The sequence below is a fragment of the Acomys russatus genome, chromosome 3 (assembly GCF_903995435.1).
Source record: "Acomys russatus chromosome 3, mAcoRus1.1, whole genome shotgun sequence".
In the NCBI taxonomy this organism is placed as follows: Eukaryota; Metazoa; Chordata; class Mammalia; order Rodentia; family Muridae; genus Acomys; species Acomys russatus.
Genome location: NC_067139.1, coordinates 31,658,339 through 31,730,427, shown reverse-complemented (window position 1 = coordinate 31,730,427; position 72,089 = coordinate 31,658,339). Strand labels below are relative to the sequence as shown.

The following is a 72,089-nucleotide window of genomic DNA, read 5'->3' as shown; positions in this document are numbered from 1 at the left end:
AATTCCTCAAACTTCACTGTAGACCAATCTGTAGCTTTTTCTCCTAACAGGTTCCCTCTTCCCGATACCTTGTATCAAGTTGACAGAAAACTAAAACAACTGGGAATTTAGGGTATACATACAACAGGATCTGATGGATTAATGAGGTGAAGGATTTGAGAAGTGTGCCCTCCCCCTTCACCACACTTCTGTTAACTGCTGGTGTTGGTAATGAGGTGTTCTGGGATATTGGGTATAGGTTGGTCAGTAACCAAGACTTGAGATATCAAACAAACAGCATTTGCTACTCTCTTAAGTCTTTTTTGAGATGGTCTTTGTGTCCTTGGCTGTCTTGGAAATCGTTGAGGCCATCCTGGAAAGAGAAACACCTGGCTGACTCTGCCAAGTGCTGGAATTAAAGATATGGGCCACCTCTGTGTGTGTGTGAGAAATTTACTACATCAAAATAAGAGTTATGTTTTCTTGCAGAGGAAATTCGGTGTCTTATGCATTTTAGGGGAGTCCTGGAAGTTTTCTCTACTTTGAGGGAATAGTGAAAGAGTGGTTTACCTAGAGGTAGAGAATGGGTCCCTGGCAGTTTGAGTATATGAGCATACACTGGAGAGAGGCTCATATCCCAAATCCCTGGCGGTCAGACTAGCTCAGTGTGAGGATCAGATGCTGCTGCCTTTGGGAGTTTGGGTCACTGTAAGTTGATTCTTAATGTGCACTAAAGCAAGATAATCAGGTGTCCAGGCAAATTTGAGAGCCAATCAGGGCATTCAGAAAAAGATAGATGGGAAGGAACAGAACAAGGTGAGAGCTAAGATAAGATACAGTTCAGGAACTGCTCCCCATAGGAACGTAATAGTCACATGAACAAAACGCCTTAGACTAGGTCTGACTACTTTATCTGCTAAGTCCTCAGCAGGCCTACCCAGATTTTGCAGTCTATAGAGAATTGCTTGAGGGAATGAATTAGGTCTAGACCTCAAATTGAAACCTACTATTGGATCAATCACCAATCACTTCCACACTTAGGTGGATAAAGGACTCCCCTCATCTCAGGAAAGAGATCGTGGATTTACCTTGTAATATGGTGCCTATGTTGTGTGAATGCTTCATCACAGTATTCCGGAGTCCCTGTACCCAGGCCAGTCCTTTACAGCTTTCTATGCCAACAGCTAGACGGTCCACACACTAGTGACGGACCTGCATTAGCTGTAGCTTGAACCTGATGTTTACTGTGACCAGGTGATTCATACTTAAGTGTGATGCTGTCTTTGGGAGTCAAGAGACTTTACATGCATAACCCGTTCCCTACTTGAGTCCGAAGAGGATTTTGAGGTTTGTGTTTGGGGAAAAGTGAGACGGGGAAGTGAGCGCAAGACAGTCCAAGTGGAAGCCAGCACTAGGTAGGTGCATCCCAGTTTCTTGCATCAGATAGTAATATGGTGACCCAAAGCCTGGCGACTTGGATGTGTATTACTGCTAGCTTTATTGTGTCCAGTTCTGGCATTCTTGGGTTATGAATATGTCACAGGACCAGACATTGAGTATTTTTGCATTTGTGTTGGCCTTCATGCAGTGTTGGTGACAGCTTTGGGCTCAGACTGAGCATTGTAGAGTTAGTGGTCTTGTTATCCCTCCTAAACTCAATCCCTGACAGCACCAGATGGATTAATTTGGAGGAAAAATAGGCAATTGAGTCAGGCTAAATGCCTCTAAGGCCCAGCCAGAGAAGGGATAGCAATGGTACCTAATCACAGGTGAGTGAGTATACCAGTCACTGGCCTCCCCTAGAGTCACTCAGGCTTGGTGTGGAGTTTTTGTTTTTTTTCTTTTTTAAATTAATAAATTTCCAGTCATTCAGTTCTTAATGATTCTATAACTGCTCATTGGAATAAAGGATCTTCAGGTGGTCTTTAGCAGGAAATTAACAGATCAAACCAAGACTAATGCAAACCCTAAAACAAGTGACTATACATTTAAAGTAGCCTCCTTTTGTCTTAATAACAGCTTGAGGGAATGAATTAGGTCTAGGCCCCAAATTGAAACCCACTATTGGGTCAAGCACCTTTTACTTCCCTGTTACAGAGAGATGACAGAAAACTTGGCAAACCTGGAAGCTGTACTCAGATGAGATGGTCCAAGAACAGTACTTACAGAGTTCAGCTCAACCTATCTCCAAGCATGTTACAAACTATTAAAGGATGAGGAAAAAATACTAAACTATCAAGAGGAAGGAAATAACATCTAGAAGGGGTTACATACAGGCCAGGAAAGAGATTTTACTCTGGTAAAGGAAAAATACATGAATACTAACTAATCCTAGCAAAACTTATGAATGAGAGAAATAACCACAGGTGAAGAGGACCTAAATGTAGACATTCAAAAGATCTAGTACCATGGTATGTAAACCATAGTTTTAGTATGAAGACAGAAATGCATTAATACATGAGTAATAGGTAGTGGATAAAATGAAAAGAAAAATTCAAAATGTTGGGAAGCGTGGAGTGCAAGAGGTTAAAAAAAAAAATCTTTTATGTGAGTGCATGCACATATCTTAGAGTCATGACAGCTTGCGGTTCTCTTTTCAAATGTGGGTCCTGGGAATTGAACTAAGGTCTTCAGGCTTGGCAGCAAGCACCTTTATCCACTGCAACATCATGATAGCTAGGTTTATTTTTTAAGATATCTGTTTCTTTTCTTTATAACCGATGTTATGCTACCATTTCAATAGGTTATAATTTTTAAAGTTTTGTAAGCTTCATATTATCCATAAAGTAAAAATCTGGTACACAAAACAAGCAAGGGGTCTAAAACACCCTGCTTAGTTAAATCACGTCACCACAAGAAAGACTATAAAAGATGAGAGGGTAAAAGATACAAACTACCATTAAACTAGAAAACAGGTAACAGAATGGCTACAGTAGGTTCTAACTTTGGCAATTCAAGTGTAAGTTGATAAAAGTTCTCCAATTAAAATAGAGCAACTAAATGGATAAAAGTACAAGATTCAGTTATGTACTGCTTAAGAAACTTCACCTTCAGACCGGGCAGTGGTGGCGCAGGCCTTTTAATCCCAGCACTCGGGAGACAGAGGCAAGTGGATCGCTGTGAATTCGAGGCCAGCCTGGTCTATAAAGCAAGTCCAGGACAGCCAAGGCTACACAGAGAAACCCTGTCTAAAACAAACAAACAAACAAACAAACCTTCAATGACAGAAACAGCAATGGGAGGGGTGAAAAATTATCCTGTAGAATCCTAAAGCAAGACAAGGCCTACTGAGAAAACGTCTTCAGGGTGTGAAACACTCTCCAAAGCAGGTTCCACAGTAGTCCACAAAATACTGCCGACAAATTTTCAACAAAGTTGAAAGTGTGTTTTTTGTCCCCCGTAATGAAATAAAACTAGAAATAAGAAAAATGTTATGAACTATGCAAGTACATGGCAATTAGGGATTTATACTATAACCAATAGATGAGGACACTAAAATTTAAAATTTCATGAAACAAATGGGAAACACATACTAAAACAAGTAGTACTAAAAGGGAATTTATAGTGACCATGAGAGCAGAAAGATCTCAACTTATTGTTACACTTAAAGGAACTAGAAGAGAACAAACCAATCTCTAGATCAGTAAAAGGTGGGGGTGGGGTGGGGGGCAGAGATTAGAGCAGAAATAAATGAAAACCTAGTTTTAACCAAAAAGCAAAATTAGCAAGCTGGGGGTAGGGAAGGAACACAACAGTACTCAGAAGAAATAAAAGAGATGTTACACTGACACTGTGGAAATGTAGAGACAGTTGTGAACAGCTATCTATAGACATGAACAGAATTTCTGAGACTGAATGGTGTAGAAAGCCTAAATAGACCAAAGAATGAAATTCAGTCAATAATGTTCCCACTGTAGGAAAGCCTTCATTGCTGAAATCCACCAAGCATTTAAAGGAGAACAAATGCCAACTCACTTTTCTCAAAAGTATATGAAGAGGAAAATGAAGGCATTCTCTCAAACTCATGCTCCCATGCCAGCGTCATCAATATAGTAAAGCTATACAAAGACACAAGTCAGTAACCAGTATGCTTATAAACCTAGATGCAGAACTCATACAACTAGAAAACCAAATCTCAAAGCACATTAAAATGGTTTTACACAATCACCAAGTGGAATTCATTCCAGGGATTCAAGGATAATCTAATATAATGTAAATCAGTATGATACAGCACATTAATGAAAGACAAAAACTATATGATTATTTTAGCACATTCATAAATACACACATTTACACACACACACAACACACACACACACCAAGCTTATAGCTAATGCACCAAATGGGACAAGCTGCTAATTTTCTCTTTGAAGATCATGAGCAGGACAAGAGTCCGTTTGTACCACCTTTATTGAAAATGCTGTACAGCCTAGCCAGAACAATGAAGCAAGAGAAAGAAATAGAGAACATCTGGATTGCAAGGAGGGAAGTAAAATTCTTAATACTGGAAGATAACATGAATGTTATAGATAGAAGCCCCAAAGGATAGAAAATGTAGAAAAACTGATAATGTAGAAAATGTAGAAAAACTGATAATATTGCTGGATACTAATAGTGAATTATGTGGAAAAAAACTAAGAAAGGTTTGTAGATACAATATCTACAAAAATATCTAGAAATAAATTTAATTGAAGTATGGACACATTATAGTAGAACAAAACTTTCAATGATAAAATTAAAAAGAACACACAGAAGTCTGTCATATTTACTTTTCTACTGTTGTGACAAAGCACCATGACCAAGCAAGGCAACTTACAGAAGAAAGGGTGAGTGCATGACCTTCATAGTAGCATGGCAGCAGGCAGGCATGGTGCTGGTGCAGTAGCTGAGAACGGACATCTTGAGACAACAACCATGAGACAGAGTTAACTTGGGAACGGCATAAGCTTTTGAACCCTGAAAACCTCCCAGTGACACACCTCCAAAAAGACCACACATGGGGCTATACCACTCCTTTTTGTTCCCATCTTTGTGTTACGTTCAGAGCAGGCATATATATATATATATATGCCAGGACGGTGGCGCACACCTTTAATCCCAGCACTTGGGAGGCAGAGGCAGGAGGATCTCTGTGAATTCAAGGCCAGCCTGGCTTACAAGGTGAGTCCAGGATAGCCAAGGCTACACAGAGAACCCTGTCTCTAAAACCAAACCAAACCAAAATGAAAAATCAAAAGAAGGAATATATAATATAATATATATAGTAATAATATATTGTGTAGGGTTATATAAGCTCCTATGTCTGCCAGGGTTGACTCCACTGTCGCTTTGCACAATCTAACAAAATATCTAAGTATATGAATATGCATCTTTGATCCCAGTTCTTGGGAGGCTGAGGCAGGAGATTTTTTTTTTTTTTTTTTTTTTTTGGAGGCAGGGGAATTTTATGCTTGAGACTAGCTTGGTTTGGGTGACATACATAGTGAATCCTGTCTTATAGAAATAAAAATTACTACATACACAAGGTAGAAAATGTGCGTGTACATACACTCTTTAGGGTTAGATACGCCTAAAGTTGAAGTTTGCCAGGCAAAGGGGCAATGACGCTTAGCAATGCTCTCCGGGAGAAGAAGTCGTGAATGCTTTAGTGTGACCCATCTATCATGGACCATTGTTGCCTATTATATCTGTCTTTGGGACCTTGAGCTGGCTCAGCTGAGATAGACCACATCTGCTATCTTTATAGACTGTTTCAGGGCCTTGAGCTAGCCCACCCGTTGTTCTTTATGTCCTATCCCTCAGGGCACTAACCTCTAACCTAACAGTCATAGAACAGATGGCCGCTGGTTCAAGTTTCTCATGGCATTGGAGGCGTATTGGGAGATACTTCTTTTTTACCCCTATAAGGCCTCAATGTGGAGGGCAGTGTGATAGAGTAAGAAACAGGAGGTACAGACTTGTAGCTCTACCCCACTGGACTCATAGGTGGTTCCTTCTTTTCTCCATTTCTGTTTATTCATCACTCCCCCCTCCCCACCCCACTCTCCACCCCTGCCAAGACAGGGTCTCATTATGTGGCTCTGGTTGTCCTGGAACTCACTGTGTAGACCAGGCTGGCCTCAAACTCATAGAGATCTGCCTGCCTCTGAATTCCAAGTGCTGGAATTAAAGGTGTGTGCCACCATGCCGGGCTCTGTTTCCTCACGGTAGTCACACTGATCGAAGGAGCAGTGAGAGAAACAGGTGACGTACTCTAGTGGCTGGCACTGTCAGCTGTTGATAGTGGTTGCCTCTTGCATCCAGCAGAGGAGGAGCAGCCAGGATGGCCAGAGACTCCCTGGCTGCTTTCAGGGCCTCGTTGTGACCTGCTTCTTCGGGCGGGCTCTCCTGTGGTGGTGAAGTGGCTCTGTGACATCCGCGAGCCTGTCAATCTGGACAGAGACAGGAACATTGCCTTTTGGCTCCATGTTGATACTGCTGTGAGGGTTAAGGTCTTGTGAAATACTGTCCACTAGAAATATTATAATGTGAGCCACATGCGTAAATTTAGATTTTTTTGGTAATTACATTTTGCTTTTGTAAAAAGTACAAAGAAAGCAGAAGAAAATAATTTTAACTGTATATATAAAACATTAATTTCCACATATAACCAATACTAAGCACTAATTAGATGTATTAAGCTCTTTTTTCATTCTCAGTTTTCAAAATATCATGTGTGTTTCATGTGGAAAACAACCTTAATTAGAAATAGCTCCACTTCAAGTGCTCCATGGCCCCTTATGTGGCTAATGGCTTCCTTATTGGACAGATGTAGTTTTGGATTTGACTTCCTGAGAACAGAGCCACGCTGCCATCTGGTGGTTATTTCGTCAAATTGCATCCAGACGCCCCAGTGGATCTGGTCTTTGGCCCGCTGGGACACTTCCTTCCTATGCTTGTCCTTTTAACCTAAAATTAAGAAGAAAGGTGCAAATTCTCAGAAGCACTTGCCAGAGAGAAGGCTGTAGGAATGAGGAGGCATTTTATTCGTACAGAGCTAAGAGGACCAAAGGTCTGCTTGGAGCCATGCCCTCAGGGAACCCCATCCCCGGGGGTGGGGCAGCAACCATCTCTCACCTAGACCATGGCAATCATCTAAATAGTCTTCATTTTTACTGATGAATACCTTCATGTGACATGCTGTCTCTCTCCCTGTCCCATTGCCTAACTGCTTAGCTTCCTGTTAGGAATCTCAAGCAGAGCTATGATAAGTCAGTGAATATTGTCTTTCCATGTGCAGATCTATTTGTAGACTAGTGGTGTGTGTGTGTGTGTACATACGCATGTGTATATGTGCATGTACATCCACTCATGGACGCCACAGAAGTTCAGTGTCCTATCTATCACTGTCTGTCTTATTTCTTTAAAATGGGTTCTCAGTGAAATTGGAACTGTGCTACCAGCCAGCAAGCCTTCTGGGTGCTGCTAGTGCTATAGGCAAGTGTAGCTATAAGCAGATTTTTTTTTACCTGGATGTTGTGAATTTGAACTCAGGTCCTCATGTTTGTGCGGCAAGTGCTCTTATCCACTAATCTATCTCTCCAGATTCATAGATGCCTTCATAAGTAGATTTTAAAATGGATTTATAGATCCATTTATATATTTGTAAATGGATTTGTTGGGCCCAAGGGTATGTGCATCTATAATTTTTTGTTGTTGTTTTTTATTTTTTTGTTTTTTTCAAGACAGGGATTCTCTGTGTAGCCGTGGCTGTCTTAGACTTGCTTTGTAGACCAGGCTGGCCTCGAACTCACAGTGATCCACCTGCCTCTGCCTCCCAAGGGCTGGGATTAAAGGCGTGTGCTACCACTACTTGGCACATCTATAATTTTTTACAATTAAAAATCAGTTTTATTTAGATATAATCTACATTCAATAAATTTGCTATTTAAAGCGTACAATTTGATGAATTTGGCAAATGTATACAGTTGTATAATCACCACCACCACCACCACAATCACGATACATTTCCATCACTCTCAGAAATTCCCTATGGCCTCAGCAGTTAACTCCCTTATTTCCTTTCCTATCAGTGTAATCCACCATATTAACAAACTGAAAGGAAAAAAACCACATTGTCATCTCATTAGATGATAAAAGGCCTTTGGCAAAATTCAACATGACTCCATGACAAAAATCCTGGAGAGATTAGAGCTACAAGGGACGTACTTCAACATAATAAAGGCAATTTACAGCTAGCCTATATCCAAAATCAAGTTGAATGGAGAGAAACTCAAAGCAACTCCACTAAAATCTAGAACAAGACAAGGTTGTCCACTCTCTTCATATCTATTCAAAACAGCACTTGAAGTTTTAGCTAGAGCTATAAGGCAACTGAAGGAGATCAGGGTGGGGGGTACAAATTGGAAAGGAAAAAGTAAAAATATAATTATTTGTGGATGATATAAAACTACACATAAGTGACTCTAAAAATTCCACTAGAAAATTCCCACAGCTGATAAACACTTAAAGTGGCTAGATACACAATTAACTAAAAAAAAAAAAAAAATTAGTAGCCCTCCTATATACAAATAGCAAAAAGATTGAGAAAGAAATCAGGAAAACAACACCCTACACAACAGCTCCAAATAATGTAAACTACTTGGTATAACTGTAAGCAAGCAAGTGAAGCACTTGCATGATAAAAATTTTGAGTCTTTGAAGAAAGGAATTGAAGAAGATATCAGAAGATGGAAAGCTCTCCCATGCTCATGGATCAGTAGGGCTGACCTACTGGCCCTCACAGAGCAGTGCCTGATCCCGCCATCCTCAGAGAGGCTTCCTCGGGCAGCAGATGGGAACAGATGCTGAGACCCACAGCCAGGTACGACATGGAGACTCTAAGTAGGAGGTCTCCATCGAATCTCTCCCCTCAGAGCTTAGGGGATCATGAGGAAGAGGAGACAGAAAAGTTGTAAGAGTCACAGTGGGTGAGGGACACCAGAAGCACAAGGCCCTCTGAATCCAATAAGCAAGGCACATATAAACTCGCAGAGGCAGAAGCAGCAAGCGCAGGGCCTGCATGGGTCTGCACCAGGTCTTCTGAGTACATATCACAGTTATTAGCCAATGGTTTGTATGGGACACCTGACTGTTAGAACGAGTGGGCTCCTGACTCTTGTTCCTGCTCTTGGGTCTCTTTTCCTCCAGTTAGATTACCAGGTCCAACTTCAATATGACAGCTTTTGCTTCGTATTGATATATATATATATATATATATTTTTTTTTTGTCATGTTTGGTTCCTATTTCTTGGAATCTTGTTCTCTCTAATGATAGACAGAGAGGGAGTGGATCTGGAGGTGAGCTGGGAGGAGTGGACGGAGAGGGAACAATAATCAGGATAGACAGTATGAGAAAAGAATCCATTTTCAATAAAAGGGGAAAAATTCAAAAAAGATGTCTTGCTTGTAAATAATAGTAAAGACAGGGCTGTGTATGTGGCTCAGTGGCTGAGTGCATTGCTAGGTATTCGTGTGGATCTGGTCAAGACCTCAGTGTCACACAGACACACACACACACACACACACATACAAACACACATACACATATACACACACACTCACCAGAGAAAAAATACCCACAGAAATAAAACAAATATAAATAAAAAATTATTATAAAGTGTTCAGCTTGTCATCCTTACTAGAGCTGAGTGTAAAAGAATGCAGGCATCGTGACACACATCCAGTTCTCAGAGGCTAGGACAGGAAGTTCATGGCTATTATGGGCAACAAACAAGGACTTGTCTCAAAAACAAACCAATAAAAGCAGAACAAAAGGTAGAAACTGTCTTGTACTGATGTGGACTAAAGGAATATGAAAACTACTGTTACCCCATGATTATAAATGTAATCACATTTTAATAAAGGATCTTACTGGTGCGTTTTGTGAAACTTGAGTGAATAGAATATGAAAACTTGCTAGTAACTAAATTTTATTAGTTTTGATGACTATGATGGTTTCCTTTGCTTGTGGAAAACTTATAGTTAAATATTTCAGTGTGATGTAAAACCAGGTCTTTCCCCTCTAAACATTTACTAATTTTTGAGATGGATATACACTATGATACCCAGGCTAGTCTTGAACTCATAGGCTCAATGACCCTCAGCAGTTAAGAACACTGGCTGCTTTTCAGAGGGCTTGGGTTTGAGTCTCAGCACCCACACAGTGCCTTAAACCTTCTGTAACTCCAGTTCTAAGGGATCCAATGTCACTTCAGGCTTCCATGAGCACTGTACACACGTGGTGCACAGACATGCATGCAGGCAAAACATCCACACACATAAGATCAAATGGGAAAAAACTCAAAAAGTGAAGAAAAAGATACTTGAAAATCTCTCTTTTTTTGAGATAAGGTCTTATGCTCAACAGACTGACCTTGAATTTTAGATCCTCCTTCCTCTGCCTCCCTGGTGCTTTAATTTCTCCAGGATGGAATGTCTACATAGATTGTTTGGCATTCTCTTATTTAGGTGATTTGCATGTTTTCTCACATTCATTTATTCATTTATATATTTATTTTTTATTTTTGGTTTTTTTGAGACAGGGTTTCTCTGTGTAGACTTGGTGATCCTGGACTCCCTCCCTTTGTAGACAAGGCTGTCCTCGAACTCACAGAGATCTACTTGCCTCTGCCTCCCGAGTGCTGGGATTAAAGGCGAGTGCTACCACACCCAGCTCTCTTCATTTATTTATTTATCTAATAATTTACATTAATATGGACTCATTGGATATTTATACTTTGGTTTATGACCCAGCTTTTTTTTTTTTTTTTTTTTTTTTTTAATGGTTACAGACTTGATTGTTGTGAGATTTTTCAACTGGTTTCTGGATCTTTTTGAACAATCTCATCAGTTTGTTTTTGAGCACTTGCAACTTTTAGGTACTGTAAGAGAATTTAAGCACATGCTGTGTACTCCCTGTAGACTCCATGCAGGGAGCTCTGATTCCTACATTAAAGGATGGTTTAGGAACCAGACGTGGGAAGATGTGCTCACCGATGCTGGGCTATAACTGTTTCTGAATTCTTTCAGATGAAAGAGCTAGGAAACATAAATGTGAGCATTCTAAGCATGTGTACCAACTATCAATGTATCAATAGCCATCTGTGTCTTTTTTTTTTTAAGGTTTATTTATTTATTATGTATACAATGTCCTGTCTGCATATGTGCCTGCACCAGATCTCCTTATAGATGGCTGTGAGCCACCATGTGGTTGCTGGGAATTGAACTCAGGACCTTTGGAAGAGCAGACAGTGCTCTTAACCTCTGAGCCATCTCTCCCGCCCACGATCCGTGTCTTTATTAGAGCGAAGTGGAATGCAGAATGATGTGTCTCGGTCTACTCTATCTCCACATCCTGACTGCGTTGTTCCCCACTTGCTTACCAATGGCCTCCCTCTTCAACAGTGAACTAACTGGTTCCCACCAGTTGTCATACTGCCAGAACAGGTCCAAGGATGGAGTCACGTGAGAATTCTGAGTGCTTGTGAGGAAAAAGAAAAAGAAAAAGAAAAACAAAACAAAACAAACAAACAAAAAAAAAAATAAAGAAAAAACAAAAACAAACCCCACCAACCAACCAACAAACCGACCCCAAAAAGTCTTGTGACTCCAGCGTCTTCAAAACATGGTATTGTGCTTGGGGTGTGTTTTCATGTTCCCCCCAGGTGGAGCAGTGAGCAGTGTGCTTACTTCAGAGTACACATCTTCACTCATTATTGCTTGCTCGTGTTATTCAGTTAAACATTTATATGCGTCTACAGAAGAAGGTGCTTTTGCCGCACACATGGCTTGTTCTTGTGACTGCTTATATTCTGAGCTTTGCTCAGGTGACTTCTCTTAACCTTCAGTATAAATTGGCTGATGCTCTGGATAAAGCTGGCTACTGCATGAGACTTTCTTGAGTCTGCCTCATTTGTTGGCTCCATTCTCCTAGGTCCCACCACTTCTAGAGTAATGGACAACATACCTTTTCTTTTTCCCTGTCCCAGTATGCACACTCTTTTCAGAAACATTTTTTGAACTGTAGGGCATTATAACAATTTCAAGACAGAAACTTCTTATGTGTCTTAAGATACTGATTAGAGAATTCGACTACCTTGGATAACAGCTTCCGGAGGTGTTCTGGACTTATGGGATGCCTGGGTTCGCTGGCTCCCAACTGCTGGCTCCATTCTAGCTGCACTCCCTTTATCTTACTTTTTCTCTTTGCATGGGTGTATCAGGTGTCTTCTTCTGTTACCATAAATCATATAAATTGCATGGCGGCATACACCTTTACCCCCAGCATTTTGGAGGCAGGGGCAGATGGATCTCTATTAGTTTGAGGCCAGCCTGGATAGCCAAGGGCTACATGGAGAGACCCTATCTCAAATACAATACCAAACAACAAAATAATTGAAACAGGGTGTTGAGCCTCCAAACCTAACTCTTCATGCTTGAGTGCTATGCACATTACCCACTGAGCCCATCCCTCCCACGATGTTATTTATTTTTATGTAATGTACACCACTGTTTTGCCTGCATATAAGTGCATCATATGCATGCAGTGTCTGCAGAGACCAGAAGAGGGCATCTGAATCCTTGGAATCAAACTAGTACAGCCATGTTGGAAATCTATCTGGTGCTATCTCAGAAAACTGGGAATAAGGCTTCCTCAAGACCCAGCTATTCCACTCCTTGGAATATAACCAGAAGATGCTCCAGCACACAAGGACATATACTCAACCATGCTCATAGCAGCCTTATTCATAATAGCCAGAACATGGAAACAGCCTAAGTGTCCCTCAGTAGAAGAATAGATAAAGAAACTGTGGTACATTTACACTATGGAATACTGCTCAGCTATTAAAAACAAGGAATTCCTGAAATTTGTGGACAAATGGATTGAACTAGAAATGATCATAATGAGTGAGTTAATCCAGAAGCAGAAAGAGTCACTTATATCTGGACACTAGCCCAAGGGCACTAGCATGTTCCATGAAAGTCTTCATTTACCAGGAAAGCGGGACAGGGGGAGGACATCCTATTGGGACTCTAGATGAGAGAAGCATGGGAGAATGGGGAAATAGAAAGATCCAGAGGGTCCTAGAAACCTACAAGAAGAACATTATGAGGGCGGACCTGGGCCCAGGGATCCTGCTCAAACTATGGCACCAGCAAGGGCAATACGTGCAGTAAACTTTGAACCCCTACTCAGATCTAGCCAATGAACAGGACACTACTCTTCACAGTTGAGTGGAAAGTGGGGACTGACTTTCACACAAACTCTGGTGCCCCATATTTGACCACGTCCCCTGGATGGGGATGCCTGGTGGCACTCAGAGGAAGGATAGCAGATTACCAAGAAGAGACTTGATACCCTATGAGCATATACAGGGGGAGGAGGTCCCCCTCAGTCACAGTCATAGGGGAGGGGAGTAAGGGGAAAATGGGAGGGAGGGAGGAATGAGAGTATACAAGGGATGGGATAACAATTAAGATGTAATATGAATAAATTAATAAAATATAAAAAAACAACAAAAAAAAGAAATCAATTATCTTAAAAAAAAAAAAAGATTTATTTATGATGTATGCAGTATCCTGCGTGCATATGCGCCTTCTCACCAGGAGAGGGCACCAGATCTCCTTGTAGGTGGTTATGAGCCATCATGTGGTTGCTGGGAATTGAACTCAGGACCTTTGGAAGAACAGACAGCACTCTTAACCTCTGAGCCATCTCTCTAGCCCTTGTGTGACATCTTTTAACTGAAAATTTGACATTCCAAGTTTTGCCTTACTGAGTGTGGCATAGTTATGTATTCTAAGCAGTCTTGAACTTTTAAAAATAAAAGGAAGTTACTTGTAAATAATTTGGTCTTTTCTAGGCTTAGTTTTTGAGCTTTCTTAGCTGAAACCCGAAAGGCTCTGAGGCCCAAATTTTTCTGACTATTGAGGTGAAACCATTTCCTGATATTAGGTAAAACTATGAAGGCTTCATAGTTTTTCTTTTTCCTTTTTCACAGGAATATGTATTATTCCCCACCCCTTGTATTCCCTCTAACTTTTTCTCAGTGGTTTTCTCCTGGACGGTGCTGCTTTGCATCAGGTGCTGTTTGTTCAGTAGATGCCTGAGGAAGGGGAGCCACTGTACATTGCTGGGTTTCTCCGTCTCTTCGCACTGTTCCCCCAGTTTCTTCTCAAGGTGACCTCCAGGCCCTGCTTGGGTTTCCTGTTTGTTCTGTGATCAGAAAAGTTTCTCCGCTGGGGAAGTTCATTGCTCACTTCATTTATTATCCACACCCCTGATTTCTCTTCACTGTTTCGAAGCGCACTGCTCCCACATCTATTGCTTTGTACATTTTGTCCTTTTAAAGCTCTATTTATGTGGAAGGCTTTATCTGGTCCCTGTGACTTCTGCTATTTGTTAGTTCACTGCTGTGAGTTCAAGGCCAGCCTGGTCTACAAAGCAAGTCCAGGACAGCAAAGGCTATACAGAGAAACCCTGCCTCAAAACAAAAACAAAAACCTCATGAAAACAAACAAACAAACAAGAAGCAAACAGAGAATAATTTGAAAATCCCACTTATGTCAAATTCCTAGAAATAGAATTCAAAATTCAAATTCAATTAAATTCAGTTCCATTCAAATTCCTAGTCCTTTTTTTTTTTTTTTTTTTTTTTTTTTGCAAAGCTTTGTCTTTCTGGTACAACCAGTAAGTGATTTTTGTATGGGTAAAATAATTTAAAACATTACAGCTTTAAATGTCTTCAAACTTAGTTTGCCCTTGTCTTCTTGTAATCTTAAAAAAAAAAAATTCAGAATTATTTTCAAGAAACAACCTCCACAGCACTTTTGGAATTAAAAAAAAAAAGTGCATCCATACATGCTACAGTTTAAAACACACTATGCCATTTAAAACAAGTGAAACAAAACAAAAGAAAAGTGAGTTGGCAGGATGTGTTAAAAAGAAAACACATATTTTAAAAATAATTGATCAATGAGCCTCCTTAAAACTATCTGAAGATTATTTCCGGTTGGCTCTGTGTGCTAGGGAGGCCCTGTAGTCGCCGAAGCTTCAGGTTGCAGCCTCTGAGTCAGTATAGGGCGTCCTGCTGTACGCAGCATTCTGGGTATTGTAGTTCTCACATCTCTAGAGCTGCGTGGGTAGTAGAGTGCGCGCGCGTCACCCCGGCCGGTGTACTTCCGCATCCTGCAGTCGTCACCTGTGCCTGTAGACGGCCGTCCCGCGGTTCTGGTGAGCGAGTGTGCAGACGACCCCTGCTCCTGCAGATCCCTCTAGGCGGAAAAAGTCCGCCCACAAGGTTCAGACGTTGGTGGCTGCTCCATCCTTGATGCGCGGAGTCTTTGGGAGTGGAATCAGTTGCGCTGCCCTTCTCAGAGGAGGGTCTCGGTGTAGACCCTCAGGTGGGGAGGGGGCCATGTGGGAATGAAATTCGGGCTCCAGTACTTTGTCCCAGACAAGCTGCAGGTTAGTCTGGCACAAGACTTGCTTCCCAGGCTACGTTGTAGGTATGTGCCCTGTGTGTGCCGTCTGGGAGATTGGACCAGGGGCACCCAGATGTCATCCCCCTGAGACTGGGAGGTGAGGGATAGGAGCATCCTCCACAGGACGGGAGTCTTGGGTATTATTAGTCTTACGGAGCTGCAGCGCCCAGCAGATTTGGAACTACAGCTTGCTCACTAGGACCTGTGTTCGCGCAGGATTGCCTTGGGGGAAAAACATACAAAATTGCCTAATTGAAGGGAAGGACACAGACCAAGAGACTGGCCCCAGTCTCTTGGACTTTGAAGCTCGGAGCCCTGGTGCGTGCCAAGGCTTGTGTGTGTGCGTGGGGGAGTGTGTGCGGGAGAGGGGGAGGGCTTGGGGGTGTTGGCCTTTGTATAAGTTGTCAGCTTCTGACCTTGTGTGGCTCCCTTAAGCTTTGCGACCTTCCAAGAGCCTGGTGTGCTGCAAGGGGGAAGGAACATTTCCCTATGTTTCAGGGCTTGTTGGCTGACTTGCTGAACTGTTGCAGGTGTGGCCAGATCTTTCTTTCTCTTGTTCTTTTAGTGATTCATACAACTTATTTTGATGATATTCACCACCCAAAATGCTTCCCAGATCCATCTGCTTTCACTACCCAACCCATCTTTGTGTCATTTTCTAATTCTTTTTTGTTTGAAAACCCATTAAGACTAATTTGTGCTGCCCACATATTCTTGGATATTTCACTGGATTGTGATTGGCTTACCACGGGCTAGACCCTTAGAGGAAACTGTCTCCTCCTCTCCCAGTAGCTAATAATTGCCAGTAGCCCCACACTAGGGATTTGGTGCCGAACTCCCATCTCTGTGCTGAGATTTGTTCTGGCTTAGTCTTGCACAGTTCTTGAGCATGGTGTTGTAACTGCTGTGAGTTCATATGCACAGCTGCCTATTGTGGCCTGAACACGTTGCTTCTCTGCAGTCACCCACACCACCTCCGGCTCTTACACCATTTTTGTTACCTCTTTCTCAAAGATTCCTGAGCCTTGGCCGGGCCTTGGTAGTATATATGTTCCCATTAGGGCTGAGCTGGCTGCAGTTTTTTAGTCTTGGCACCCGGCCAGCTGTGTGGGTCTGCACGTTGATCATTATTTATGCAAATAGAAGTGTCTCAAATGGAGATAGAGAGAGAGATGCATTAATGGATGGGTAAACTAAATACTCATTAGGAACTGGTTTAATACTGTCTCTGCTTAGCAGAATAATAGCAGGAGGTTCTCCTGGAGGAGCTGTTGCATGTGTAGGTAGGGTCTTGTCCTGATAATGGTGTAGGTTTCATCTTGTGCAGCGACACTTTTATCCAATCAGAAAATGCTTGGTTTCTCCCACGATGCTTTGCCACTGTTGCGCCAGTGGGCCTATCTGCGTATTTTGCCAGGGCAGTCATTGTTGTAGTTTTCAGGGCTCATAGTGAGGGACGATTGGTAATTACTTTTCCGCTCCGGTAGCACGCACAGCGTCTTTTAGCAGTTGAAAGCTACCTGGAAGAGATGAAGCTTCCAGGTCAGTGCTAGCTTGATTTCTTCATGTTCTATGACATATATGTGTGTGTGTGTGTGTGTGTGTGTGTGTGTGTGTGTGTGTATATATGTGTTCATACATGGTGATATAGTGTTCAGCAATAGGGTCTCGCTGTCAAGTTTTGGAGGGTAACAAAGAGCAATTGTGGCAATAGCCTATGATGTTTGGGGAGGGGTCTTTGGGGGCCTCAGTGGCTAACAACTCCAAAAGAGGTAACCCATTGCTAGCAATGGACTTTTAATTTAGTCTCTGGTGTCTAGTGGGGCTATCAGTACACAATGGCTACATTTTAACTCTTTCTCTTTCTGTGTATTTTTCTTTTCTTTTCTTCTTTTTTCACATGCTTTTTTTTCAAAAAGGTCTCTAGTGTTATTTATCCCCCTCTCGGGACTTATTTTTTACTTTACAGTATGAAAACATTGTAGCCATTCTAAGAATTATAACAGCTCTAAAGTTCCCATAGATTCATAACTTTATCACTTGTCAAGGAGTGAGCGGGCCTGTACTCAGTCTTCATTTCCAAGTGTAGTTTGCCTTGGGATTGGCTCCTTTCTAGAGGCCTGTGCTAGAGCCTGTTTGTGAGTCCAGTTGCTCCGCATCCCCCAGGGCAAGGAATGCTTCTGGTGTGTCTATTTATCGAGTCACTTTGAACAAGGTTATTGTAGAACGTTATCCCCTGAGCGTAAGAGTCACCATCTTTATCAGAAGAGCTCAGACTACTCAGAACAGAGTTCACTTGACCCAGCTTATATGGATACATTTCTCAGTTTGCTCCCGCTGCCCCCAATCCCACATTGCCTTGATTAGTGCCGCTCTGTAGGTTGTGAACCCTGGCAGTATTTGGCTTTATTTAGCATTGTATTAACTCTTTTGTGTCCTTTGTCTTTTTGTACGAATTTTTGAACTTTTTTAATATCTGTAAAGTAATCCCCCAAGATTTTGATGGGGATGTGTTTGTATCTGTAGCCCAGGTTGGGGAGGCTCGACACCTTAACTAACAATGGTGAGTTTTCCTACTTATTATATGGTGTATGTCTTCATTTATTTAGATCTTTCGTTTCTTCCAGCAAAGTTTTGTAGTTTTCCTCATAGCCATCTCATAATGAAAAACTTATACTTAGTATTTCTTTGGATGTTATTGTAAGTATTGTACCGTTTTAATCACAAATTCCAGTGGCTCATTGCTAATGTACAGGAAAATAACATTTTATTATTAACTTTGTATCTACTAGTTAAAACAACTTGCTTTAGGAGTTTTTGCTGATTTTGTGGGATTTTTTTTTTTTCTCTCCACAAACAGTCATGCCATCTATAGACCAAACCAGAGTTCTTTCATTTACTGAGTACTTAAAATATGTCTCTGTACGGGTCACATGCTATATTTGATTGACATATCTCTTAAGTACTTTTTCACCCCATGAAAGCTTCCCTCCATGTATATTTTAAAACTTTTATTTGTTGAGGGCATCATATTTAACAGTAATTATAAATATCAATTCATCATTCAGAACCTTTGCTCCCCTTTTTAATAATGACTGTCATTTCCCTCTATGAACCCAAGTATCATAATTGCACCTACCACTATTTATAATTTTCTAGCATTGTCTCATGGCCCATTTAGATTTAACTCTCCCTTATAGTCTCCTGTTCTCATTTATGTATGTAAGCCAGAATCCAGTTCAGGTCCCACACTTCATGTGAGGAGTGATTTTTTTCTTATCCTTAGTTAAGAGAAGAGCTCCCTCTATCCCTTCCTTAAACGATGTTTATGAAGTTGGCATTTTATGGAATCGAGCATGTGTTGCTGATGACCTGGACTCCAAGTGTCATTTCAAATACTGGGATCCTCATCTTGAATTTGTGAGTGGATGTAGCCAGGGTCACATGAAGTCACTAATCAAAAACAAAAACAAAACGAAACAAAAAAGAATTGGCTGCAGGGTGTAGGGGTGCTCTCTGTCACCCTGTCCGTCTCACCTCGGTCATGTCCATACTTTGTACTGAGTCGGGAGGCTGGGGCATGACGGGCCTCCTTACTAAGCCCTCACGTTTTTCTTATTGTTCCTCAGATTGCACTCTGAAAGGAGAATCCTCTAGGGAGATTATTCTGGAGTGTGGGAAATGGCCCCTGGGGCTCCTGTCAACCAGAGACAAGGTAAGTCCTGACATTTCCCATGTCCTTTTGCCCATTTCCTGCCTGACATTTTCTTTCTGGGTGTTAGGCAGTGGCTAGCCAGCCCCTTCCACCAATCTGGGAGGTCTAACCTACCTTACCTGCAGCGGAGCTTTCTACACGGTTTCTTTGCTTCATTAAGGACAAAAAGTATTTGTCAGGTAGTTAACTGTGACCATCACATGGCTAACATAAAAACACAGGATATCCAGCCTTGAAACACAGTGATTCCCAAGGCCTAACAGATGTATATGGAAGCATACATTTGTGCGAGCATGCGTGTGCGTGCGTGCATGGTTCACACATGTGGGCCCGGAAGCCGGAAGTCTACCTTGAGTGTCATTCTTCTGGAGTCATGCATTTTGTACTTTTGAAACTGAGACTCTCACTGGAACCTGGGGCTCACTGATTAGGGCAGGCTAGTGAGCGCTGGGGACCCCAGGGATCTTCCTCCTGAGCTGGGATGTCAGCATCTGGCTTTTTGCATGGGCACTGGCTGGGGAATCAGGCTCAAGTGCTTAGGGTTTCAAGGCACGCCCTTTCCCAAGAGCTGCCTTCCCAGCATCCGGGATGGCTTTGGAAGGATTTTTGCAGACTGGAGAGTTGGCAAGACCTTCTTCAGGAAGCTTAGCCTCTCTCAGACCTAGTGACGGCAGGCTGTCCGTTACTGTGGTTGAAGTTTACACTAACTGGTAGCCTTTGACTCATCACTTTCTCTGTGTAGAGGTGAAGATGCTGTACCCGCTGAGTGTATGCAGATCGTGGATAACTTGGTTGTGTGGCCATCATGCTTTGTGCTTGACTTTTCTTATATACACGGTCCTTGGCTGATGGTGGGGTGATGTCCTGAAAAGCCCATTATAACTCAGATATGCTGTAGGTAGAAAGTCCATACACCCGAGGTACCAAACAGAAGAGCTTAGCCTTACAGGGCACCGAAAAGCACTAGTTACTTCCCTCATGATTACATGACTCACCAAGAGCTGCACATTTTGCTACTGACAAGCACTGTAAATGTAATACTGTGTGTCTTGTGCGCAGGAAGAAACCAACATGCAGAATCAGAATGAATGTATATGACTTTTATACTACTGTAAAATTAAGAGTATACATTGGACCATTTTAAATTGAGGGATCATCTATGCTTAAAGAATTGGAAGATGTCACATACTCTGGTGCCTCACATTTGACCATGTCCCCTGGAGGGGGAGACCTGGTGGCACTCAGAGGAAGGACAGCAAGTAGCCAAGAAGAGACTTGATACCCTATGAGAATATATAGGGGGACGTAATCCCCCTCAGGAACAGTCATAGGGGAGGGGAATAATGGGAAAATGGGGGGGGGAGGAATGGGAGGATACAAGGGATGGGATAAACATTGAGATGTAACAAGAATAAATTAATAAAAAAAATTAATTAAAAAAAAAAAAAAAAAGAATTGGAAGATGATGCTTAAAAGTCTGGATTGGGCTGAGGTAATAGGTCGGCTGATAAAATTCTTGTCTCGTAAGTGTGATGACCTGACTTTGATTCCCCAGAACCTGTATTAAAAAAAAAAAAAAAAAAAGCCAGGAAAGGCTGGAGAGATGGCTCAGAAGTTAAGAGCATTAGCTACAGCAGGATGTGATGGTGCTTGCCTTTAATCCCAGCACTGAGGAGGCAGAGACTGGTGGATCTCAGAGTTCAAGGTCAGCCTGGTCTAAACACTCAGTTCCAGGACATCTGGGCTACACAGAGAAACTCTGTCTGCCTTGAAACAAACAAACAACAAACAAGCTCTCTGGTGAGCTGGAGTTTGGTTTCTAACACTCACATGGGTTAGCTCACTACCACCTGTAACTCTATCTCTCAGGAGTCTGATTCCCTCCTCTGGCCTCCCTGGGGCAGCTGCATTCATGGTCACATAAATATGTAATAGACATACATAGACATACAAAAAGCCAGGGGATGACAAGATAGCCCAGTGGGTAAAGGTACCTGCTGCCAGTGGCCTTAGTTTGATCCTGCTACTCACAAGGTAGAAGGAGAGAGAACCAAGTCCTGCAAGTTGTCCTTTGACCTCTACACATATGCTGTGGTATACATGCACTCACACCCTCACACCACCCACCAAGTAAAGAAATGTTTAAAAAAAATCCAAGCATGGTGGTGCATGCTAGTGATCCCAGTGCTGGGGAGGCAGAGATGGGCAGATCTGTCTGGGCCTCTCTGCCCAGGCAGCCTAGCTTATTTAATGAACCTCAGGCCAGTGACAGACTTTGTCTCATAAAACAAGGTGGCCAACACTAGAGACATGAAAGCTGAGGTTTTCCTCTGGCTCCATATTGTGTGCATATGCGCCCTCATCACATGAAGGCTGTGCACACATATGTGAACCACCTGCCTCTTTGACACCTGCCAGCCCACACTGACAAGACAAGTTAAGAACATGATGTAGCCCAGTGCAGTTAATATTTATCAACCACCTGAACAGACAGTTGCTAAGGAGAGCACTTTTGTGTTATTATGCTAGTTACACAAATATTTCTTGCCACTTTTGCTGAGTTTTGCTTTGTGCTATAAATATACCAAGCGAATGTTTTTGAGAGAAGATCTAGATATTGTTTTTCTGGGGCCATAGGGTAGGTATTTACATATTCCTGGATAAGTTGAGAATTATTGGTTTTGATATAATCAGAAAGAAACTGAGAGCTGTGTGTCCCTCATTTGTCAAATCTTTTATATCTTTGTAGAACATTTTTACTATTTATTTATTTGTTTGTTTTGAGACGAGCTTTCACCATTGTAGCTCTGGCTGGCCTGGAACTCCCTATGTAGACCAGGGTGGCCTCAAAATCAGAGATATGCCTGCCTCTGCCTTCCAAGTGATGGGATCAAAGGAGTGTCCCACCGCACCTTGTTGTTTTTAAACAAAACCCCAAACATTCGATTTTACCAACACTCAGGAGCCAGATGCTGGGGTGAGCACCTACTAGCTCAGAGAGGCAGAGAAAACACCTAGCTGACCTTTCTACTTAGCCAGCATCCCAGAAGGAAAAAAACCTTTTTCTTCTCCATGCTGTCTAAAAGCCCTGCAAACTGAATGTCCCTCCTTTCTACTTCCTGTGTGTCTCTCTATCCATGTTCTGGACTTCCTCTCATTCTCTACGGTTTTTTCCTATGCTCACTCCCTGTCAACTGGTTGCTTACTCTGCCTATTGCCCTATGGTTGACTTTATTTAAATCTGTTTATAGAAAGCTCTTGGCTTAGAGTTGTGCGCTAGGGTTGAGCCACACCACAACTAGAAACAGGTTTTTTTTTCCAGTACACAATCTCTGGGTTCACAGTGTGATCAGGTATAATCTTTTTTTTTTTTTTAACACATTTTTATTGAAAAATAAAATAATTCATATTACATCTCATTTTCTATCCCATCCCATGCATCCTCCCATTCCTCCCTCCCTCCCACTTTCACCCCAAGCCCCCTTCCCTATGACTGTGACCGAGGGGGACCTCCTCCCCCTGAATATGGTGCTAGGGTATCAAGTCTCTTCTTGGTAGTCCGCTATCCTTCCTCCGAGTGCCATTGGGCCTCCCCAACAAAGGGACATGACCAAATATGGGGCACGAGAGATCCTGTGAAAGTCAGTCCCCAGTCTCCACTTAACTGTGGAGAATGTTCTGTCCCTTGGCTAGATCTGGGTAGGGGTTTGATGATGACTGCATGTATTGTCCTTGGTTGGTGCCTTTGATCAAGCAGAACCCCTGGGCTCAGATCCACCCATCATAATGTTCCTCTTGTAGGTTTCTAGGACCCTCTGGATCCACCTACTTCCCTATCCCCTATATTTTTCTCACCTAGAGTCTCAATAGGATGTTCTCACCTCTATCCCACTTTCCTGGTAAGTGAAGACTTTCATGGGACCTGCCCCTTGGGCTAGTGTCCAGTTATAAGTGAGTATATACCATTTGAGTCTCTCTGCTTCTGGGTTAGCTCACTCATTATGATCATTTCTAGTTCAATCCATTTGTCCACAAATTTCGGGAATTCCTTGTTTTTAATAGCTGAGTAGTATTCCATAGTGTAAATGTACCACAGTTTCTTTATCCATTCTTCTACTGAGGGACACTTAGGCTGTTTCCATGTTCTGGCGATTATGAATAAGGCTGCTATGAACATGGTTGAGCAAATTTTCTTGTTGTGTGCTGGAGCATCTTCTGGGTATATTCCAAGGAGTGAAATAGCTGGGTCTTGAGGAAGCCCTATTCCCATTTTTCTGAGATAGCACCAGATAGATTTCCAAAGTGGCTGTACTAGTTTGCATTCCCACCAGCAATGAAGAAGTGTTCCTCTCTCTCCACATCCTCGCCAGCATGTGTTGTCACTTGAATGTTTGATTTTAGCCATTCTGATGGGTGTAAGATGGAATCTCAGAGTTGTTTTGATTTGCATTTCTCTGATGACTAGAGATGTTGAGCATTTCTTTAAGTGTGTCTCAGCCATTTGATATTCCTCTGTTGAGAATTCTCTGTTTAATTCTGAGCCCCATTTCTCAATTGAGTTATTTGGTTTGGTGGCGTTTAATTTCTTGAGTTCTTTATAAAGTTTGGATATTAGACCTTTGCCAGATGCTGAGTTGGTGAAGATTATTTCCCAGTCTGTAGGCTGTCGCTTTGTTCTTTTGACAGTGTCTCCTGCCTTACAGAAGCTTCTCAGTCTCATGAGGTCCCATTTATTAATTGTTGACCTTAAGGCCTGGGCTGTTGGTGTTCTGTTCAGGAAGTTGTCTCCAGTGCCAATGTGTTCCAGGCTCTTCCCCACTTTTTCTTCTAACTGATTTAGTGTCTCTGGTTTTATATTGAGGTCTTTAATCCATTTGGACTTGAGTTTTGTGCATGGTGACAAATATGGGTCCAGTTGCATTTTTTTACATGTAGAAATCCAGTTAGACCAGCACCATTTGTTGAAGATGTTATCCTTTTTCCATTGAATAGATTTGGCTTCTTTGTCAAAAATCAAGTGACTATATGTGTGTGGATTCATATCTGGGTCTTCAATTCGATTCCATTGATCAACCAGCCTATTGCTGTGCCAGTACCATGCTGTTTTAATTACTATTGCTCTATAGTACAGCTTGAGATCAGGTATGGAGATTCCTCCTGAGGATCTTTTATTGTGTAAGATTGTTTTAGCTATTCTGGGTTTTTTGTTTTCCATGTTGAGAATTGACCTTTCAATGTCTTTAAAAAATTGTGTAGGTATTTTGATAGGGATTGCATTGAATCTGCAAATTGCTTTTGGTAAAATGGCCATTTTTACTATGTTGATTCTCCCGATCCACGAACAAGGGAGATCCCTCCATCTTATCAAGTCACCTTCAATCTCTTTCTTTAGGGACTTAAAGTTTTTTTCAAACAAGTCTTTCACTTGCTTGGTTAGCGTTACTCCTAGGTATTTTAAATTGCTTGTGGCTAATGTGAAGGGTGTAGATTTCCTAATTTCTTCTTCTGTTTGATTGTCATTTGTATATAGGAAGGCTACTGATTTTTTTGAGTTAATTTTGTAACCAGCCAGTTTGCTGAACGTGCTTATCAACTGAAGGAGTTCTTTGGTGGAATTTTGGGGGTCACTTATGTACACTATCATATCATCTGCAAATAGGGATAGTTTGACTTCTTCCTTTCCCATTTGGATTCCCTTGATCTCCTTGTGTTGTCTTATTGCTCTGGCTAGGACTTCAAGAATTATATTGAAGAGATATGGAGAAAGTGGGCAGCCTTGTCTGGTCCCTGAGTTTAGAGGAATTTCCTTGAGTATCTCTCCATTTAATTTGATGTTGGCTATTGGCTTGCTGTATATAGCCTTTATTATGTTTAGATAAGTGCCTTGTATCCCTGATCTCTCCAACACTTTAAACATGAATGGGTGTTGGATTTTGTCAAATGCTTTTTCTGCATCTAAGGAGATGATCATGTGGTTTTTTTTTCTTTAGTTTGTTTATATGGTGGATTATATTGATGGATTTCCGTATATTAAACCATCCCTGCATGCCTGGAATGAAGCCTATCTGGTCATGATGAATGGTATTTTTGATATGTTCTTGTATTCGTTTTGCAAGTATTTTATTGAGTATCTTTGCGTCTATGTTCATAAGAGAAATTGGTCTGAAGTTCTCCTTTTTTGTTGGGTCTTTGTGAGGTTTAGGTATCAACATGACTGTGGCCTCATAGAAAGAATTTGGTAATGTTCCATCCAATTCTATCTTTTGGAGTAGCTTGAAGAGTATCGGTATTAGCTCCTCTTTGAAGGTCTGATAGAATTCTGCACTGAAACCATCTGGTCCTGGGCTTTTTTTTTTTTGGTTGGGAGACTATCAATGATTGCTTCTATTTCTATAGGAGAAATAGGCCTATTTAATTTGTTTATCTGATCTTGATTCAATTTTGGCAAGTGGAATCGATCAAGAAAAATGTTCATTTCCCTTAGATTTTCAAATTTTGTGGCATATATGCCTTTAAAGTAGGATCTTATGATTCTTTGTATTTCTTCGGTGTCTGTTGTTATGACTCCCTTTTCATTTCTGATTTTGTTGATTTGGATACTGTCCCTCTGCCTTTTAGTTAGTTTGGCTAATGGTTTGTATATTTTGTTGATTTTCTCAAAAAACTAGTTCCTGGTTTTGTTGATTCTTTGAATTGTTCTTTTTGTTTATAATTTATTGATTTCAGCCCTGAGTTTGATTATTTCCAGACATCTACTCCTCTTGGGTGATTCTGCTTCTTTCTTTTCTAGGGCTTCCAGATGTGTTGTTAAGTTGGTTATGTAGGATGTTTTCAATTTCTTTTTAAAGGCACTTAGTGCTATGAATTTTCCTCTTAGCACTGCTTTCAATGTGTCCCACAAATTTGGGTATGTTGTTCCATCATTTTCATTGAATTTCAGGAATTCTTTTATTTTTTCCATGACCCACATGTCATTAAGTAGAAAGTTGTTTAGTTTCCATGTGTGAGTAGGCTTTTTGTTATTTCTGTTGTTGTTGAAGTCCAGCCTTAGACCATGGTGATCTGATAAGATACAAGGTATTATTTCAATATTCTTGTATCTGTTGAGGCTTGCTTTGTGACCTACTATGTGATCAATTTTGGAAAAGGTTCCATGGGGTGCTGAGAAGAAAGTATAGTCTTTTGTGTTTGGGTGGAAAGTTCTGTATACATCTTTCAGATCCATTTGATTCATGGCGTTGGTTAGTGATGTTATTTCTCGGCTTAGTTTCTGTTTCAAAGACCTATCCTTCAGTGAAAGTGGAGTGTTGAAGTCTCCCACTATTAATGTGTTGGAATCAACGAGTGTTTAAGCTTTGTTAATAGTTCTTTTACAAATGTGGGTGCCCTTGTATTTGGAGCATAGATGTTCAGAATTGTGATGTCATCTTGGTTGATTTTACCCTTGATGAGTATGAAGTGTCCTTCCTCATATCTTTTGATTAATTTTGGTTGAAAGTCTATTTTGTTGGATATTAGGATGGCTACACCTGCTTGCTTCCTGTGACCATTAGCTTGGAATATTTTTTCCCAGCCTTTTACCCTGAGGCAATGTCTGTCCTTGTGGGTGAGATGTGTTTCTTGGATGCAGAAGAATGTTGGGTCTGGTTTATGCAACCATTCTGTTAGTCTATGTCTTTTTATTGGAGAATTGAGACCATTGATGTTCAGAGATATTAATGACCAGTGACTGTTAAGTCCTTTCATTTTGATGTTTAAGTTGAGGGTTTGTGAGGTTGTGATTTTGTGATGGTGTAGTTATCTATTTCCTGTATAGTTTTGGTTGTAACTCATTCCTGTGTGGTAGAGTTTTCCTTCTAGTAGCTTCTGTAATGCTGGATTTGTGGATAGGTATTGGTTGAATTTGTTCCTGTCATGGAATATTTTGTTTTCTCCATCTACGGTTATTGATAGTTTTGCTGGGTACAGTAATCTAGCCTGGCATCTGTGGTCTCTTAGGGTTTGCAGGACCTCTGTCCATGCCCTTCTGGCTTTCATGGTCTCAGCTGAGAAGTCGGGTGTAATTCTGATAGGTTTGCCATTGTATGTTACTCTGTCTTTTTCCCTTGCAGCTTTTCAATTTTTTTCTTTAGTCTGTATATTTTGTGTTTTGATTATTATGTGGCGGGAAGATTTTCTTTTCTGATCTATTCTATTTGGTGTTCTATAGGCCTCTTGTATGTTCATATGCATCTCATTCTTCAGATTGGGAAAAATTTTCTTCTATAGTTTGGTTAAAGATATTTTCTGGGCCATGGAGTCGGGCGTCTTCTCTATCCTCAATGCCTATTATTCTCAGGTTTCTTCTTTTCATGGTGTCCTTGATTTCTTGGATGTTCTGTGTTAGGAACTTTTCTGATTTAGCATTTTCCTTGATGGTTGATTCGAGTGCTACAATTGTATCTTCAAGTCCCGAAATTCGTTCCTCCGTTTCCTGGATTCTGTTTGAGAAGGCCATCTCTTTGTTGGCTGCTTTCTTCTCTATGGTCTCTCGGTCACATTTTTCTTCTGTGTGTTCCTTTATCATAGATTCCGTTTTTGTCCTCAGATCTTGAAGTATTTTTTTTTTTTTATTTCCTTCATCTGTCTGTTTGTATTTTCCAGAAATTCTTCCAGTGCCTTTCTATATGACTCTTTTATGTCCTCCACCTGCTTGGTTACCTCCTCCCGCAGTTGTTTACAGTTTTCATTCCTTTCTTCCATTATCATCTTCCTTACTAAGGATTTGAGGTCATTTTCTTGTATTTCAATTGTTTTTGGGTTCTCTGGGTTGCTTTCATTGGGATTGTTGGGATCTGGAGATTCCAAACTGTTTTGGTTTTTTTTGCATTCTTTCGCTGTCCTCTTGTCATTTTGGTGTCTCTGATGTTGAGAGGTAGCTTCTGGTGACCTTCACTGGTTGAGAGTGGATAGTTGGTGAATGATTATTGGTTGCATGCTCTTGCCTGTAGGGATCAGGTAGTTTTCCTCCTGACACAGGCAGGTGACCTAGTTTCCACTCCTGGAGACTTTGCTCTACACCTTAGGCTCTGGGCTGGGTCAGCAGAAGTAGGCTTCTGACTGGTTCCTTTCACGTTAGTGTTGTGATTTAGGCCTGCTGTTATGGGGTCTCAGATTGAGGCTGGCAAGCTCTGTTTGGGCAAGATGTTCTCAGTTGCTTGCACTACCATCGGACCTGTAGCTCAGACCTCGCCCAGCTCAGACCCACTGAGCTAAATACGCCTTTTAAACTAGCATATACACACCTCTGGGGTGTCCAGCCTTTCCTGAGGGGGTGGAAGATCCTGCCGAGGCTGTGTGTAGTGTCCACACTAGGTTCTAACTGCTGGGATCTGCAGGCTCAGGCCCTGCGCTCTGTTCCAATATGGGCCCGGTATGGCCCCACTGGCTGCACGCTGCTATCTCTGAGCTAGATGGACCCAAGCAGCTCAGTAACCCGCACTCTGTTCCAAAGTGTGCCTGGTTTGGCGCCACGGGTTGTGCGCACTCTCTCTGATCTAGGCGGTCCCAAGCAGCTCAGTATCCTGCGCACTGTTCCAAAGTGGGCAGGGTATGGCACGGCAGGCTGGACGCTGCTTTCTCTGAGTTAAGTGGGCCCAAGCAGCTCAGTATCCTGCACTCTGTTCCAAAGTGTGCCTGCTTTGGTACCGCAGGTTGCGCACACTCTCTCTGAGCTAGGCGGACCCAAGCAGCTCAGTATCCTGCGCACTGTTCCAAAGTGGGCAGGGTATGGCGCCACGGGTTGCGCACACTCTCTGAGCTAGGCGGACCCAAGCAGCTCAATATCCCGTGCACTGTTCCAAAGTGGGCAGGGTATGGCGCCGCAGGCTGGGCGCCCCTCTCTCTGAGCTAGGTGGATCCAAGCAGCTCAATAAGCCGCACACTGTTCCGAAGTGGGCAGGGTATGGCGCCGCAGGCTGGGCACCGCTCTCTCTGAGCTAGGTGGATCCAAGCAGCTCAGTTTCCTGCGCACTGTTCCAAAGTGGGCAGGGTATGGCGCCGCAGACTGTGCGCTACTCTCTGTGAGTTAAGTGGACCCAAGCAGCTCAGTATCCTGCGCTCTGTTCCAATGTGGGCACGGTTTTGCGCCTCAGGCTGCGCGCTGCTCTCTCCAAGCTAGGTGGACCCAGTTGCCTGTGTTTCCACACGGTGTGGGGTCCTCGGCATATTTGCGTGGGGCAGGTGGATGGGACCAAGGGCAGCTTCCCCTGTTTCCCTGTAACTTCCACAGGCCAGGGGCTCCGGTACCGACCCGCACTCTGAATTCGGGCTTTATCTACGAGCTGCAGCCCGCAGGTGGGTTCCGTCCGAGCGTCCGGAGAGTGGGTTCAGGGCCTCCGTGGACTGATACTTGACTTGGGGCCAGGCCTGCCGGTGGTCTGCACTGTGCGGGACCCAACTCACCTAAAGTTCTCTGGATTTAACAGTCTGTGGCTCTATTCAAGTCCCTGGTCTCCGTGCAGTTGATCAGATACAGTGCTTGCTGGGCGCCGCCATCTTGAGGATGATCAGATATATTCTAATAACACCTGGCTCCACTCGGGAGGCAGAGGCAGGCGGATCGTTGTGAGTTCGAGGCCAGCCTGGACTACAGAGTGAGTCCAGTACAGCCAAGGCTAACATAGAGAGACCCTGTCTCGGAAAACAAACAAACAAACAAACAAACAAACAAAACCACCTGGCTCCTACAGAAACATTCTTGGTCTACAGTAGTTTTTAAAATTGTATTTTCAGTTACTATATTGTGTATCAGATCTGAATTGCATAGAGAAATATGACATATATATGCCTATGACATATATGTATATATTTATATGTATATATACATATGATACTTGAAGGATTTTACTTGGAAGTTGAATTATAACATTACAGAGCTGTTAGGTATAGGATCATAGTTCATTAGAAATCAATTAATAGCTCTTCATTGGCTCTTTTATTTTTTTTTAAGATTTATTTATTTATCATGAATACAGTGCTCTGCATGCATGTGTGCCTGCAGGCCAGAAGAGGGCACCAGATCACATTATAGATGGTTATGAACCACTATGTGGTTGCTGGGAATTGAACTCAGGACCTTTGGAAGAGCAGTCGGTGCTCTTAACCGCTGAGCCATCTCTCCAGCCCTCTTCAATGACTCATTTTTTTGAAAGTCTGCTGCAAACCATGTTTCACAAAAAATAATAACCACACTTCATGCTCCATTACTGCAAAGTTCCCTATTTGATTAGAAGATCCATCATTGGAATTTTAGATGTGAAAAATGGGGACCAGAGAGAATGCTCAGTGGTTGAGAACACTTGTTGCCCTTGCAGAGGACCTGGCATGATGATTCACAACCATTAGTACCTTCTGTTCCAGGAGGTCCAACCCCTTCTTCTAAACTCTGCACCGGGTTTGCATGTGATGCACAGATAATACATGCAGGCAAAACACTCATATACATGAAAATAAAATAAATATATCTTTTAAAATATATTTGCATATGACTTATATAATATAAACTTTACCCATAAGAAATATGCAATTCAGTGAATTTTAGCTTATTATAAACTAGTATGTATTAAGTTGTACAGCCTTCACCACCATAATGTTTTCATCACTTCCAAAGAAATATAAAATTCACAGGAGTTATTCTACCCTATGCTCTCTTCTAACTCCTGTTAAGCACTGCAGTGGTTTGAAAGTGCCTCCAGGGGATTGGGCTGTGGGACAGTCTACAGAACATTTTCTTGGTTGGTGACTGATGGAGAGGGCCCAGCCCATTGTAGGTGGTGCCACCCCTGGGCTGGTGGTCCTGGGCTCTATAAGAAAGCAGGCTCAGCAAGCCAGAGGGAGCAAGCAGTCAGCAGCCCGCCTCTGTGGCTTCTGCATCAGCTCCTGCCTCCAGGTTCCTGTCTTGCTTGAGTTCCTGTCCTGGCTTCCTTCAGCAATGGTCTATAATGTGGAAGTGTAAGCCCAATAAACTGTTTCCTACTCATTTTGGTTTTTGGTCATGGTGTTTCACTGCAGCAATAGAAGCCCTAACTAAGACACATGGTAAGCAGAAATTCTGGTAAAGTTATAATAGTTTTTGTTGTTGTTTGTAGTTATATGCGAGATTACTCTGAACTTCGTATAGGAAAGAATGGGGAATTTTAAAATAGTTAAGTAAGTTTGTAGGTGAAGTTTGTTGGCTGTGTGGTCCATATCTAATCCCAGTTACTCGGGAAACTGTGGGAGGAGAGTCGGGAGTTGAGCTAACATCGACAGCACAGCAAGAACCACTTCAAATAAAGTAAAGTAAAAAAGTGTAAAACAGAAGGATTCAATCTTTTTTATTTCAAGCCTTGCTGTATAGCTGCAACAGTTGAAACGGTGGGCTTTGAAGGTCTTGTATATGCCTATATCAGTAGAGCAAAGTAGGGAACCCAGCATTTCCGGGTTCTTTGTATGGAGCTGGCACCCAGATATGGAAGTCGTCCTCAACATACAAAGGTAAGGTTCAGAGTAAAAAGCAGGGCCTGTAAACTTCACGCCGTTGCACCTGGTCATCACGTTCTTACTGCCTTGGTTCTGGATAGTGACTTAAACTGGTTACTGGTTTTAGCTAGGCTGGTTCTTTCATGAGCATGAGTGTGGGTTTTTTTTTGTTTGTTTGTTTTTTTGTTGTTACAGGCATTAATGGCCTTCCGTGATGTGGCTGTGGCCTTCAGCCAGATGGAGTGGGAACTGTTGAGTCCAGCTCAGAAGACCCTGTACAGGGAGGTCATGCTGGAGAACTATGGCCACCTGGTCTCCCTGGGTAAGGCTGCCCTGTCTTAGGTCTCAGATTGACCTGTGGGCATCATAAACATCTGTGTAGTAGCCAACGTGCTCTGTTCTTCTTTAGAATGTCCATGGTTTGTAGTGAAGGGTGTGTATGTGTGTGTGTGTGTGTGTGTGTGTGTGTGTGTGTGTGTGTGTGTGTATGTACAAGCATACATGCAGTGACTGACTGTATTTCTAGGTTGCATCCTTGAAATATGGAGGAGCTTAACTTAGTCAAGCACAGGGAGCAATTACCCTGCCTTTGAGCCCTTGCTCATTCTTTCTTAGTATTCAGATTAAAAAATTTTTATTTATTTATTTATTATTATGTATACAGTGCTCTGCCTGCGTGTACACCTGCAGGCCAGAAGAGGGCATCAGATCACATTATAGATGGCTGTGAGCCACCACGGGGTTGCTGGGAGTTGAACTCAAGACCTCCGGGAGTACTCAGTGCTCTTAGCCATCTCTCCAGCCCCATTTGGATTTTCTTTTCCCATCTCTGTCCTCCTTTCTAGCCATATGGCATTTCCTACATTGGCCCGGAGTTCTGTTGTAGCCCCTTAAGCCACTAGCCTAAGGTCACCTTGGTTTTGTTTCTTGTGAACAGGAATAGCATTTTCCAAACCAAAACTCATTACACAGCTGGAACAAGGAGTGGAGCCCTGGAGGGACGGCTGCAGTTGCCTTTTGGACCTTTGTCCAGGTGAGTGGAGTGCTCTGGGCAGGGCAGATGAGAATATGAGGCATTAAGGAGCTCAGCAGGCAAGGCAAGGGGGCTCTGTAGTGGATGAGCTCACCTATATCCGCCCCCCCCTCCCGCTGCATGTAAGGCTGTGTAGCCCTGCCTCCCTCCTCCTGCCCTCTCATGCTTGCCAAGAGAGGGCTCCTCTGGATGTCTACCTCCCCAGGGCACCTGATTTCTCTGCTTGGCTCCAGCAGCACGGTTAGGATTTCTTCCCGCGCCCTTGCCAGCCTCGCTTTTGATCTTCAAAACAGTACCTGCCCTTTGAGACTGTCTAGGATGCTCCTGCTGAATGCTCTTCACTTTCTCTTCTTGACCCAGAAACTGCTGCACATCACACCCGCCTTATATAAATCCCCATAGCTTTGTTTTCTTTATGATGGCTTAATTAAAATTACAGCAGTCTGTCAGCCCTGTGATCTAAGAGCCCATTGTCCACCAGGGGGCAGGCTTGTTCCTTCTCGGACTGTCCAGCTTCCCCCACCTCTGTGCCTGTTCACTCTCCAAGCCTGCTGTAGCCCTTTCATCCTACCCGGTGGGCCCCTCAGTGTATCTCATTATTTTGCACATTTTAAAATTTCTTTTCCACTTTGCACTCATATTATGTACCCTCCAATTCATGGCAATTAGAAAAACGTCACTCTGCGTTGGTATAACACTGTGGAAGAATGCAAGAGCCAGAGCTGGGACTGACATAGCTGGCCTGTACACATGTGTAGCTTTGAATGGATTAGGTGTGGCCAAACTGTGCCGGGGGCAGGTAAGAGCATGCACTGCAGTGGCAGCGTGTACTCTGTTGACACCTCCTCACCAACATTTGGTACGGTCTGATACCATTTCCCCTTCTTTTTGGAATCTCGTGGGGGGGGGGTCCTAGGTGGCTAATATGAGTATCTTCTCATGTGATCTGTGTCCCCTTCTGGCATTGATTTGAGTGCCCACTTCTCAGTAAAATTTTCTGTTATTGATTACAACGGTAGAACTCTCCCAAAACATTTAGGTCTTTAATTCAATCCAAAACTAATTTTATATGAATATTAGAATGTACAGATAAATTTCTGACTGGCTTATCTTCTTTCATTAATTAATTTTTGTGTTTAGTGACATTTTAAGACATTTTTGCTTTTTGTTTTTGAGACAGGCTCTCCTTGTGTAGCCCTGGTTGGCCCAGACTCCCTCTATAGACCGGTTAACTTTACACTTGTAGAGCTCTGCCTGCCTCGGCCTCCTGAGTGCTGAGATTAAAGGTGTGCGCCACCACACTCTTTATTATATTTTTGTTTCTGTTTCTAAGTAAACCATCTGGGGGATGTTAAACTTTATATGAAACTTGGACTTTGTAAAAGATCATTTTATTACCTGAGGTATGTTAACATACGACATAAAATTCTATTGAGGTGTGAGGCATTAAGAGCTAAGGTGTGTTCTTAAGGTATAATAAACTGTACTAAAAATAAAAATCAGTGAATTGCTGCAGCTGGATTAGGGAACATTCCTGTCACCTCAGATTTCCCATCACCTCATCACAGTTTCTACTCTCCGACCCTCCTTGTCCTTCCTTTTTAAAGGGAAGATCATATTATTAATTTTTGAAAATTAATATACTTAATGCAATAAAAGTAAATTAATTGTATTAATTTTCTTTGAGAATTTTGTGCATATATATAATGCATTTTGATCATATTCACCCTTATTCCTAACCCCTCACTCCTCCCAGATTTCCCCTCCATGACACAGTTCCAACATCATGTCTACCTTTTCCTTTCTTTTTAAAGATTATCCAACAAGCCCCATTTGTGTTGCTCATATGTTCCTGGGTGTGAGGCCATACCTTAAAGGGAACTGACTCATTCTTCCCAAGAAGCCACCAAATGCTAATAATAGCTCCTCCTTTCTAATCCATTTCTCCTGATTATAGATTTGTCTGAATTTTCTAGAATTTATGTAAATTGATTCATGCACATATAACTGTTTTCTACACTTAGCATAATTACTTTGAGTTTTATCCATGTGGCATACATCAGTAATTCATTTTTACTGGTGAGCAGAATTACTTCACATTGATATATCACGACTTATTTAACTGCTAACTTGTATCTGAGAGTTGGGCATAAGTAGGGTGTATATTTCTTTAAAATGACATCCAAATAGGGCCCAGAATCTCTTAGCATGAAAACCAACTCAGGATAAAATAAAAAATATCACCCATCATACCAAGAGCCAGGAAATTACAACTTGAAGGTGACAGTGACATTCAGCTGATGAAATGACACGGGGTGGGTGGTGGGGATCAGAGATTAGAATTGTCTTTCAGGGCCTGGTGGATGCAGGACTGTGAACTTAGTACTTGGCTGAGGCTGGAGACTGGCAGAATGGCAGCCTGGGTTATAGAGTGAGTTATAGGCCAACCTGAACAACCGTGAGACCTTCAAAATAAAAGGGGCATAGTTCCCAGGTAAAGCACTGGCCTAGTATGCACAAAGCCTTAGGTTCAACCCCTAGCACTTAATGAATAAGCATTCCAAATAATTGCAACCGATTACACGTGCTCCCGAAACAAAAGAGTATAAAAATATCAGCAAATAAATATTTTACATAAAAAATAAATTTGCAGTTGGCATTACTGAATATGTAAACCCACTGGATGGGCTCAGCTAGAGAGTCGGAATGATAGTGAATTTGCTTTGTGTGCTAAGGTAGGGTCTCACTCTGTAGCCCCATCTGGCCTTGATTGCATAGGGATTCCTTTGTCTGACTCCTGAATGGTAGGATTAAATATGTGCACCACTGCATCCAAGTGGAATCAGTGAACTTGATTCCAGAACAATAAAATATCATAAGTCTGAACAAAGAAAGGAAATAGACTGAAAAAAGAATGGTTTCAGAGACTTCTGTGATAAAAGCAAGAAAATAGCACTTATGTCATCAGAATCCAAAAAGGATACTGAAAAATATTTGAGAAAATATTGAATACTTTTTGAGAGGTGTAAACATATAGATGCAAGAAGCCATAGAAACATTAAATGCCTATGCATAAACATTAATACACATGATAATTACAATTATGGAAACTAAAAAGAGGGGGTGGGGAATCTACAAGGCACCCAGTGGGTAAAAATGTCTTGCCCATAGAGGATTTTTCATGTGAACTAATTAGGCCAATAAGGACATGGCAAGAATTTTCTTCAAGTGCTGAAAGGATTGTAAATTCTATACCTATCAAAACTATCTTTGAGAAATGAAAGGAAATTGATTCATCGATACTATTAGAAATAAAGAATTTATGACACATATTAAATGATAGGTAAGGAAATTCTTCAAAGAGAAGGAAATGGTAAAAGAAGTAATCCTGCTGTCATCCTCCAAACCAAAACCGAACCAACCAACCAACCGACCGACCGACCAACCAACCAACCAACCAACCAACCACAAAACCACCACCACCAGAACAACAACAAAAAAAACCCATTAAAAAAAAAAAAGAGAGATGGCTCAGAGGTTAAGAGCACTGTCTGCTCTTCCAGAGGTCCTGAGTTCAATTCCCAGCAACCACATGGTGGCTCATCACCATCTATAATGAAATCTGGTGCCCTCTTCTGGCATGCAGGTGTACATGCAGGTGTACATGCAGGCAGAGAACTGTATATATAATAAATACATATTAAAAAAATAAAATTAAAAAAAAAGTTCTGAAGCAGGAGCCTTAGAAAGAAGAAAATATATTAATAATTAAATCATAAATTTTTACCTTATTACAATTTTTTTTTTTTTGGTTTTGGTTTTTTGAGACAGGATTTCTCTGTGTAGCCCTGGCTGTTCACTTTGTAGCAGGCTGGCCTTGAACTCACAGCGACCTGCCTGCCTCTGCCTCCCGAGTGCTGGGATTAAAGGCGTGCGCCACCATGCCTGGCTACAATGGCCTTTTAAAAAGCATGATAAGTAAGAGTATAGATGATAATGAAACCTAAACAAAGGCAACATTTTCTATACTTCAAGTGGTAAACTGTTGATAGGTATACTGGGCGCCTTCCCCCTGGGGCATTTCTTTGTGCCCGGTGTGTTAGGTTTAGTGTATTTCTATTGCACCATTAACAGAATGAAGAGGGGGTGATAGGCACCAAGTCAATCTTGAACTAGGAAGGCAAATACCATTAATGCTTATGGCTCACAAACAATCCTCTTGGACTTGCTCCACCCTCAGAGGTTCCAGTCCTAGAATTCTGCCACCCCATGCCATCCGCCCGGAGTGAATGCCTTCTCAGAACCATGTGATGCCTTCCCCTTTGAAGCCAGAGTGGAGGTCTGCTTGCCTTCCTAGTTTGTGGACGCCACTCTGTGGTGGCGATGACACTGATGTGATTTGAGGATCCTCTTTTTGAAGCACAGTCCAAGTTTATATCACAATAGCTCTGCTAAAAATGAAATATTAAACAACCAGATCAGTAAATCGAGTAGACAGCTGTCAAAAGAAGACATACAAGGGAGCAGTAAATGTGTAAAGAAGTGTCCAACATCCCTAGCCATAGGGGAGGTTGCAATTAAAGCTGCGTGGAGATTCCATCTCACCTCCATCAGAATGGTTATCATCAAGAAAACAAAACAAAATGCAAACGCCAGTGAGAGTGTGGGGAAAAGGAACCCCTGCGTATTCCCAGTGAGAATATAAACAAACGCAGCCTCTGTGGAAATCAGTATGACAGATCCTCAAGAAACTAAAAATAGAACTATTGTAGGACTCAGCCATATCGCTCCTAGGTAGATACGGAAGGGATTTGCAGTCCAGTGGATGCAACTGGGAATCATGCTAAACAAAATAAGCCAGAGTGGTGTGTTTTCTCTCTGTCTCTTTGTCTATCTCCCTGTGTGTGTGTGTGTGTGTGTGTGTGTGTGTGTGTGTGTATGCACATGCATAGGCCACAAAGCTTAATGGGATCCATTGTAAAGGTGGGAAGGACACATAAGGGAAGTGTGAGACAGAGACGATAACGGAGCATATGTAATAGGAAGGCAGACGTTGGGAGGAGGAACCAGCTCGAGGGGTGTAGGGAAGATAACGGGGTGTGTAATGACATGCACGTATGAAGGTGCTGTGATGAAAAACCCTAACTTACAAAATCTGTAATATCGAAAAAGCAATTTCTTCTGTCCTGAGCTTTAGAATCTAAGAAGTATGGCAGCCTTCCTCCACTTTATCCCATTTTCCTGTTCTTGTCTAGTCCCACCTGGCAGAGTTTCTGGTGCCGTAATCCCATGTCTGTGGCAGGCTTCTGCAATTGTGGGCGATTATACGGTGCCTACTGACACTCTCAGTGCTCTCTTCAGAACAAGCTGTCTCATCTCTCCAATATGCGTAAGCCGAGATGTCTCCCTAACAATTCCATTAGTCTCTTCTTGCATTTTCCACTGTGTGGTAAACACAACCGAAGCTGCAATTGTAATACTTTACTTAGAAAATTTCTCAGCTAAATAGTCCACTGTGCATAAGCACTGCTCTCCCGCAAACACTGGAGTACAGTTCAGAAGCTTGTTTTCCATATTTCACCAGCGCCCCCTGTAGGCACTGTTTAGCATGTAATCACAACTCTTCTCGCCTCTGTCACCCAGTTCTGAAGCGCTGCCACATTTTTTCCATGTGACAGAAACATCAGCTTGTTGGTACCAAAAATCTGTTTTTCTTCAGAAAGCTAGCACAAGTATTGGTAGGATGGAGGTGTTCCTAACTGTAGGAGTTGGCTCACACAATTAAGGAGGCTTAAATCCTCACAGTTCGCAGTCAGCAAGCTGGAGCTCTGCAAGGAGTGATGCAGTTCCAGGTCAAAGGCCTGTGGGCCAGGGCTTTTGCTTCAGTTGAGAAACTGAGAAACTATTTCTGAGTAGGAAAGCACTCCGGAGAGGGATTCTTCTATTGGGAGAAGATTAGCTTTTGGTCTTATTCGGGCCTATGCTTGATGGGATGAAAGTCACTCATGTTAAAGAAGGCAAGTCTGGTGCCACACCACCACACTGCCAAGTGAGGGCAATGGCAACTGTGCTTAGGTCAGTAGCCACAGCAACACAAGACACACAATTCTGCTGCTGAAGACACACAGAAAGGCATATAGCAAATATGACTAATATTTATGATCAAGTGGGGATATTGGTAAGACAAGGCAGGACTACCTTTTTCTTCCTTTCAAGCCACAGGCAAGAAGTTGGCAGTGCATACGTGAACTTAAGCTGTTAAAAACTCCAGACTTACAGAAGTGTGTGTGTGTGTGTGTGTGTATGTGTGTGTGTTTTGTTTGATTCTAAACATTGAACCCAGGACCTTATGTATGTCAAACATGTGTCCTACTGCTGAGCTATAAATAGCTGATAGCTAGAAAAACAACTGCCAAGAGCATGGGCAAACTAGCTTATCAAAATAAATGAGTTCATAAGCTGAATTAGAAGACATTTCCTGATGAGATACTGACCACATAGGGCCTCCGGTGGCCAGACCTGAGTACCAAGGCTGAAAGCTAACTTTCACAGTTTGGAAGGCCATGAGGAACAGCATGAGTAATTATCAGAAAAACTTGTTGAGCTGGCAGAGGCACCCACAGGGCTAGCTGATTGAATAGTTTTCTTAGGACAAATGTTGCTGTTAATTAAAAATATGGCCCAATAAATGTTTATTATTAGGCTTATAGTTATTATGGCAGTATTATCTAACATGCTTTACAATCAGTAAAGACACAGACCCCCGATGTATTTTATAATAGCCTATTTTCACCTGGGGCAGGGCAGGTATTATCGCCTAAGCTACCTTCATTTATCTCCCAGCCTCCATCCCATGCCATCTGCTTCTGATCATTTCTACCTGGGCTACCTCCCATCCATATTCCCGAAATACTTGCTAAGGTTGTTTCATCTGGGCTATTTCTTTCATGTGGGACTTCAGAGTTTCTCCCTTGGGCCCACCTGGCTCTTTCCTATCCCATGGCGAGTCTCTTCCTTCTTCCTCCTCTGTCCATCTGCTTCTTCTTCCCAAGATCCTCTCTGTCCTCAAAGCCCACGAACCTTCGCCTCTTCCTTCTGCCTTGCCCAGGCGTAGGCCTTTTATACAACCAATCAGGGAGGCAAGGTTCAGGGCAGCAACTAGATCATGGGAGCCAGTAACTAGCATCAAAACGCATAGCACCACACCAACATCAACAGAGAACAGTGGGGCTTCAGGGCCAAACTGTTCTCTTAGATCAGGTCACATGAATCACTGATGGAGACCAGGCCTCAGCAGACGCCTCTGGCGAAAGGTTCTGCAGCTTGTGTTTTTAGACTTGGTGGATGTGTTCCTTGTTGCAGTGACTCCTCTCTGACGTGAAAGGAGTTGCGAGTGGCACGTTAATAGTTGGCTGTGGTCCAAAAACAGTCTATAGAACAGTTGGCAGACCTGTTACTGCAGATGGTTCATGCATACGTCTCACTCTGTGTTTGTCAGAAAGAATCAGGTAGGTTGAGAAAGGCTGGCTATTCTGAGCGCTCAGTGGGAGCGCGTCGGAGTTTTTACAATCAGCCCCACGTGGATAAGCGATTGTCGTGGGACAGGCATAGTGGCTTGCTATCTCCTAGGCAAGTCCTGTAACCAGAGGGGGACATTCCTCCTTTATGATCTGAAGAAAATCTAAAAGAAGGAGTCTTGGATTAATTAGGTCACGAGAGCCAGATTCCTTTAAGGGTTCGCTTGTTGGCGCCTCACTTCACTGCCAAATGCCCCGTTTTCTGGTAAGTGAGACCCAGCTTGTTTTTCTCATTTGCTTGTGGGTAAGGGAGCATTCCGTTTAATATCACATATGGATCCCCAACATTGTTTTACACCGCCTCTCCCATTTAGGTAGATGACTTCAAACGCAGTCATTTTCTTATAGAGCAAAGAAGATCCCTGAAGAAATTCGTAATAATAACTCATTGAGTGACAGCAAGTATTCACGGAGGCTCATGCTACTGTTCGCTGCCGTAATGGCAGTAGTTTACAGAGCAGGCACTGCCGGTGAAGCTTCTCAGTGTTTTAGTTTTCCTGACACTCAGAGTTGTGTGGAGGCTGCTTGCAGTGAGGCCGGGAGGCAGGCCTGTAAAGGGAGTGTCTGTCGTCAATAATGCTACTACCCACAGGGCACCTCTGATTCTGACCAGTGCTTTCTCTCTAGCAGAACCCAGGACAGAATTAGAGCCCGCTCTCTCCTGCCCGACAAACTTCGCTAACCCACAAGTCCTCAGAGTGTGTGTGCTGAGTGGACAACCTCCTCAGACTTTCCCAAGCCCACCAGCAGGCGGCAATTTCCAGCCAGAAGCTCCGGCCTGTTCTAGCAGTGAAGGAGGTAAAGAGGAAGACAGCAGCGACTCTCTGCTGCGGAGGGCGAGTCCAACGAGGATTCTGAAGACGTTCTTTAGCCCATGTCAAGGCCAGGCAGCATGCTGGGTAGAAAGCAACAGAAACCAACCAGACCTTGGCCTGGCCCCAGAAGGGCTCCCCGAGAAGGCAGGCACAATGCTGGAGGGACCCGATGTGTCAGAATCCGGAGCCATCATCCATGGAGCGTTTCCACTAGGGCTTAACGATGCCACAAGCCTGTTCGGCCCTCAGAAGCAACATGTATATCCTGACTGTGGACAAGGCTTTTGCCAGAGGTCAGACCTCATGAAGCTCCAGAGGGTGCACGGAGGGGAGAAGCCTTACTCGTGCTCTGAGTGCGGGCATCAGTTTACCCAGAAGGCTTCTCTCACTGTTCATCAGAGGAAACATTCGGGAGTGAAGCCACATGTGTGTGGGGAATGTGGGCGAGGCTTCATGTATGTATCGTCTCTCAACAGCCACAAGAAGATTATTCACTCTGGAGAGAGACCCCTTGTATGTCCGGATTGTGGGCGAGGCTTCCGCCAGAAGATCGACCTCCTCCTCCACCAGCGCACTCACCTGGACAAAAAGCCCTTTGTGTGTCCTGAGTGTGGGAAGGGCTTCTGCCGGAAGGCCTCACTAATACAACACAGGTGGAGCTCACACTCGGGTGACAATCCCTTCATCTGCTCAGTGTGTGGGCGTGGTTTCAGGCTGCTCTCAAGGCTCCTCACCCACCAGATCACACACTCCGGGGAGAAACCGTATGTTTGTGCTGAATGTGGCCAGCGCTTTGGCCAAAAGGGCACGCTCATCCGACATCAGAAGACACACACAGGGGAGAAGCCTCACGTGTGTCGCCAGTGTGGCTGGGGTTTCACCCAGAAGGTCAACCTCATTAGGCACCAGAGGATCCATACGGAGGTAAAACCTTTCTTGTGTCCCGAGTGTGGGCGAGCCTTTGAGTTTAAGTCGCTCCTTACCAGACACCAGAAGACTCACACAGGGGAGAAGCCCTATGTGTGCTCCCAGTGTGGTAGGGGTTTTAGTCAGAAGATCAACCTCATTGGGCACCAGAGGATCCACGCAGGGGAGCTACCTTTTCTGTGCTCTGAGTGTGGGCGTGCCTTTGTAAAGAAGGCAACGCTGATCAGGCACCAGAGGACCCACGCAGGGTGGGAGAAGCCATACCAGTGTTCCGAGTGTGGACGAGCCTTTGAGTTTAAGTCGCTCCTCACCAGACACCAGAAGACACACACAGGCGAGAAGCCCTATGTGTGCCCTCAGTGTGGCAGGGCCTTTAGCCAGAAGTTCAACCTCATCGGGCACCAGAAGACGCACACGGGGGAAAAGCCCTACGTGTGTCCCCAGTGCGGTCAGAGTTTCAGGCAGAAGTTCAACCTCATCAGGCACCAGAGGATTCACACAGGGGAGAGGCCATTCCTGTGCGCAGAGTGTGGGCGTGCCTTTGGAAAGAAGGTCTCTCTCATCAGACACCAGAGGACCCACGGCGATGAGAAGCCTTACCAGTGCCCTGAGTGTGGACGAGCCTTTGAGTTTAAGTCGCTCCTCATCAGACACCAGAAGACACACACGGGGGAGAAGCCCTATGTGTGCTCCCAGTGTGGCAAGGCTTTTAGCCAGAAGTTCAACCTCATCGGGCACCAGAGGAGCCATACAGGGGAGAAAACCTTACCCGTGCCCTCAGTGCGGGCGTGCCTTTGGTTTTAAGTCACTTCTCACCAGACACCAGAGGACACACTCCAAGTAGGAGGTCTGTGTAAATGGCATATGTGAGTAGGGACTGGGTGGGGTGTCACCTCTGATGAGAGGACTCAGTCCAGTCTGAAGAGAAGCCATTCCTTTGGGCATGGCTTGGTTTAACATCTGCTCTCCTTAGACATCAGCAGACCTACTCCGGGAAGAAACCCTGAGTGTGCAGGGAGTGTGGGCATGGCTCCAGCCGGGAGGTTCACCTCCACAGACATAGGAGGACAAAGTGTGACCATCAGCTCCTGGCATGAGAAGTGTTTGCCTGACCTGTTTTCTTCCTTCTCCCAGGAGCCCAAGGCTGGCGAAATCACTAGTGAATATTCCACTTTCCTGAAATGGAGTAGGGGCAAAGTCCTTGCTTGTTCATGAAATGGTTTATGATTTATTTTCTTCAGTTAGCAGTATCTGTTAGTTTTCTAGGGCTCCCTAACAAAGGCTTAGGCAAAATATATATATATATATATATATATATATATATAGATAGATAGATAGAGAGAGAGAGAGAGAGAGAGAGAGAGAGAGAGAGAGAGAGAGAGAGAGAGAGAGCCCGCGAGAGAGCGCCTCTATCAGACTGGCTCAGCTGTGGTTGTGACCCTACCTCTCCATAGCTGGTGGGTGGCTTCCTGCTATGCTGTGCTCCCATAGGTCCATCTCTCTTGTACACTTTTTCCTTTTTCCTGGTACCTCTTCCTCCTGGATAGGAAAACATCCAGATGACCTTGTTGAATCTTGATTCCTTTTTAAAATGCCCTACCTCCAAGTCACATCACACGAGAGGTAAGGGAAGCATCAGTATTTATACTGTGGGGATCTGGTTCACTCAACACCTGGTCTCCTGCAGCACCAGAATTCATGGTACTTGGACGTTCAAAATACACTCACAGCTCAGCAAGTAAAGGCACATCCTACAGAAATTGGAGGACATCAGTTTGATCCCTGGAATCCACATAGAAGGAGAGAACCAGCTCCACAAAATTATCCTCTGACCTCCACATGTGCTGTGACATATGTACCCTCAATAATAATGATGATACACACTCCATTCTATAAAGCACTAGAATTCAGTCCAGCCCAGTTCCTTTGCACTGTATAGCAAGGATACTGTAGCTGATATTTTCTGTTTTGGGGGTTCCTTTTCCTACCCTTTATTCCTCCCAGTTTCACCCCATCACTAGATAGAGAAAGAAGAATAGAAGAGGGGGAATCCTTGAGTCTAATTTCTTTCTTTTTGTTTCTTCTTTGCTTATAGCTAGTCTTTGCTACTTTGTGGGTTCTTCTTTTTTCCAGTTTTTATCTCCTCTGATTTCACCCCCTATCGCTAGCTAGGAGAGAAAGAAGGATAGAGGGGTGAGGAGAGAGTAGCGACATATGCCTTTAATTTGTGAGCGCGACTGCTAACAAACTGCAACCAATCCCAATGGCCAACAGCCCACTGTCAGGGCTCTAGTATTTATAATACCCTCTGAAAAGTTCCCAGAATTCCAAATGTCACAAAATCACAGCATCTGGCAAAACTATACCTCTGCTAGAGCACGAGGCAAATCATAGTCACCTGCTGTGGACAGTCCGAAGCAGTCCCATGTCCCTACACCTGGAATTAAAAAGAAAACATATTCTTATACTATTTTTGTGTTTTTAAAAGAAACCAAAATTCTAGAATGCTCACTACAGGATACCAGTTTTTAAATCATGTGTAGCTGATTCCTGTCAGACCTCATTAGAATCACCTCACACATGCACCTCAAATGGGGTCTAGCCTCCACATACACAGTTCCAAGCCACTAACACATTTTTAAGTTTGTTATGATAGCACCTCACTCTTGGTTCTAAAGTCTGTATAAGCTAGGGCTATCACAGTACCTTTCTGGTACCTTCTCTTCCCTTTCCCCATTCTTGTCCCCAAACATACACCTTTCTTCCTTGCTTGTTTTTTAAAAATTTTTTTTATTTTTATTTATTTTTTTTTTTTTTTGAGACAGGTCTCATGTAGCCCAGGAAGGCCTTCAACTGACCATTTAGCCAAGACTGGCCTTGAACCCCACTCTCACCTGTACTCCCCAATGCTGGGCTTACAAGTCCATGCTACAATGCCCAACCTTTCCAGTCTTATAAAGACACTTCATTTTATATTAGGCCTAAGCCCTTATAAATTTCCGGACCTTTTAAATGTTCTACCTCCAAATACAATCACATCATCAGAGCTTTAAGGACAAGATTCAATACAATATCGCCTCTACATTCCCAAAGTCGTGACTCGCCATCAATCTGGCCATAAGAGGTGTTCTTGACCATTTGTTTCCTTTCTCCACAGTGGTAAAGACGTCAGGAAGCGCTAGTAAATGCTCTGCTTTCTGATGGGGAGGGAGGAAAGTTGCATTTTCTCACCAATCATGAGGTACTTGATAAATGCTTTTTACACAGAACCCTCTGTACTTTATACTCTTTAAATAAACTGGTTCTCTGCAAAGCTGCGCACCCAGGTTTGGACTGCATTGTAATCTACTGTGGAGTATTCTGGGGTATTGAACCTCTTGGGAGCTATGGAGGATTTATACTGCACATTGGAATCTGTTCCTTAAAGTGAATGCTACTGTTGCCTGAAACCTCACTTTTCAGAAGGTTCTCCAGTGTGATGAGAGGGCTACTCGCTACATGCTCAGCCTCCCTAACACAGTCGGAAGGGAAAACACATTTGTCTTTTCCTTTGCATGACGGGTCTGTGTGGAGCTCTTGTTGTCCTGGAACTTACATGTAGACCAGGCTGGCCTCTAACATAGAGACCCGCCTGACTCTGCCTCCTGGTGTTGGGATTAAAGGTGTGCACCGCCACCACCTGGCTGGGCACTTGTTTTTATCCCCTCCAAGACTCATCTTCTTTAGCTAGGCTCACATACCAGTGGTCAAGCCCAAGGTGTCACATCCTTTGGTCACAAATTTCCTTAGTCCTCAAGGCAGGCATTAAGGATCTAGGCCACCCACTGTGTGTCTAGTCCAAGGCAGAGCTTTTTACCCCAGTTTCTCTCATCTTCAGAGCCCAAATACCCTGACAAGTACATACTCTAGGATTGGCCCCAGCCTGGTCCCTATGATGTCACATATTCACTGTAGGATCTCTAGGATTGGCCCCAGCCTGGTCCCTATGATGTCACATATTCACCGTAGGATCTCTAGGATTGGCCCCAGCCTGGTCCCTTTGATGTCACATATTCACTGTAGGATCTTTAGGAATGGCCCCAGCCTGGTCCCTATGATGTCACATAGTCACCATAGGATCTCTAGGAATGGCCCCAGCCTGGTCCCTATGATGTCACATAGTCACCATAGGATCTCTAGGATTGGCCCCAGCCTGGTCCCTATGATGTCACAAATTCACCGTAGGATCTCTAGGATTGGCCCCAGCCTGGTCCCTATGATGTCACAAATTCACCGTAGGATCTCTAGGATTGGCCCCAGCCTGGTCCCTATGATATCACATATTTACCATAGGATCAGTCTTCCCAGGACTTGGAACATTTCCTGGCTCAGGTGAGGTTTCCCCAGAATGAAACAAAAGGGATTTTAGTGTGGTGGAGTCAAAGCCGTGGGAGGATGCATGAAAGAATGGTGAATAGGTATTGCTGGCCCCAGCATGCACCTGGAGATGTCCAGACGTGAGTAATATCCTGGCCAGCATGAGCAGGGCTGGCTAGGAATACCTAGGGATGGGGCCACCTTAACACGTTTACTTCAAAGCCCCTTTGCCTCAGCTTCTCAAGTGGGCTGAACTGAAAGTGACACGTGTATACATGTGTGTGTATGTGTGTGTGTTTGTATAATCTCACATCAAAAAGTTATAATTTTTCATATGAGAAATGGACACTAGCATATGTATGTACCATTGACCTCAGTAGTTTTGACCAAATCCATGCCCATTCCCTCCTGCCTACTTCCTCGACAAGCTTTTCTTTTTCAACTTTATGTGCTTTCTGTCGTAAAAGAAAATTTAATAACCATGGTTCTAGTTACTTTTCTGTTGCCATGACAAAATACCACAGCCACAGAGAACTTAGGGAAGAGAGAGTTTATTTTGAGTGTCCGACTCCAGAGGGATTGAGAGTTGATGATGGCAGAGTGGAGACATGGTGACAAGAGGCAGGCGTGATGGCAGGGTGCTGAGGTGGAGCAGGATGCTGAGATGGGGCAGGATGCTGAGGGTCAGGCTTATTGTAAGTGTGGAGTATAGAGTGCAATAGAGAGAGGTGTTTTACTCTCAAAGCTCAGCCGTTCCCCCCCACCCCCCAGTAACATATTTCCTCTAGCAGGGCTGGACCTCCCAAACCTTCCAGAATAGCTCTACCAGATGGGGACCAAGTGTTCAAATGCCTGAGATTATGGGGTACACTTTTCAATCAGATCCTCACACTCTTTCCCCAACCATGCTGGATTTAGGCTGGACTTGTTCAAAGTCTGGTACATACAGTTCCACAGCTGTGAGTTCATTTGTGCACTTGTACGGTCAGGTCTGGCAAATATTGTTTTACCTCAGATGTATCCTTCCTTAATCTCTCTGCCCACGTTTTTGTGGGTCTTTATATTAATTTCCGTCTACTGCAAAAAGCAGATTCTCTGATGAGGGTTGAGAAATGCACTAATACATACGTATAAAAATAATAAACCAGGTCTAAAAGCTTATTACTATGTCCATTTAACAGCTTATATAGTGGTACCTGCTCCCATAGGGCCATGGCATAGCCAATGACATGTTTTCTGACTTGGCTAATGGTACCACTTGTGGGTTCCATCTTGTGGTGTGGGATCTACATCCAAGCACAAAGTAGTTGGTTAGTTCTGTAACAGTCATGCCACACATGCATGAGTGAACATGTCTTGCCAGGCCAGTCATTGTGTTAGCTTGCAGGGTTCATGCCTAGGTAAGATTGCTGATGATTTTTCTCCCCGATCATGTGCACAGAACTTTCTAGCATCACGAAAGCCATCCAGTAGGGATGGGATTTTGGTATTGGCACCAGCTTAATTTCTCCATGTCCTGTAACACAGGTAGATGGTATTTTCAGCAATAGGGTTTTACTGTCAAGTTTTGAATGGCCAAGGACAATAGCAGTAGCCATAGGCTCTTTGAGGTGATGGTGTCTGTACTACCTCATTGAGCAACAACTCCAGGTAAGCCATATCTGGCACTGAACTTCTTGATGGCCAATGGTGTATGGGAGAGGTGTTGTCACCCTGTTACAGGGTGACTCCATCCAAACCCCCTTTATGTATGTATATTTATGTTAGGAAGCTTCTATAGTAGCAAGTTTCCATATGGCATTTCCAAAAGTCTTTGGTATTAGTTATCCTTCCCCAAACTCCCTTATCCACACTGCTTTGTTTTTCTAAGATTTATTTTTAAGTGTGTGTGTGTGTGTGTGTGTGTGTCTGTGGAGGCTTGAAGAGGTCATTAGATCCCTCAAAATGGAGTTAGAAGTGCAAGGTTTATTTTATTTTATTTTTGCCCATTCATTGAAAATAGTGATATATAAATTAAAAAAACACACAAAACATGATCTTATTCTTTTCTTTTCTTGTTTCTTTTCTTGTTACAGCACCCTAGATAAAAATGAAACTACATGAGCTTGGTGATGCAAGCATAGCAAGTCTTTCGGTTGGTTAGTAGGAAACCACACATGAAATAAACATTGAAGTCTGGTAGAAAGAGTCATACAGCTACAGCCACTCAACTTTGGGGGAAAAAAACCCACCAAAATATTCTTTAGTGTTAACTATGTCTGAACTGGAATTCAATATGCCTGGCTCCTAACACCTCTAAAACACAAAATGACCTTTTTTGTTTGCTTGCTTTGTTTTTGCATTGCTGGGAGTGAAGCCAGGGTCACATATATCCTGGCAAAGATTCCACAGTTGAGCTACAACCCCAGCACCCCAAAATACATTATTAACTCCATTGTGTGGTAATAATTTTCACAAGGGAATCATGTTACCTAGTTGATTGGTTACTCTGATTTCGGTAACACTAGAAAAGACAAAATATTTAGAAGCAATATTAATGCAGAATGTTCTAGGCTGTAAGAAACCTCCCACAGAATAGAACATAAACTAACAAAGAGGTCAACAAATGTATCTTTCTTATTGGTTAGAATAGCTCAGTGTAATGGGCATGCATCACAAACTGTAATTCATAAAATTCACTCTGACAAGGATTCCAATGAGTTTCTTTGTGTTGATACAGAGTACAAATTAATCTTAAAATTCATATGGAAAGATTTAACAGTTGACATAAAAATGCCAGAGAGTTACTGCTCAGAAGTGCTTCAGGAGGAGTCTCTCTTCCCAATATGGTAATACCCTATAAGCATCTATCATATGGCACATGAATAGCTAATGTAACACAGTAGTAAAACTAGACTCAAATTATTTAAAAAGTGTATTCAGAAAGATGAAATTTCAGTTTTTACTGTGGTGAAGATTGCTAAATGGGACCTGGTTAGCCATTTGGAAAATGATAAAACTTCATTCCTCATATTATACATGGGGATTTCAATGAATTAGAGCTCTAAATATGAAAACAGTTTCTTCTCAAATATATTATAAAATTAAAAATATTTATATACTCAAATGAAAGTGATAACAATGACGGCAGAAAGCCTGTGTGATGAAATGGAAGTGCTTCTTGGAAGTTTATAGCTGTGGATATCTACATTAATAAGTCAGAGCGAAGCCAGGAACAGTGGTGCACACCTGTAATTTCAGCACTCAGGGAGGCAGAAGGCAGCCTGGTTTACAAAGCTAGTCCAGGACAGCCAACACTAAACCAAGAAACCTTGTCTTGAAAAACAAAACAAACAACCAAACAACCAAAAAGCCACCACCACCAACAAAAAAAAATCAGATCTCAAATAAAAAACCTGACAATACACCTAAAGTCCTTACAAAAACAAGATCAAGCCCATCTCAAAATCAATAGAAGGAAAAAGTAAAGATCAAAGCTGAAATGAATGAAATAAAAAATAAATGAACAACATAACAGATCAATGAAGCAAAGAGTTCTTTTTTTTGAAAGGATACATAAAATTGGAAGGCTCTTCACAAAACTAGCAAAAAGAAAAAAGGGACACTAGTACAATTAGCTCTAAGAAGATGATATTACAGCAGGCAACATTGAAATTCAGACTAGTAGAATTCTTTTCAACAGTCATACTCTAATAAGTTAAAAAATCTAGGAGAAATCAATATGTTTTTAGACACAGCAATTAACAATTGACTTAGGCAGATGCAAAAAACCCTGAATGGAAGAATATTGATCCACAAGACTGAAACAGTAGTACAGCCCCCAAGTCCATGGACAGGAAGATCCCCTGATGAACTCTTCCATGCCTTTAAAGAACAAACACCAATACTTCTGAGGTTATCCCAAGAAAAATAGGGAATACACATTTTCAAACTCATAAAGATATCACCTAATACCAAATCCAGATGAGAAAAGAGGAAGAAGAGGAGACAGCTAACGACCAATATCCTTGAACACAGATGTGAAACATTTCAGTAAGAATAAGATCCTTGTACACTGAACTCAACACATTAAAAAGATCATACGTCATGATAAAGCTGTATTCATTACAGGGTGGGTTAGCATTTACACATGATAAGCACAATGCAGCATAGAAACAGAATCAAGGTAAGAATTACAGAACCACTCAGGGGACACAGAAAAGGCCTTGACAAACACCCTATAGAAGGTTGAACTAGAAGGATCACACCCCAGGGTAATTAGGACTAGAGACTGTAGACCTAAAGCCAATGTTTATATTGACCAAGGGAAAAAAAAAAAAAAAAAAAAAAAAAGGAAAGCCTTTTCCCTAAATCATGAGACAACCTTATCTGTTGATACAACTCTTGTATAGTGCTTGAAATTAAGGCTAAAGGAAGAGAAGGAAACAGTGGGCACAAACAGGAAAGGGGAAAGTCAAATTATTCCTGTTTGCAGGTGATATGATTCTATCCTCAAAAGACCCTACAGTCTCTACCAGAGGTGGCTGAGATATGATAAATACTTTGAACAAAATAGCAGGACACAAAGCCAATATATAAGAAGTCAGTAGCTTTTCTATACACAAACCACATGCTCATTGGGAAAGAGACCAGGAAAGGATTTTCATTTGCAATAGCTTCACAAAAGGAAATGCTTAGGTGTAAAACAGAAAGCTAAAGACGTTTACAGTCAAAACTATAAAGCAGCAAATAAAGAAACCCAAGAAGCTAGAAAATGGGAAAAACAAGCAAAAAAAGAAACAAACAGCCCACACTCCCATGTTCTTTGTTTGGCAGAGAAATGTTATTAAAATGGTCATATTGCCAAAAGTGATAACAGATCCGAAGCAGCCTTACCAAAATTCAAATGACATTCTCACAGAAACAGAAACATCCTAAAATTAATGTGGAGACACAAGAGACTGTGGCTATCCAAAGCAACACTGAGCACAAAGATTAATGCCAGGAGTGTCACCACACCTGACTCTGAACTCTACTACAGCGCCATCTGGACAAAAGCGGCACAAACTGGGCACGAAAGGATGAGAATCAGAGATTCAGAAGCCAGCGCCAGCACCAGCACCTTTAGCTCTCTGATTATTGAAAAGGGGACAAAAAGGACACTGGAAATCAGTGACGACCTTTTACATAGGCAGTGCTGGAAAAACTGGATGTTCACATATAGAAATCTGAAGACCTCTAGAGGTCTCTTATCCTGTCGAAAAGTCAACTCAGTGGTCAAAGGCTTTGATGTAAGATCTGAAATAGAAATTACTAGGGGAAATATTAAAAATACCCCCTGCAACTATTAGTTTATTAGTTTTATCCAGGATTTATGTTCAGGTTTCCTCCTCAAGTTACGTAAACAAACAAATGGAAAAAACCCAAGTCAAAATTATATGAAAAACAGCACTCTAATTACAACAGTGTGCAAAATGGGAAAAACACTATTTAAAAACACTGGCACTTTAAGAGAATGACAATCTCAAAAACCTACAGAATATCCAAATTGTTCCCTAAACTGCTAAATTGATTAACATGATTTAAATGAATGAGTCTGGGTTTTGTAAAGGAAAAAACAAAAACAAAAACAGAAACAAAAACAAAACAAAAGGATTGGACAAGGGTACTAAGGTGTAGAATTTATCTTTCTTTGCATCTGATTTAGAAAGGACAAATCATAATATAGGAAAAACACTCATCATTTTAATTTTGAATGTAGCATAACTTAATAAAAAGCTGGCTCAACTAATTAAAAATACTTTTAAACCGTCAAGTTTCCTGAGTAATCCATATTTAGGTAAACGGGCAAAGGCGTTATAGGCAGTGTTCTCACAGCCTCTGCTGGGACTAATGTCCAGAACAGGCTAATATGGAAGTCTTGGATTTTAAGCTCATGCTTTTGGGGATACATTCTCAGGCCTTCTTTGGTAGGGAACTGCAGAACGTAACTGCCATGAGTTGAAGACTACGCAGGCCTCATTGGAACACACTTCTCTATTAGTCCTTCAGAGCCAATGCTAAAGAAATGCCGTTTTATGCTAGGCATCCGTCTTGGTATCCACTAGGCATTTCTCTCTGACTCTAGTCCCTGGAAAATCAGTTCCCAGTAACCCTGACTCAGGGAACCCCCACCAAAAAATTGTGCAGCCGTGACTCTGCTTGACGTGATACGACTGACTGCTTTTTGGCTTCTGTAACCTACTTATGCAGACATCCAAGGACTAGTTGGAGGTCACCTTGACGATATAACCTTGGCAGGATGGAACAGCTCTTGGCTTGCCTGTACAGAGACTCCAGGTTTTTCTGTGGTTTGCCTTTACAACTTTCCCCTCTCCCATTTTGAATGGAGATCTCCAGGTGGGCTCAGAGATTGTTGTCCTAGTAGGAACTTAATAAATGTAACTAATTATAACCCTACTAAGCCTATGGTGTTTTCCCAGGGGTCACAGACTTTCAGATACTTTGATTCTAGTAATTTCATGGTGTGATACAATCGGCCATTCTTCATGTTGCAAGTTAGGTGGAATTTCTAACTCAGCCCTGATTTTGGAATTTCAACTGTGGATGAAATGTTCTAATTTCTGTTACTTCCATCACAACATACAGGGTCTGTAGACAAATGCTTGTTTTTTTTTTTTTTTTTTAGCTAATAATATACAAAGATAAACACTACATTATTTCATGTGACCCAAAATGGGCAAAAGCAAAAACTAGCTCCTCCTTTTGAAGAAAATTTCAGACCCATGTAAAGGATATATATATACATACATATATATATATATGCACATATATATATTTCTGTGTGTGTATTTACTTAGAAGCATTCAGAATGTCAACAAAACAGCTGCATTTTCAATTATAGAGTGGTATTCAGTTAACAGAGCAATAATTATTATCATATATGCTACATCAGAAATAACTCAAGACAAAAAACAAACAAAAAAAATCTACTGTCTCCATGTAAACTAATTTATACTGTGCAAGAACCTGCTTTAAATTGCCATGCCAATTTACAATCCTCAAGCTGGCTACAGTGGTGCACTCCTTTAATCCCAGCACTCGAGGAGGTATAGGTGGATCTCTGTGAGTTCAAGGCCAGCCTGATCTACAAAGGGAGTCCAGGACAGCCAAGGTTACACAGAGAAACCCTGTCTTCAAAAACAAAACAAAACAAACACAACAACAAAACAGTCCCCAGACAGGGTTAGACATTATTGAAGACTCCACCAGAATTGGCCTAGCTACAAACACATTTGGTGGTTTTTTAACTATTAAAAAAAAAAGATAGTGTATAGTTTAAAATAAATCTTATATAGGCTTACATTTCATTTTTTTTTCTTTAAAAGGAGTGGGTTGTATTCAGGGGTGTTAAATATGTGAAAAAAATGTTCAACATGTCTACACATTAGGGAAATGCAAAGCAAAACTACACTTAGATTCCACGTCACCCCAGTCAGAACAGCTACCATCAAGAAAACAACAGCAAATGCTGATGAGGATGTGGGGGATAAGGTGCCCTATTCACTGATGGTGGGAATCCAAATTAGTCTGACTTGTGTGAAAATAGAATGTCAGTATTATAGAGACATATGCACACTCATGTTCATTGTGGCCTTATATATGATTGCTAGAATATGGATTTAGACAAATTGTGTACCAAAAAGTGCATGGATAAAGAAAATGTGGTATATTAATATATACACAGTGGGGTTTTACTTGGTCATAAGGAAGAATAAAATAATAATGTTTGCAAGGAAACTGATGGAGTTGGGGATCATCATGTTAAATGAAATAAGCCAGCCAGTCCCACCAAAAGGCTTTGCATCTTCTTTCATAAATGGAAGCTGAGGTGGGAGGAAGGGAAGGGAAATTAAAAAGGAGGTGCATGAAGAATGCATAGCAGGAAAAAGAACCCCGGTTGATGAGTGATATACGGGTGAGTGTGATCAAAGCGCATCATTTATACATGTAAAATGTAGTTCTTTGTATTGTGCAATTAATGCCTGCAAATAAAAGCATAAAATAAAAAGTGCTAGGAGAAAACATTTCTGAAATAATCTTCAGCCTAGTAATGCTAAAGGCTGGTTATAACTTAAAATTCAGAGCTAATAAATGATTAAATGCTATGTATACAGAAAAACTTTTTATGATGAAACAATACCATCAACATTAGTAAAAGAAAAATGAGTGTAAAAAAGCATTTGCTATATAAATAAAAAGATTTCACTAACCAATAGTTAATCCTTTTAATACAATATTAAAAATGAAAAATTCGCAGTATTCTGCGTGTAGACTATGAGGAAGCAGGTCCCTCTACCTTGTTGATAGAGTTATAAAGTGGTGTAAAGTCAAAAGGGAGAAGTTGGGGCTATTTGATAAAGTTCATTTGCATATACTTGTTGGTACAGCAGGCATGGTTCCAAGCATTTATCCTAGAGTCACCTGCCGTTGTGTGGATACACGCATACATATGGGCTCATCATGGTCCTTATGGCACATAGTAGGAACTGCTTAAACACTGACTAAACTGCTGTGTATACACAATGAGGTAAAATGTAGTTATGAAAAAGTAAGAAAGACAAGAGATCGATGGCATGGCAGATGTTTAGGAAATGGTAGAGAGACCGGACAAAGTGTAAAGTTACCTTCTGTGGAAGAAAGAAGGGGAAATGATTAGCACACGCGACTATCCCCTCAGCCCTTCTGTGTGTGTGCACTAGGATTACTAACAACCCCTAAACCCCAGTATGTTGCACCACGCAGAATAAGGGAGGCGAGGAGTCCATCTGTCTGTATGGGGAGTCAGTGCTCTCACTTTAGGGAGAAAGTGCTAAAAAACGTGAAGTGGAGTAAATAAGAATGGACTAGGTAACATGTAATCATCTGTGTGCATAAGTATGCTAGTTAGCATTTAAGAATCTGTATAGATGTATACACACATCTATTTTCTAGGCATCTATACTGAAAAGACTAAGAAATAGGGACACACTAGAAGCAGTGAATGCATTTACTATTTAAGTCTCAGCCTGTAATACTGTTTTCCATGAATGGAAACAAAAGTCTTGGTTTGATGATCCTAGGATATCTTGTTATATCTACCACAAGTAGGGAAATGGCCTTAAAATTCCATGGAGCATGCCACCAATGCCAGGAGCTAGTTTGAAGGGCTGTCACTCACTGGGCAAATATGGGACAACTAAGCATTATTTTAGGGTTTCTATTATTGCAACAAAACGTCATGACCAAAAAGCAAGTTGGTGAGGAAAGGGATTATTCGGCATACACATCCACATCACTGGGTATCACTGAAGGGAGTCGAAACAGGAACTCAAACAGGGCAGGAACCTGGAGGCATGAGCTGATGCAGAGGCCACAGAGGAGTGCTGGGTACTGACTCACTTCTTATGATTCTGCTTTCTTATAGAACCCAGGACTACCAGCCCAGGGGTGGCTCCATCCACAGTGGGCTGGGGCCTCCCCCATCACTCACTGCTGGTGTATTTGTTTATGCTGCTTTACTTGGGCTCTTATATCTACCACCCTTCCCCACCCCAATCCCTTCCAACACCCCAACACCAGGTAGGAGAGCCAGAAGGTTAGAGCAGAAAGGGGGCATAGGTCTCTTTAGACTACTTCCTGATGATTAGGGTCAACAGGTTCCTTGGGGCAAGTCCAATCTTTGTAGTCAGGATAGTTCTAATTTCTTCTTGTCAAACTACAAAACAGCAACCAGGACCAGCATGGGGGAGCAGAGCCACTTTCTGTGGGTAGGATTGTAAGCTTTGTCACAGGTGAAAGCAGTTTTGGCGGGCTTTGCACTTGGACATACCATGGATACTCCCTTAGATTAACCTTGAGATAGACTGGGTGGAACCATCCTGGGCTTGGAATTCAGGAAGGGGACCAAGGGACTCCACCTGGACTATTGTGTTTCTAATGGACCCTCAATGGGAGAAGGAGACCACCCTTTGCACGTGAAACAGACAGGCAGAGAGGAGAGAGCAGCAGCAGGTTCAGACCCGGCTTGAGCGCACGCATGTGGATCGGGAAGAGGATCAGCGAACAGGACCAGCGCTCAGGCCAGAGACACCTAGGGACCTGTCCCATGGAACAGATACCAGAAGGTTCACTCTTTTTTCCCTTTAACCTTTTTTCCCTCTTGTATAAGCTAGTTGGGTTGTATAATAAAGTTTAATTGTTAAGAAACAGAGCCAACACTTTCTTCTTCTTTGGAGCATCCCTCCATCATTATCCACTGCCCCTCCCCCCAGCTCTGGCATTTCCACCCTCTCTAGAGTTTCCAGAATTAAATTGTCTGCAGTTGGCAAAAATCATGTTTCTTCTAGATGATGAGACCATCATAGTTAGTGGCCGTGGACAATCTGAAGCAGCCCCATATCCCACACCTGGGATTAAAACAAAAACATATTCACCTAACATAACTGGGATTTTAAAGAAACCAAAAATCTCACTACAAGTCACTAATTAGGAAAATGTTCCACAGCTGGATCTTATGTAGGCAATTTTCCCATTTAAGCCTCTTTCCTTTCATCTGTCTCCAATGGAGGGAGGGAACTGGGTAAGAGAGGGGATAGGGAGGGGAGCAGGGGTAGGGATTAGGAGTAAGGAGAGTTGGGGACAGGGCCAGTGGTGGAGGGAGGTCTGGGTGGGGGTGGGGGTGGAGAGGTGGGAGAGGAGAATAGAAATCGGAGGTGGAGGAACCTCTGGGATTTGCCAGAGACTTGGGATATGGGAGGGCCCAGGAAGTCTATGGGGGTTATCCTAGCTGAGACTCCTAGCAGCAGGGCATACGGAGCCTGAAGTGGCCATGCCATGTAGCCAGGCAGAGCTTCCAGTAGAGGGATAAGGACACCAACCTACCCACAAAATCTTAGACTCAAAATTTATCCTGCCTACAAGATGTGCAGGGACAAAGATGGAACAAAGATTGAGGGAATGGCCAACCAAAGACTGGATCTACTTGAGTTCCACCCCATGGGAGAGAACCAGGCCCTGACGCTATTAATGTTACTCTGCTATGCTTGTTGACAGGAGCATAGTGTAACTCCTTTGAGAGGCTTCACTCAGAAGCTTATGGGAACAGATGCAGAGACCCACAGCCAAACATTAGACAGAGCGTAGAGAGTCCTATGGGAGCATTGGGGGAACGAGGGGAGGATAGAAGGAGCCGGAGGGGGTCAAGGACTCCACAAAAAAACCTACAGAGTCAACTAACCTGGGTCCATGGGGGTTCACAGAGACTGAACCACCAACCAAACAGCATGCATGGGCTGGTCCTAGGCCCTATGCACATATGTAGCAGATGTGCAGCTTGGTCTTCATGTGGATCCTCCAACCCTGGAGTGGGGCCTTCTCTTAGTCTGATGCCTCCCTTTGGATCCCGTTCCCCTAACTGGGGTGCCTTGTATGACTTCAGGGTATGAGGATGTGCCTAGTTCTGCAGTGAGTTAATGTGCTAGGTTGGTACCCATGGCGAACCTTCCCCTTCTCTGGGGAGGAGAGGGAAGGATGGGGGCAGGTAGAGGTGTGTGAGGAAGGGGACTTGGAGGAGAAGAGGGGGCTGCAATTAGGATGCAAAGTGAATAAATAAATAAAATTTTAAAATCCCTTCTTTCATATATTAGAAACCGTTAGAAAAAGTAGAACCATATACATTTATAATAACAGTCAGTTATAAATAAATGAGCCTGTTCTTATGGTAGAATACCAAGGAATAGCTGATAACTTCACACTCACTCCCAGGGCTAACATCTTATCCAACCCATGTTATATTTCTTAAAGGAAATAACGTAGCAACACTAATTGAACTGCAGGCTTTATTGGAATTTCCACTAGTTTTTCTATGACTGTTCTTTCTGGTTAAGGACCCCGTACCTCATTTAGTGGCTCTATTTTTCTAGCCTCCTTTATCGCTGACACCTGGACAGGAAGAGAACTGCCAGGAATTTTATAGCATGCCCTTGATTTGAAAGTGCCTGATGTTTTCTTATTAGAGTGGTTATTGACCTTGAAGGACTATGACCTTGGTGAGTGTCCTTGTGTCTTGTTAAAGATAGCAACTTGGCTTATTCCAGGTGGCATTAACCTTCATGACTGGTGAAGGTGTGTCTGCCAAATTTCCTCACCAGAACTATTATTTCTTTTCTACCCTCTGCTAGGAGTAATAGCCGAGTGCAGCTAACATGTCAAGGAAGACGGATTAAGCTATACTTGTTGGAGAAAGGGTTATCAAAGAATTTATGCACATATAATTTTTATGTTTAAATCTGAATTTTAAACTGATAGATATACTGAAACACCATATATATGTATGTATATATATGCTTGCATTGTAATGTCTAAATCAGCATCAAATGTCTCCTTAAACATCATTTCATTAAGATGAAAGCATCACAAATCCTCTTTTAGCCTTCTGAAATACACAGCACACAGTTATCTCAGCTTACCTATTGTGTCATGGAGTGCCAGAGCTGCTTAACCCTATTTATTGCCAATTGTTAATCACACCCCAGCCTCTGATGACCACCTTTCTACTCCCAGCCACTATGAGAGCAACCTTAACAAACGGTTTTAAAATTCATTCTTTGAGAGTTCTTACACATATAGAGTATATTTTGTTCATATCCATCTCTCCTGCTTCCCCTCTCAAGCCCCTCTCATACTCCTAGCACTGTATTTTCTTTCCAGCGCCATGCTCAGTCTTTTACTCCCTCCCTCTCTCCCCTCTCTTTTTGTCTCCCCTCCAACCACTGAGTCCAGTTAGTGCTTCTAGTATGTGGGTGGGTATGGGGCCATGCTTTACACATGCTGAGTGTGATGGCGTGGCACTGTCTCTCTGTGCCATACCTGTATTAGTGAATATAATGATTTCATTGTAAACTTACAATAGCTAATAAATATTTGAGGGACAATATGTTGGCTATTTATGTCAACTCATGTGGCAGGGAAAGGCTTCCTTGCCATGGACTCCCTTTGTAAACTTTGTATATTTTCTAAACTTTGTATACTTTGTAAACCCTCAAGGCAAGAAAGTAGCCAGGCCCCTCCCTGCCTGAGGAGCTCCAGCAGGCCCCTCCCCTAGACCTCTCTGTCATATCTGCATTTCCAGCCTCTGTAACTGTCACAAAAGTCATCTTCAGTTTCTCAATAGGACTCTACCAAGATTATGCTAATTTTAGATGAAAACTCTAAACAAAAAGCCTCCTCTCCCAGGAGCAGGGCAGCCAACCCTACATTCATCTCTCTACACCCCAGACCTTCCCAATAAATCTCTTTTATGAGATTTGCTGGCTGGTGTGACTCTCTCATCAGAAGAAGCCAAGAAGCAATAAAGAGAAGAAAGGAAGAAGCGAAGAAGGAGCCAAGGCTCCTGAGCTCCTGAGCTCACCTCCCTTGGGAGATGCAACACCTCTGCCGAGGAGGCTTCTTCTCAGAGCTGTGTGGTTCTTGGGTCCTCATGTCTCAGGATACCCTTCCATTTGGACACTGTCCCACCTCAGAGCAGTGTGGTTCCTGGGCGCCCGTGGCTCAGAAAACTTTTCCAGTGGAAACTTCTCCCCTCAGAGCTGTGTGGTTTCTGACCTTCTAAGTTCCAGACACACTTCTATCTGAGCAGAAAGGCCAACACAATAACTCGAGAATTGCATTTTTTCCCTTAATTCATTTTTCAGTGCTGACACCCAACAATGTGCATATGCTTATGGATTAATACGCAGGGTTGTTCAACCTATTATCATTGTGACATGAGTTCATAGTCTACAGATGTGTCGGGCTGCATGTGGCCTGTGGACCACAGGTTGAATAAGCCTGGCAGTGTGAAATTCCAATACCTGCACACTGTGCATTGCATTCCTGCATCTTGAACACTTTAAACTCCCTTATTAGTTCCCTGTTACATATGTAATAAATTGTTGTAGTTGGGTATGATGGCACACACATCTATAATTTTTGGAGGCAGAGACAGGAGTATCCAGATTTCAAGGTTATTCTCAAGGGACTCTCAATTACAAAATACTTGGGAAGCAGAGGCAGGTGAATCTCTGAGTTCAAAGCCAAACTAGTCTACAGAGTGTGTTCCAGGACAGCCAGGGCTACATAGAGAAACCCTGTCCTGAAATATCAAGCCAACCCAACCAATAAAACAAAATAAAACAAAACAAAACCCCCCAGAAATTAAAGACCAAAAGCCAAAACAAAGTGAATTCAAAGCCAGGCTGGGCTATGTGAGACTTTTTTTCCCCAACAAAACAAAACAAAGTAAAACAAGACAAAACAAAACAAAACAAAAAAACCAAACAAGACTGGGGAAGATGCTTCAGTGGGTAAAGTCCGTGCCCCACAAACATGAAGATCTGAGCTTGGATACCCAGAACCCTCATGAGAGCTGAATATAGCAGCAGTGCCTGTAAGCCCCAGTGGGAGCAGAGGCAGACAGATGTGCAAGAGCTCACTGGCAGCTGGTTTAGCTGAAACAGTGAGCTCCAAGATCAGTAAAGAACCATGTCAAAAACTACAGTGGGGAAGTACTGAAGGAAAGACGTCCTCATATCAGTCTCTGGTCTCTACACACTCAGGCATGGGTGAACACACCCCCTTCACACTCCATAAGTCATAAATTGTGAACTACAGTTATAGATCGATGTAACTCTTTCTTGCTGTCCTAACTGTATTTTAGTACCTGTTATCCTATCTCTTGTTGTCTTTCATCACTTGTCTTTTTGTTCTTTTGTTTTTGGTTTTTTTTGAGACAGGGTTTTCTGTGTATCCCTGACCCAGCTGCTCTCTCCATGATGCCTCTGTGTCTCCTAAAAGCCTGAGTTAAGAGAAACCCATTTTTATAATTGTTCCTTGTCAGGGATTTGGTCATAACATACAGTCCTTGAGGACAAAAAGTAAGGAAAACCATTGTGGGTTGTGTCAGGTCATGATCAGTCCATTTCTTGGGGTGACCTCACAAGGAGGCACTGTGAGGGTTGCTGGCAAGCCCCAGCCTGGGGCTTGTCCTTACACTGCGGAGATGCTGTTGGTTAGCCACAGTTGGACAGTAACTTCTGGTAGACTTGGACTTCTCACATATGCTGGTCCTTGATATACAGAGTCTGTTTCCTAGATTGTTGGTTTTGGTATTTGGGTTTTTATTTTCACTTATAATATTGGTTTTGGTTTGTTATTACCTTCATTTTCAATTTCTTTGAAAACCAATACACCCTTTTAAAATTATTCATTGTTCTTTATAATTTTGGCTTTGTTTTCCCCCTTATTTTAAAACCTTTGTTGGTGCGTATTTAACTGTATACAATAATTTCACTATGACTTTCCCATACTCACACAATACTGCACAGTAATCACATTCACCTGCTCCATTTTACCTTCTCTGTCCCTTCCATGTGAATGACACTCCCCGTTTACAAAAATTGGGCCTCTTCACTGCCTATGCACGTAGGAGACTAAACATGTGGTATCTGTATCTGTAGACTTGGCCTGTCTCATGTTGATGTTGCTACCTTATTCGTTGAGGCAGGGCCTCTCCATCAAACCACATCTCTCCCTTCCAAGGCTGGAATTACATGTAGACCACTACACCTACCTAGCACTTATGTGGGCTTGGGGAATCTGAACCCTGGTCCTCAGGCTTGTGTGGCAAGCATTTAACCACTGAGCCACCTCCCTAGACCCTAACAGTGGTTAAAGGAAACCAAGTAGCTTCATGTTACAGTCATTCCAGGTTAACAGAGTTTGCACACTTCTGTGTTGTATCTCAAATACTCTTATAGGTAATAGAGAAAGAAAACCGCACCGTTAGGCAGAGAGATGAATAGATATCAGTTTCCATCCTGGCAGCTTGTGGAAGAAGGAAAAATTACCTTTCTTCAAGCTTTCTGATAGAACCATCCACCAAATGTCAAAATGCATTGATTTTAGGCATTTGTAAATGATAAAAATAAATCAGAAATCTACCCACATTTTTATAAAAAAGGGGGAGCATGGTGGCACCTAGTAGTCAGGAGGTGGAGGCAGGAAGGTGAGGAGGTTATAGTCAGTCTAGCTTGCATCATCTCAAAGATATGAACAATAATAAAAAAGATGAAGGATGCAAAATTCTCTTGTCATCAATTTTGAGGCAAGGAAGTTGAATTTGTATGCAGGATTGGTTAAGAGAGATCAATTGAGTTTTCATTGTGAGGAAAAAGATTTTTTTTTTTTTTTGTTTATTATTGCTGCTTAAAAAAAATAACCAGTGAATCCGGGCGTGACAATGCATGCCTGTAATCTCAGCACTTGCTGGCCCAAGTGTGTGTTTTTCTTGATAATTGTTCCCACGTAGTATGTGTGTCTGTACATGTAGTGGCTCTTTTTTTCCACAGCCATGATGAAATATTTGATTATAAACAAAGGAAGGAAGGAAGGAAGGATTGATTTTGAGCAGTGGTTTGAGGGCACAGTGTGTCCTGGTGAAGAAGAGGTGGTAGAAAGTGGCTCTGGGCTGTGGTGGCAGTAGTGAGAGGCACTTCCCTTACGTCTGGGAAGATTAGGGAGCAGAGATGGGACCAGAAGAGGGGCTGAGTCATAAGCCTCGGGACCTGTCCCATAGCAACCCCTTTCCTCCTGGCCAGGCCACGCATCTCAAAGGTTCCACTACTTTCCCAAACAGCAAGTGTTTAGATACTTTATATCCAAACTGTGAAGAGACACCATGACCTGGGCAACTCTTACAAAGGAAAACATTTACCTGGGGCTGGCTTACAGGTTCAGAGGGTTAGTCCGTTGTCATGATGGCGGGAAGAGTTGCGTCATGCAAACAGATGTGGTGCTGGAAACATAGCGGAGAGTTCTACATCTGGATAGGAAGGCTGCAAGGAGAGAGAGAGACAGAGAGAGAGAGAGAGAGAATGAGAGAGAGAGAGACAGAGAGAGAGAGAGAGAGACAGAGAGAGAGAGAGAAAGACAGAGAGAGAGACAGAGAGAGACAGAGAGAGGAGAGAAAGAGAGAGACAGATACACACACACACACACACACACACACACACACACAGAGAGAGAGAGAGAGAGAGAGAGAGACAGACAGACAGACAGACAGAGACAGAGACAGAGACAGAGACCCTGGCCCTGGTCTGGGCCTGGCTTGAGTATCTGAAACCTCAAAGCCCACTCCCAGTAACATCCTCCAACCATGACACATCCACTTCCTCGAGGCCACACCTACTCCAACAAGGCCACCTCCTAAAAATTGCCGCTTCTTATGAGCTTATTGGGGCCATTTTCATTCAAACCACCACATTGGGCAACAATTTTTGTTGAGCGAATTAATAAAATGAATGCGCCGTGAGAACAGCTAAGAGCTCCGGGACCACAGAGATTGGCAGGTCAGGACCCCTCCTCACCGTCACAGCTTCCCCATCCTTCTCAGGTCTCCATTCACAGCATCTCCACGTTCTCCATCACCGCGGTTCTGTTTCCCTTGTCTTCCCAGTGAGCTGCAGCGATCCAGAGCTCTGCTGTGTTGCTGTGTGAGCCCTTCCAGATCCAGTGGGTGCCAGCCAGCATTGCAATTGAGTTTTGTTTTCATTTACACAGGCTTCCTGTGAAGTTTCAAATTAATTTGAACCCTCTCCATACGTGTGAGGCCTCTCTACAGAGGGCTGCGCTTCTGCCTTTCTTGGTAAACGGGGGCCCATCCCACTTTCCTACGGTGGCTTTCATCCTGGCGAAGGTGGCATGCCCCTCATCTCTTTGCCAGGGTAGTGAGCTTCTATACTTCTGAGCTGCGGGTGGCTCTCCACCTGGGCTCTGGGAAAGCATGCCCAGGCCACCTGCACACTGCCAACCCCCACCTGTGTCCGATGGACTTTTAGCTTTTAAAATTCACAGCACAACATGGCATTTTTTTTTTTTCTGTTTCATTGTTTGCTTGCATCTCTATTAATGACAGACAGCATGAAAACAGTTTTCCTGTGGAGTGCTAAACATTTTAACTGTCTTCCTGAGACGCTTGAACTAAGGCTGGTTGTAGGGCCGAGAAACATGCATAGCACATCTTATCGGAATGGGTCAGATATTGGGTGCCTGAGTTCCTTACATAAAGGGCACAGTATTTGTGTGTCCCCTATATACATCTTCTTGTATATTTTAAATTATCTGCAGATTACTTCTCACACTGCAAATACTGTATAAACAGTTGCTTCTCTGGATAGTTGAGGTGATAATGTCAAGAAAATAAGTGTGTATCATATCCTAACAGATGCACACTTGTCACAGATGCACATTTAAACAATTTATTTATTTTTATTTCATGTGCATTTGTATGTGCTTGCATGTATGTCTGTGTGAAGGTATCAGATCTTGGAGCTAAAGACAGTTGTGAGCTCCCATGTGGGTGCTGGGAATTGAACCCTGGTTCTCTGGATGAGCAGTCAGTGCTCTTAACTGCTGAGCCATCTCTCCAGCTCCCGATGCACATTCAACCATTGTGATTGGTTGAATCCTCAGATATGGAACCTTTGAGCACCGAAGGTCAATTGTACTTTCTGTTCTTCTCTCCTAGTACCCGTTTTCATTTTCTGGCCTAGAATCTTTGCACAGCGCACACGAACCCACACAGGAAAGTTATGATGGAGAAAAGGAAGCTCCTACCATAACATGTGACACTGCTACGTTAGTGCCTACTGTGCTCTTGAACCTCGGCCAAACTCTCTGCAGCAAATGCCGTTGAGCTCACCTTGCAGAGGGTGGGTGGGGGTGCTTGAGCGGTTCGGGTTCACGGAGCTGAGCACACTCAGAGCTGTTCCTTTGCCTTCTGAGTGTGGAGCTGGTTCAAGGCTTCCTGCCCGGTGTCTTCTGCCATCACCCAGCACGAACGTCTTTGTTGTCTGAAGGTGATTTCCTTCTCCCACAAAGAGAGAAGAGTTTATTGATCTTGAAAGTTGGAGTGAACAAATGAGATGTGGTACTGCCCTCACCCTCCTGCCAGGCTTTCGAGGGAGGTGAGAAAACATCTAGGTGTGTGGAGTCTGGAGCTTCATGTTTTCCAGTTGGCTGTGGCTGGGACATGGAAAGTCGTAATGGCACCACCCAGACAGGCCATGGCGCGCTGTCTCTAAGCCATGTTGCCACCCCACAGAAGCCATTCTATTTCCCTGACTCTTGGATCTCTTTTTTTCCTCCAATTTTAAAAATAGAATTTCTACTAGATGCCAGGTGGGCTGAACCTACCAGCTCTGTGAGCTACTAGGAGCCTCAGTTTCCCTACTTCATGGCCAGAGGCTTTTTATTTATTTATTTACCGTTTTAAAGAATAGGAAGAAGTTCAATAGTCTCTCCAGGAGAGTCATGGCCGGGTTCCCACTGAGAGAGCCACACATAAGGGTCCTATATTCAGCCCAGGCTTGGGCCTCCCATGTGGCAGCTGAACCATCAGGCTGGCTGTGAAATGCCTTATTTTATTTTCTGCCTAACATCAGGCTGCAAATGAAAATACCTTTTCAACCCTAGTATTATTACCCCTATGGATGGTACCTTTAATGCACGCTATTCATTGTTATAATGGCCGCACCTGTGTAGCAAGCGCACATTAGAACCGCAGCAGCTGCGGACTGTAATTGCAAAACATTATTTTCTGTTTCTCCCTGAAAGCTTTTGTGTGTGTGAGTGTGTATGTGTGTGTGTGTGTGCGCGCGCGTGTGTGCGTGCACATGTGCGCACACATGTTTGTTTCAGTGTCCATGTGTTTGTTTTATTTGTAATGACTCTGGCCCAAAGATTCTCCTTTTTACCCCACCCCCTTTTTATACAAGGACTAAATGTAAATACATTTATTTTTCAATGTGTGTTTCAGGGAATGTCAGATGCTAGCCCCATCCTCCCACCACACACGGTCAATAATGACACTTCAGAGAGCTACTTGGGAGCATGGGGTCTGTGGAAAGGTTCGTGTGATCAGCGCTGCTGGGAGCGGCGGCCTTTATGTGCTTGGCACCCAGGCGCTGCCATGATTAATGCATTTGTTCCTTGATATTCAGCCCCCGGGTGTCTGCAGGACAGTGAATCAATTTAGCATTTGCAGATCCAGATAATCACTGGCACCAAAGATGTGTTTGCATGAGGGACTCCCTAGCTCAAAACACGATTTCTAAGGGGAAAAAAAAAAAAAAAAAAAAAAAAAAAAAAAAAAAAAAACCCAAAACACTTTCCCTATTTGTGTCTTTTTAATTTTCTTTGTGTTCTTCTCTGAAGCCATGCTCGGGGCAACACTGTGGCCACTGGAAAGCTGCTCATCTACCAGCTTTGCAGACTGGGCAGGAAGTTAGCCAGTAACATGCAGACAGAGCTTCGCAGGATGTGAGGCGGCTCCAGCATCCTCACCTGCCTCTAATCTAGCCCATCCATCACTGGCACTGCTTCACTGGGGACCTTTGGCGACACACATCCGTGGCACACTGGCATTGAAGTAGGTACTTATCAACTGTCTAGGGGAGGAAAACAAAACAAAGCAAAACAAAATGTGCTAGTTGGTTAAAGAAATTGAGCTTCCTTCCTTCCCCTGCGCTTACCTCATTTGCAAAGGCACCTAGGACTTGCTGCCACCCACCCATGTAGAGGGTGCTTGTGGAGGAGATGGAGGCAGTGTTCTAGCAGAGAGGAGAGTGGCTGACCAGTTTTGACTAGGTGACTAGACCACTCATCCCAAGCACTGGGGAACAGAAGATAGATCTGCCAACACTTTGCGGGGGGCCTTGTTGCAAGATTGGTCTTCTTTGTAAAGTTTCTCCCCAGAGTGAACGTAGACATGGTGAATGGAACTGTCAATCACAGTCACATCCTTCAGTGAAAATGATTCTCAGAGATATGGTACCTGAAACCCTGTGAGCCTACAGGAAGAGGGACTGGGACTAACGCAAACACTCACGCAGTGAGACAGTGCTGAGCAGAGCAAGCGATGCAGCTTCTCTGTCTTGTTCGCATCTAGCAGTGCAGTATACTTTGCAGGCTTGCCGATTTCTCCACACCGGACTCACAGACAGAAGGCACACATGTCACAGGGACACTGCTGTCATGATGGTGTGAACACACTGAGTATTCTGGTTCCGTCTTTGCTATAGTTTATTCGTCTGTCTTGCCCAGTGTACTTAGATTAAAATGTATAAGGACACCTGAGTAACAGGAAGTAGGAAACATTTCAACAGCAGCAGGGCACCAGCATTTGACAAATGATCAGGAAGGACTCTAGGGGTCTCTTTCTCTCCCCCAGGGCTACACATGCACTGAGCTTTACACCCAGCACCTCTTCAGGGGTCTCATTTTTAACTCTTAGATTTTTTTTTTTTTTTCGAGACAGGGTTTCTCTGTGTAGCCTTGGCCATCCTGGACTCACTTTGTAGACCAGGCTGGCCTCGAACTCACAGCGATCCGCCTGCCTCTGCCTCCCGAATGCTGGGATTAAAGGCGTGCGCCACCACGCCCGGCTTTAACTCTTAGATTTTAAACCAGGTATGGTGTTATGTCAACACTCAGGAGGCAGAGACAAGAACCACCAATTCAAGGCCACTTTGGACTCCACAGCAAGACTCTCTCAAAACACTAAAAGTAAAAATTGTAAAACACTGATGACTTTTTATAATATTAGAATACATTGAAAAATTCGAGGCTTGCTAGGCAAACTTGAACTTACTTATAAAGTGAAATTAACAACAACAGAGAAACCATAAAAGGGAAGAAACAAGTTGGGTTTCTGCCAATTTTAAAAATCAGATCTTGTAAGAGTTACAGAGTGTGTGAGATTTTAAAAAATGCTGCAAAACCTGTTTGGTGTGACCTATTTTTCCCTTGGGGAATTTGTTTATTGTTGAAATCAGCTTTTAGTTCGATGTTGCATACGTTTTCTGATTTTTTTTAGTAGTGGATTTGTGTGTGTGTGTGTGTGTGTGTGTGTGTGTGTGTGTGTGTGTGTGTGAATGTCATGTTGGAAATAGCAATAGGAAAGAAAAGAGAGCAGAGCCAAAGCCCTTTTTATTGCCCATGGAAATGAGGCTTCAAACAAGCTGGGAGACAAGATGCTGCTGGCTGCTCATCGTGCGCCTGTCCAGGAGGTGGCAACATTTCCTTAAGAATTTTCCAGAGAAGCTTGAGAAAAATCACAATTAATCTGAGGACACTGTGTTTTGTTCTCCTTTCAAAGGTATGACGCAAGAAAGCACGGTCCCCACAGCCATGTGCTCCCCCGGTTTTCAAACAATGAATGCACATTATTGGTTTTTTTTTTTCTTATGAGAAATAATTTAAATTGTTAAAGATTTTCAGTCTGAAACGAGAGTGGACAAATGAAGTGCACAAATTTATTATGAAGACAAGATTTTAGTCTGCCAGTCTCCTTAAATCACTCTATCACCTAGATTATCTATTTCTTCTTGGAGAAGAGGCTGGATGACGTTATACCCTTAGCAGTTAAACCTGATGTCCGCTCACAGCCATGAACGTACTTTACTCTATAAAAACCCCTAACGTGATGCTTTGCAGTGATGTTTTTCTATATTTGATGGCTTTCTTGTTCTGTGTGGGTGCGTGTGCGTGTGTGTCTGTGTGTCTAGTATATGCTGGCTTAGTGTGTTCTGTGTGGGTGCGCGTGCGTGTGTGTCTGTGTGTCTAGTATATGCTGGCTTAGTGTGTTCTGTGTGGGTGCGTGTGCGTGTGTGTCTGTGTGTCTAGTATATGCTGGCTTAGTGTGTTCTGTGTGGGTGCGTGTGCGTGTGTGTCTGTGTGTCTAGTATATGCTGGCTTAGTGTGTTCTGTGTGGGTGCGTGTGCGTGTGTGTCTGTGTGTCTAGTGTATGCTGGCTTAGTGTGTTCTGTGTGGGTGCGTGTGCGTGTGGGTCTGTGTGTCCTAGTGTATGCTGGCTTAGTGTGTTCTGTGTGGGTGCGTGTGCGTGTGTGTCTGTGTGTCTAGTATATGCTGACTTAGTGTGTTCTGTGTGGGTGCGTGTGCGTGTGTGTCTGTGTGTCTAGTATATGCTGACTTAGTGTGTGTTCTGTGTGGGTGCGCGTGCGTGTGTGTCTGTGTGTCTAGTATATGCTGACTTAGGTGTTCTGTGTGGGTGCGTGTGCGTGTGTGTCTGTGTGTCTAGTATATGCATGGACTTAGTGTGTTCTGTGTGGGTGTGCGTGTGCGTGGTGTCTGTGTGTCTAGTATATGCTGGCTTAGTGTGTTCTGTGTGGGTGCGCGTGCGTGTGTGTCTGTGTGTCTAGTATATGCTGGCTTAGTGTGTTCTGTGTGGTGCGTGTGCGTGTGGTCTGTGTGTCTAGTAGATGCTGGCTTAGTGTTTTCTGTGTGGGTGCGTGTGCGTGTGTGTCTGTGTGTCTAGTATATGCTGGCTTAGTGTGTTCTGTGTGGGTGCGTGTGCTGTGTGTCTGGTGTCTAGTATATGCTGGCTTAGTGTGTTCTGTTGGGTGCGTGTGCGTGTGTGTATGTGTGTATAGTATATGCTGGCTTAGTGTGTTCTGTGTGGGTGCTGTGTGCGTGTGTGTCTGTGTGTCTAGTATATGGGGATTAGTGTGTTCTGTGTGGGTGCGTGTGCGTGTGTGTCTGTGTGTCTAGTATATGCTGGCTTAGTGTGTTCTGTGTGGGTGCGTGTGCGTGTGTGTCTGTGTGTCTAGTATATGCTGGCTTAGTGTGTTCTGTGTGGGTGCGTGTGCGTGTGTGTCTGTGTGTCTAGTATATGCTGGCTTAGTGTGTTCTGTGGTGGGTGCGTGTGCGTGTGTGTCTGTGTGTCTAGTATATGCTGGCTTAGTGTGTTCTGTGTGGGTGCGTGTGCGTGTGTGTCTGTGTGTCTAGTATATGCTGGCTTAGTGTGTTCTGTGTGGGTGCGTGTGCGTGTGTGTCTGTGTGTCTAGTATATGCTGGCTTAGTGTGTTCTGTGGGTGCGTGTGCGTGTGTGTCTGTGTGTCTAGTATATGCTGGCTTAGTGTGTTCTGTGTGGGTGCGTGTGCGTGTGTGTCTGTGTGTCTAGTATATGCTGGCTTAGTGTGTTCTGTGTGGGTGCGTGTGCGTGTGTGTCTGTGTGTCTAGTATATGCTGGCTTAGTGTGTTCTGGTATGATGTGTATACTGCTAGTTTTATGCCAACTTGACATAAGCTAAAAACTAGAGTCATCAGAGAGAAGGGAACCTCAAGTGAGGGAATGCCTCTTTAAAGGCCAGCTGTAGGGCATTTTCTTGATGAAGTAGTGATCAAAGAAGGAGGGCTCAGCCCATTGTGGGTCGGGCCATCCCTGGGCTGGTGGTCCTGGGTCCTATAGGAAATTAGGCTGAGCAAGCCATGGGGAGCAAGCCAATAAACAGCACTTCTTTATGGACTCTGTGTTAGCTCCTGCCTTCAGGTTCCTGCCCTGCCTGAGTTCCTGTCCTCACTGCTTTTGGTGTTATGGAACTGTAAGTGAAATAAACCTTCTCCTCCCCAAGTTGCTTTTGGTCACGATGTTTCATCTCAGCAATACTAACCCAACTAAGACACTGTGTCTTCTTCCATCACGTTCTACTTTATTTGTTTGTTTATTATGCATTCATTCATTTATTTATTGAGATAGGGTTTCTCTCTGTAGCCCTGGCTATCCTGGAATTCACTCTGCTCTGTAGACCAGGCTGGCTTTCAATTCAGAGTGTTGGGATAAAAGGATTACACTGTGCTTGGTCTTAAGTATGTAGCCCAGGCTGATCCTCCTGCCTCCTTCGGCAAACTGGCGTGTATCGTTACAACTGGCTCCAGCTGCCTCAATGTGAGACGGTCTCATGCTGAACGTGGAGCCTGCCAGATCAGCCACACTGGCTGGCCAGCGAGCCCACAGATCCTCCCGGCCTGGCTTTTTACATAGGTGGGGGAGATCTGAACCCAGGTTCCTCATGGCTGTGCAGCAAGCCCCTTATTGACTGTGCTGTTTCCTCAGCTCCCGTTCGCTTGTGTCTCAATACTTGCTTATGCTGTAGAGATTAAGAAGCAAAGTGCCAGTGAGGGGAGAGCCTTGCTTAGACTGAGGTAGTGAAAATGAAACAGTGGATCAGGTTATGAACTTTGGAAACCTACAAGTAATCTGGTTTCTTAGTAGTAAATTTGGGGAGTACTGCTCTGAGAGCCCAAAATGTTGGCACAATTATTTCTAGCCAACCTTATCTTCATCCCATTTTCCAACTATTTAATTTCTGGAAAGCATGGTAGTCAAAAACACATGTACACATACACATAGGTGAGCAAGTTTAGAGGAAGTACCAGGAGGCTGGAGAGACAGTTGAGTGGGTGTGAGCACTTGTTGCTCTTGTGGAGGGCCCCAGTTCAGTTCTCAGCACCTACAGGGTGGCTCACAGTGCTGTATAATGCCACCTGTAGAAGTCTGACACTCTTTTCTGGCCTTTGTGGGCATCAGACACACATGTGGTACACACACACACACACACAGACACACACAGACACACACAGACACACACACACAGACACACACAGACACACACAGACACACACACACAGACACACACACACACACACACACACACAGACACACACAGACACACACAGACACACACACAGACACACAGACACACACAGACACACACACAGACACACACACACAGACACACACAGAC

General features: G+C 43.1%; 1 protein-coding gene across 1 annotated transcript; it reads left to right on the top strand.

Annotated features, from left to right (window-relative positions):
• The first annotated feature begins 19,084 nt into the window (after positions 1–19,084).
• On the top strand, positions 19,085–42,916 carry Znf169 (zinc finger protein 169). Its single transcript, XM_051143304.1, is given in 5 exon segments — positions 19,085–19,219; positions 31,916–32,042; positions 32,658–32,753; positions 40,961–42,831; positions 42,833–42,916. Coding segments are annotated over 5 exon segments (2,313 nt in total).
• The last annotated feature ends 29,173 nt before the right edge of the window (positions 42,917–72,089 follow it).